Source organism: Coloeus monedula, assembly GCF_965178545.1.
Source record: "Coloeus monedula genome assembly, chromosome: 6".
NCBI lineage: Eukaryota > Metazoa > Chordata > Aves > Passeriformes > Corvidae > Coloeus > Coloeus monedula.
The window spans coordinates 48,703,383-48,764,330 of record NC_138786.1 but is presented as its reverse complement, the minus strand read 5'-3'; the positions used below and the strand labels follow the sequence as shown (position 1 = coordinate 48,764,330).

At 41.3% G+C, this 60,948-nt stretch overlaps 1 protein-coding gene across 1 annotated transcript; it reads left to right on the top strand.

Annotated features, from left to right (window-relative positions):
* The first annotated feature begins 1,992 nt into the window (after positions 1-1,992).
* FBLN5 (fibulin 5) lies at positions 1,993-46,708 on the top strand. The gene is made up of 11 exons (XM_082284330.1): positions 1,993-2,411; positions 4,541-4,595; positions 6,985-7,036; positions 8,184-8,426; positions 33,610-33,732; positions 36,498-36,614; positions 37,544-37,663; positions 40,426-40,548; positions 41,092-41,218; positions 44,051-44,246; positions 46,110-46,708. The coding sequence occupies exons 1-11, from the start codon at positions 2,320-2,322 to the stop codon at positions 46,269-46,271; spliced, it is 1,410 nt and encodes a 469-aa protein (XP_082140456.1). The 5' UTR covers positions 1,993-2,319; the 3' UTR covers positions 46,272-46,708.
* The last annotated feature ends 14,240 nt before the right edge of the window (positions 46,709-60,948 follow it).

Genomic DNA, 60,948 nt, shown 5'->3' with positions numbered 1-60,948 from the left:
GTGTTGAAAGATGCTTTGAATTGTCCACTTTTATAGGTACAGTGAACAAAAGGGGGTTTATGCCCTACAAATTCCTTCCTTTATGCAACTCTTCATACCAAAGGGAGTTGTGAGAAGGCTGTGGCTGCATCTCATTGTTTTGTGACTGATGGTAGTTACAGAAAGGTACTGCAGAAATTCCATTTAGCTGCAACATCAAATCCTTTTATTTTGGAAAAAAACAGTCACCATGCTGTAAACGAGCCCAGGTTGTGGTTTGGTACACTTCTTATACTCTGGTTTTTATCCACTTCAGCTGTCAGATGGAGACAGGCAAAATCAAAACATTTGTACAGTATTTCTTCTTAAAGGAGCCCCTTAGGTGGTGAGATTTGGATTCACCTCCTGTCTCTGGGGCTGGAGCACCTCTGCCAGTTGGCTGATTGGATCAGAACTCTGAGGCAATTATTTGGGAGCAGACTGGTGCTGCACTCATACAGTGATTCTGGCATGTGTGCAATGATTTTACCATGTGATTGTAGAAAAATTCAGTGGATTAGCAAGTGAAGTATCATCAGATGAAGCAAGCTCTTCATCCACACAGCTGGATGCACAGACCGTTTGCTTTCCTGTAAAGCTGTTTCTCATTGTGTTGGTAGATTTTCACTCTTCTAACATACAGTAAGCACTGCTACTCTTAGAACTGTTAGCTCTCCAGGTTATTGAGTGTATTGAGAAACTCTGGTGGTATGGAGCAATGAGAATACTCACTGTTAACCATTTGCCACAATGAAAATTTCCCTGGTCTTTGCTTGCTATCCTCTCTTGCCTGTTTTCTGACCCATGGCAAAACTCCTTCCATGCCCAGCAGCTTCTTCAGAAGTCCCTTGTGCAAGTATTTGTTAGGCTTTTGGGAACTTTATTTAAAATAATTAAATTGGTTCTTGTTTGTCTGCAAATGTATAGACACTCTTTGAATAATTCTAGGTGGGTGTTTAATTTTTCATGCAGTGCAAGCGATGCAAGCAAGCCAGAGAGACAAACTGTCAGGAATGGCCCAAAGCCTCTGGTGCTGTCATTTTTGAAAGGTAATTTGGACAATTACAGCCAGTTAACAAGGTACAGAGCTCTTGAGCTTCCCATTGGCTCCAATACAACTTGTGGGGGCTCAGCACCCCTAAAGCAGCTCAGTCTGTGTATCTCAAGCTGGATGTCGATGCTTAGGGGCTAGTTTTATTAATATCTGTTATATCAACTGTACTTCTGTTTCTCAATCTGTTACACAGAGATATATGATAATAATTTCAGGTTCCTTAGAAATAAAGGGTTTTCTCAAATGGGACACTCAACAGAAATTCAAAGTAGTTGTTTAATGTCCATGTCTGTGTTTAATTTCAGTGTTCATCTTTGGATCTACTATAATCTTTGCTGCATCTGATTGCTTACCTTTCACATCTCATAAATGTTCTGCTTGACCTACTAAAGCTGTGCCTGTGGCAGAGTTGCAAAACACCTGAAAAAGTACTTTATTTCCTTCCTCTTCAGTCATAACTGGAGATCTGCAAGTTATGCTTTTCCTAAGAAATACTTCATATCATAAACTGCTCCCTTAAGCATGGGATCAGTTAACTTAAAAAGGGCCAGTGTTTGCAGACAAGCCATTTGTTTTCCTTTGAATGTTTAATTTGTTTATTCCTGTTTTCAAATAATCCCCAAGCAATATAGTTCCTGTAGCTGTGATCATCATGAATTTGAGTTATTCACCTCCCAGAGGGTCAGACCTTTCATCAGTATGCCATTGGCACAGAGCAGCAAGTGTTGCATATTCATTGTCCAGGACACCAGCTAGAGGGCCTCCAAAAAAGCCTGACTTTTTTTGTTCTCAGAGCAAGGAAAACAATCCCTTCCCTTCTCCAGTCCCTTGATAAGGGTTTCTGTCCAATAACGGTGCTCTCTGCTCTGAGGCACATTTAACTGTGAAGTTTGCAGCGGGAGAGGCTTTCCTTCAAGCTGTTAGTGTTTTATCCTGGCAGGCTCCTCGAGGTTGTTGTGAGGAGTCTAGCCAGTTGGTGAGCTTTGTAATCTAAACCAGCTGTCCCAGGCTGAGGCCCCCATTTGCATTGTTTAACATACTTAGAAAATGAAGTGTTCATTTTTAACATTCCTCCTCCAATTGGTTTAATGCTGAATTACAGAAGAGAACTAAGCAAAACCAGGTGCTTTCTCTGTATTCTCTCCAGTGTCTGAGGAGGTACAGACGGCTCCCGATCTTCTCCATTACTTGCCATTTCATTCTTTGGACTATAAATGACGGAGGAACTGAAGTGCTAGCAGAGGGTAATGTTTGGAAAACTTTCTAGTTATTCATCAGCACAGACTCTGGGTTTTTTCCACCTTTCCCCAACGGTTTTGGACATGCAAGGATTAAGAAGGTAAGTGGTATGCATGAAACTTCTTTACTTACTGACGGGAAACCTACTTGTGGAAAATAGCTGTGGCGGGGACACATTATGCCAATCCACTTGCTAAAGCCATTTGCAAAGAGACAGGATCTCAATGGCCAGAGGTGGGGAAAGACGATCTGCCTGTTATTAAAGCTGTGCTGTCTCTGACGAGTTCCTTCTTGATCTGTGCTTATACTCTGCGCATCTGCGGGAGTGCTGAACTGCAGCAGCAACGATCCCACTGGCTACAGTGATTGATTGAAGTTAATTAGTTACTATTGCAGAGGTTAATTACTAGTTTAAAATATTTTGCCTGCTGGGCAAGGTACTGTGACCAGCTGCATATAGTGTTGATAGGTTATGCTGCATGTCTGTTATTAATTCTTGAGGGGATTTTAGATCTAAAGTAAATTGAGATCTAAAGCAAATTGAGATCGTGGCTGCAGACAGAACATGTATGAGGCAGTAAGGTCACCCCCCCACCAAGAGGGAAGAATATATCATCTTGTAACAATGGAAACTAAAGACTGTCTAAAAACATTTGAGTTTTGTCTGACTGTTTTGTAGGGGATTTCATTATTGTGCACTGTCCTGCAGCAATGTGCAGCATTGCCCAGTTGCTGGATATGTCAGCCTTCTGCTATAACCTGTTGTATTCCCTCCCAGTGCTGTTCTTGCTCTAGGCAAAGAACAGTCTTTATAGCACACCTTAAAATCTCTTCAAAAAGGTTTGAGGAATCACTAAATTAAATGCAAGCCTAGGATAAAATTGTAGTTTGAATGCTATACATCAGACTCTGAGGAAAACTCTGTGCAGAATTTGCCTTTCCTTGTCACTCGAAAGTTGCCAACAAGCACAATCTGTCTCCACAGCACTATGAACAACCATTTTAGGGTTTGTGTTTACTTTTCAGAGCTTGTCTCCATCTCCTCATTTAAAACAAATCTGTTCTAATGTGTCAGTCATTGTGTGTGGTTTTGTCTGATGCATTTGTAGGTCTTGCTCAGCAGCTCAGTTTGCACTGGAAATCAGAGACAGCTCTAAGAGAGAAAGTTGGCAGCTCACATGAGTAGCAGAAGTAAGGCTACCTCAAATATCCGCTGCTTCCTGTACTGGTTTTGTGGGAATGTATTGTATCCAATTGCCATTCAGAATTACAATCCAAGATAAGCAAGGTGTGGGTCTAGTGGTATTGGGAAGTTTTATATATAAAGCAGCAGCAAAACACTGAAATCCACAGTACTTAGAAAAAAATAACTTCTGACTGTGCTTTCATGGTTTTCTATCTGTTAGTAAGTATTTGGAGGTGGGAGGTTACTTGACCATAACTTTTATGCTCTGGGTAAGGAGCTCCAAAAATAGCTGTAGGACTCTGTCAGTGAAGGATCCTCTTCTTTCAGCTGCAGTGGAGAGAGACGCAGTAGGGACCACTAGATGTAAAGATGATACACCTAGGGAAGGCTCCATTGAAGATAACAGCTTCTAGTAGTGGGTGACCTGGCACAGTGTGTCTCCTTCCAGAGCAGTTATTACTCAAGACTGAGTAAAGGTACAGAATCTGGCCCCAAGAAAATGGATTCATCTCAGATAGTCTCCTGGGGATGAAACGCGGTTTAGCGGTTGGAGCAACTGGCTTGGATTCAGGACCTCCTGCGTGACATGTCTGCAGCCCTGCCAACATGTCACACTGTGAGCTTAGGCAGGGCCTCGCTCTGGTTTACCCATCTGTAAAACGTGCACAGTGTGCAAGAAAAGCTTTCGTTTTTGCAAAAGAAAGGTGTCAGAGAGGGGCAAAACCGCTTTATTGAATATTGCACACTTGTTCATTTAACAGCTGCTGCTTGGGGTGTCATAAAAATTAGATTAGTCCATAGACATGTACAGTCTGGTTTCAATCCCAGTTGCATAAAACCATAGCACCATCAGAGTCACTGACTCTGAAACCTGAATCTGGCCCACAGTTGTATTACTCCTTCTCCAGAGGCCAAATTCATGTTAGCAAAACTGTGGAATACACTGAAGTGTCACTAGAAATTAATTTGTCCGTGTGTATTTAATTCTATGTAATGAGCCTGGATATCAGAAGATTTTCAGCCATTTTTTATGTACATTACAGGATACTGACTGCTTTCACACTGGCTGTCTGCCTTTCAAGCCTTGGAAAAGCACAGGTGAGAGGTGCACGCAGAGATGTATGTACTGTTTAGTACTGAATTGCTATATGGCATGCAACTTAACTGGCTAGCAGGTGGTAGGAAGCTCTGTGGTCTGGGGTTTACATGAAAAGGAAGTTGTGTGGTCTAGGGGTTTAGAGGGTAGAACTTGGAGCCAGCAGGATTCTGGAGTTGAACATGGATTGAGCTTACTGACTCGTCCTTGCCAGCTCAGCAAAATATCCCTGCAGAAACCTGGACCTCACCAAAAACCTGATTCTGCCTCTAAACTGAACACTTCTGGAACAGAAAATAAGAAAAACTATCCCATGAGACCAGAGACCACTCAGTTCTATTGTGAGAAACATCCACACTTGGAAAATTCATTCATATAAATACACATTTTCTGTGTACAGCAGGTTCATGTCTTAAGACCATTTAATTTTGGACTGTGGTCCTGAATGACTGTATCCCAGTTTTCATTTTCACTTATGCCCAAACCCATTTATGTTCAAGAGGGGGGATGGAAATAAAGCACTCCAGCTCTTGAAACAGCAGAATCATTAGTTCTTTGTGTGCTTGGGCTCCAAGTAACTTTAAATCAGGAAAAACTGTTCCTAAAGGCATGCTGTTTAGATTTCTAGTTGATAGTCCAGATATATTCAGTCTCCAGAGCTGTGTTTCTAAATGCCTTCACCAGAAGTCCCTGAAATGTAGTTGTTTTTCTTCTATTACATTGAAAATTTCCTGCACATGGCATGCTTATCGATATTTTTGTGAATATTGGATCTGTATGGGAAATGCTTTTCATGCCCCTGGAGAATTTTTGAGATGTCTTTAAGGGTTTGTTTTTATAATTTAAAAAATATTGTTTACATTATAATTTTTATAAAAACATCTTGTAACATAAATTGATTTTTGAAGTTGCTTTGAAAAAACAACTTGAAGTTGAAATTAAAGCAATGAGTTATTTCTGAAGATACTGAAACTGGTAATTTTGACAATACTGGAATCTTTTCTAGAATAAAGTTCTAGAAAGTTGTTGAAACCAGTTCTACGGTAGTTCAGTGTTTCTGAATCATCATTTATTGTCTGGAACAAAATAATTTTGTTAAAAACTATCTCAGCTTTTCCGGCTAACCTAGGTGTAGTGTATGTACCACACTCAAAAAGGAGAACAAAAGGTAGAGTACACACATTCTTTAAAACATGAGAGTGATTATACATTCTCCCATTAGAATATCTTGATTTTCCACAACATGATACCAAAATGTCTTGGATTGCCAAAATAAATAAAGGCAGAATTCCTCCATATTTGTCTGACACTGTGCATTCATATGTGCAAGTGGCAGGTGCAGTCCAAACAGTGCCATGTGTTTCACTTCATGTCCTGTCTCTAGGTCCTGCAATGACCCACTTCCACTGACTCTAACCCTTTGTCCCCCATCTCCAACTTACTACTTTTCCAAACATCAACTAAGTACTTTATTCTTCCACTCATTTCTTCCATAAAGTCCAAGAATAAGTGTCTTTATCATTAAGAAACAACAAAAAAGGAAGAATCTTGAACACGCTCCATCCCTCTACCCTCTGGCTGTTTCAGTGGTCCCTGTTTCCTGGATATTTCTTGTTTACACTCCTTAGTACAACCTATTTACTGGAAGATCCTGTGCTTGTGTCAATTGCTGAATAGCTGGAGGCCCATTCAAAATCGAGGAAGAGCAGGGAATAATTTTAACAGGCTTTGAAACCATCATCACCAGGACTTTCACCAGTTTAGAAATGCTGAGGTCACTGAGGAGGTGCTGAAGACTCAAGGCTGCAGCCCTAATAATGACCAGCACCACAGAATAGGAAGGGACAAGGGTTCCAGTAACAGTGAATGCCTAGAATGTCTTGTCTACAGATTTATCCTCTAAAAATTACAAGGTTTGGTGGAAAGGAAGAGCCTTATTTTTATTTGTTACGTTTCAACTGTGGCTACAGATCAGTCAATGGCTAACGTGTCGTGTGCTGAATGGGCTGTCTGGGGAGCTTTAGAGCCTGTGAGAGACGTAGCAAGTACCTTTGAGATGACCCCCCTGCTCTGGCAAAAACAAGAGCCCAAACTAGAAGACTGCGATTCTGTGCTAACAACTCATAACACATTGCGCATTGGTGACCCTTGGGCAGAGGAACAGCCTGACACTGCCACCACCTAAGGGTGCCACTCCTGGGCTAAGGGGCTGGAACACATGCTGAGGCCTCAGGTTCATGCCTTGCTGCCTGTCCTCTGGGGAAGGGACTTTATTTTGATGTACTGCATCATGCTGAACAATTGTACTAATTATAATAATCCAGATGAGCATTTGATTCTGCAAACCTCTCATTTCACAGTCACTGAGTGTCCTTTTTTCTCTCATTTTAGCAGCAATGCACTAATGGGTTTGACCTGGACCGTGCCTCTGGGCAATGCTTAGGTAGGACTTTCATTAAATCAATACATTTAAATTTGGGTTCAGAAATTCTGAATTTATTGAGTTAACATTGTGCTGCTCTTACTATGTTTTAGTTGAAAAGTTCTTACTGTGTGACAAATATGTGTGTTTGTATACATGTACATACAACAAATATGTGTATATATAAATATGTGTGTGTGTGTCTTTACATATCACTGATCTTTGACATTGTTGAGATACTAACAGGCTGTCAGGGCTACTCAAACAACAGTGATGCATTCTGATAAAGAGCTCAGTCTAGTTGCCAAAGGACGAGGATACTCTCCTTCTCTTTCTCCTTCAAAGTCAGGATTTATTGTCTTTGTTGCCTGTCTCCACCTGCAGGCTCAGAGAAGTCTTCCATTCTCAGCACTGAAACCAAGTAAACTGAGTTGAGGTAGTGTAAGGAAATCTGCTCTTTGCCCAATAGCATCTTTTTATCAATGGCGTTCAGTCTCCTGGGCAGCATCTTCTACATGCAATAAAGTCATTCAAACAGAAAGGGAAAAACCTGCAGCAGATTGTTTGCCCTGCCATAGCCTACTGCTTCTGTGGCCCAAGAACCAGGGGAATGCTCAGTTTGGCTAAACCAGTTGTATCTTTCTAAATTTAATTCATCAACATTCTCAGCCAAAGCAAGAAAGAGGCCTGAACTTTGTCCCCAGATCTGAACATCCCTAACTTTTTCTGTGGGAGGGAAGTCGAGACTTCTAAAGCAGCATCCAAATTTCACAGCTGGGCAGACAAACCACCAGTTTCTGAAATCCTGATCTGCATGTTGTGGTTTGGACAGACCCTCTAGCAGGAAGAGGCAGTAGCATGCTGCAGCCATGTGTAAATCAGTGTTCAAACCAAACTTCTATGGAATAGCAAAGCAGTCCTTGTCCTCTCCCTCTATCCTCTAATAGTGAAATAAAACAAGTAGATCACAGGATATGTTGAATATATGGGATGCTTCCTGTTTTAGTACAATCTAACTTCAAAGTGAGGCTCCACAAAGAAGGATTAGCCTTTTTGATGGAGAATATAAATTTTTTTTGCACCGTTTTGCAAAAAACACATTAACTATTTTTTTGACAGGTCCCATTAAGGAGCAATCGCTCTTTTAACTTTTGCAATTTCGTTCCAGATATTGATGAATGTCGGACTATTCCTGAGGCCTGCAGAGGAGACATGGTGTGTGTCAACCAGAATGGTGGCTATTTATGTGTCCCCCGAACAAACCCAGTGTATCGATCACCGTATCTGAGTCCTTATTCCAATGTTTATCCACCGCCCCCAGCACCAGGCCCTGTTCCTAACTACCCTACAGTTACAAGACCTCTGATTTGTCGATTTGGTTTCCAGTTGGATGAAAACAATCAGTGTGCTGGTAAGTAGTAGAAATCTTCCTTCTGTATTTTCATTTATATTAAAGCTTGTCTGCCATTGCAGAAACAATTGTCTTGCAGTTGTCCTTCAGTTATTGCAGCAGTCAAGCCCAGCATTTTGAAGTACAATTTTTTTTTTAGGACATGAGCTGTATATTTCATATCAGCATTATTCAATGCAAACTAAGATATGATTCAATCCTATTATTTAATCAGGAAAGCCACTTTCATGAAAGAAGTAATGTTTTTATGAAATAAACAACCACCTGATGGCAGGTGATTTGTCAGTACATCAAAAGCATGCCTTTTATGCTTATGATTCTGCTCATGAGAGAGAAAGTGGCCTTTCATTTGAAGTGTTAGGTGGGGCCTGGGGAAACTTGGCTGTATGTGAGCTGGTCTTTGACAAGGAAAAAAACCCCAAACCAGAGGGTTTTTTTTCTCTTTCAACAGAGATTTTTGCCGCTTTAGACTAAGAAACAGCACTTACTTCAAAACTGCTGCAGAAAAACACAAGAGCTAAAACTAACTTGTCTTTTGGGCTTATTCTGCCCTATTGTCTGAAATTTCTGGCAGGACTTGGTCGCAGATGATGTACTTTGTTTGTTTCCCTACTGAAGAGACCACAAGAGCTTCCCCCACAGGACCACAGGAGCTCTGAAAGTCTAGAGTTAAATTCAGCTACACTGGGACACATTTTGAATCACTGTCCTTTCCAAAGTGGGAAAAATGTATTTTCTAACCAGCACTCATAGTAATACTGACTGGAAAAATTAAAAATAAAATTTAAAAAAAAAAAAAGAAAAGAAGAAATTATAAAAATGGGGGGGGGGGGGGGGGTTGAGGAGTTTTTAAATCCTGGGATAACTGGAGAGTTTTCTGTAAAAATAAGCATTTTTACTATCTGGTCCTTTGAAAATTGCCTCTAGTCTTTTTCATCTTAGCAAATTGATCAACTTTATCTACTGCTTTGTAGATTTCCAGGAGTGTTTTCATTTTGCTCACTTTGCTCTAGATGATTCAGGAAATGCGGTCATTAGTAGAGAAGAAGTGCTGAAATGAAAGTGGAAATGAAACCTCTGAATTATATGGTCTGGTCTGCTCCATGCAAACCAGAATAATCAAAACAGGTAGATTTAGCAAACTTTTACAGTGAACTTTCCAGCCTCCAAAGGGCACATATGTTCCTATCCATGCTGGCGGAAATGGGAGGACTAATACTTTTTTCAGTCAGGGCTGTTCACTTCTGTCATTTTACTTTTCAAATATGTGGAATTTAATTGTAAAGAAAGTTTGGTGATGAGAAACATTAATAAGAATGCATGGGAAAGGACAGGCTGCCATTTGAGTACCACAGCAAGCTGGGAGCAGTTTTTGAAAGTCCGCATCAGATTTGAATTTGGGCAGATGATGTGCTAAAGGAAGAAAAACAAAACAAGACCTGTCAGGGGTCTCTGCTGGGGTTAGATTTCATTCTTTACTTAGTGAAATTCTCTGAAGACATTCACTGTCTTGATGCAGTATTTATTGTTGTATCTGTGTGCCTTTTGTATCTGTGTGCCCAGGATGGGAAGTGTGGTCACCAAAGGGAGTGATTCGGTCCATGTCTCACTGTGGTGATGGTAGAAAGGCCTGATCCCATTTCCAGGATTCCTGGAGCAGTTATCAGGATTATGTGCAGTTCCATGCTTGAAGTCCTTGGAGGCAAAACACCAGGGAACCTTGACAGGGTCCTCAGGAACAACCAAAATTTTACCTAGGTCATTCAAGAAAGTCTGAACCAAGGAATCATGGCATCTATAAGCCAAATATAAGCATCACTTATGTTAATGGTTTTTCAGTTGCTCTGTGCTTACCTTCTTGTCCATCTTCAGCATGCTCTTAGGATACAAAGCACTTCAAGGGCTAATTTTGTGGTGGAATGGTTGAAAAGAGTGAACTAGAAGTTATTTTGCCCAGTAGCTGAGCCACTATGTAACTTACAGGTTTGCTGTGTTGGTGTTCAGACACTACCCTCCAGCACCTTCTTTCCAAATGAAATTAGTCACAGGTATTTCCATTAGAGATGATGAGATTTTCTGCTACTGACTGCAGGGGAACCAGAGTTATTCTCATGAAACTGTGTCTGAGCAATCTGCAGATTTTAACAGAGTACACATTTTTGTCTGGTCAGATATCAGGTTATAGATCATAGCACATTTTACTGCTAGGACAATAGAAATCTTTACTTTTGCCTTGAATTTCAGTCAAAACAGCTTATTAAATACAGGAACCTTTTCTGGGAGATTGGGAGATTTGCAGCCTCCACTTTGAAGCACTGAGGTTGTTCAAGAGACTTCCAAAGTGAAACAGGACAAGAATTTGATCTGAAATCTGTGTGAGTTTGTACTAGTTTGAAAACAAACCAGTGGGAGGCACCAAATCAGAATAACAATTTAATGGAAATTAAAGAAAAGGAAAAAAAAGTAAAAGAAAACACTGGTTCAAACTGACAGAGTCAAGATACAACCTGAGTCCCTGTTAGGCAGGGTGGTGGTAGCAGTCTGGTAGTATGGTGGCTGCAGTCCTCTGAAGCGGTGATCCTGTAGTAAAAGGGTCTGCTCTTCCTCAGAAAGTCCAGTGGTGGCTGTGTAGCTCCTATCCTCTGGAAATCCAGTGGAAAGGGTTGTCTCTGGTGTTCAGAGTTCCAGATTATATCCACGATGGGATGCTTGGTTCCTCCCTCTGGGTGGAGCATCTCACAATGGGGTAATGAGTCATGAGGCCAAGTGTTGATTAGGCTCATTAACAGAAGATAGTCTGAGGGAGTTATCTCTGAGTCATGCAGCAGGACAATGATGGGCCATTAACAGAAAGATAGTCCAGGGGGAGGAGGCAAGGAAACACTGCCCCACCTGATTTCAACAGCTCATGAGGATGGTAATAGAATACACTGCAACCCAGGACAGAGTTCTAACAAGATCCTTCTTTTGCTTTTTTCTACCTCTCCACAAAATGTAGGGAGGCTGCAAGAAGGTCGTTCTGTCCCCATCTGGCACCTGGCCTGCTTGCTGAGGCCCCACATTCCTTGGCTCTCAAGGGAATGTGCACCCCTGGTTGTTCACATAACATTTCCTCTCATGGGGCTGCTATGTTTCAACGCAGCAAAAAAATATAATCCATTCTTCTCCCTTACAAGCTTTTTGGCCTCATCCTTTCTGGCCTGGTCATAGGCAGTGGTTAGGCGTCCACAGTCCTTCCCTATCCTGGTCACCACTCAGTCTTGCCAAGACTCTTTCATCTCCAGATTTTGTCCTTTGTGAAAGGACTTTCCTGGCTCAGGTGCCTGTCAAAGACACCTGTCAGTGACGACTTTGCCCACTCCAGTGTCCTCTGTGGGCTGCAGAAGTACCCATAGCCATTTGTGGTAGCAGACAGAGAAAGGGTTTAATGATAATTACTTCTCAAGTCTTCTGTGGGTTTAATTCCTAATACATGGTATTTCTTACCCCTGGAGTTGTTGAGTGCTTTGTATTTTGTATGTGTAAGTGTTCTGTGTTTTCAACAGCACGAAGTTTTTGTAAATCATTCCAAAGCAGGTTGGGAATGATTTATAACCACAATTAATGCTGGAATAAAAGACCACATACAGAAAAAAAGCAAAGAACATCTAGTGCAAGAGCACTGTTTGAACTGTTAGTCTTCTAACATTACTTCTCTATAAATACAGAAGGGGTTAGTCATAATAATGACTTTTTGCCCAAGGAACTTGGTCTAGTAACTGTTGGCTCCAGTTTACTGGAGTGAGGGCCTGTGTTCTTGCATTATACATTCATAAGCTGAGAGCTCTTTCCAGTTTCCTTTCACTCCACCTTGCTGTTTCCTGATTTACAATGATCTTCAAAACATGCCTCAAACACAGATCCTTCTGGGCATTGTGGAAAGAACAGTAGTGGGTTGGCTCTTATTATTGCTTTCCCTCCAATTAATGCAAACTCACAATGTGGGGAGATGATGGGGTTGGAGAGGGTTGAATAGAGATCAGAGAAAGCAGACCTCAAAGACAGAGAGGTAGATGTTAGGAAAAGTACAAGCATAAGGCAAGATGAGTATGACCTAGAGACAAAGAGAAGGGAGGAGGACAGAGGAGGTGATTATAAAAAATACCCAGCATAATTGTTATTTTTAAAGCAAAAATTAAAAAGAAAAAGGGAATGGAAGGATGCTGTCTCCAAGTATAAGAGAGAGTTGTTTTTCATGCCCCATTTGTGCAGTAGTCATTGCTTCAGCTTTCCTCATTTCTCAAAGATTGTCAGGACCTCCTACATTCCCCACCTATGGGTCCCCAGTCCTATATTTGTGGAGTGAAACTCCTTCCAAAGATTACCTTTGCACAGATGGGTTTTAGATCGTTTATAATACAAGCATACCTAAAACCCACATCCAAGCCTGCAACTGTACTGCCCTGCCTTGTGCACAACCTCATTAAGAGCAGCCTATGTCTAGATGAGTTTTCAAGCAAAATGAAGGAACCAGATGTGCCTGTGTGGGGAAAGGAGAGGGAAATTAAGAGACAGAGAAATGAAAGGAAGTGCCCAGGTCTTGCATCAGGCTCATGGCTGTGCTGGGATAGAGCCCAGAGTTCCTTATCCAATGGCTTAGCCACCAAGCCAGGCTGCCTCCTCCTAATGACTTTCCTAGTGACCTCTCTGGGCATATAGAAACAGGAGGAAGAAAAGTAGGGAAATGCAGCAAGGATATTATGCCTTAGAGTTTGTATAAAGGAAAAACAAATGAAGTCCACTCCTGCCATTGCCTTTTTTAACCCTATTTTGTTCAGCTCTCTGTCTTTCCCTTTTCCTCTTGTCTGTCAGACAATCTCTTTTGCTGTTCCAGAGGGCCAGTTCCTGAAGGCTATGCATGATCCCTGTTAGGGAATGACTGCCATCATGTCCAAATTAACCAGAAAAAGAATGAAAGATTGCATGAGAACAGGTTCTACAAGAGGCTGAGCTCAGACTTCTGAAAGTATATGTAATTGTTGACAGCTCCTGATTAAATTAAGGGCCATGATATGTAACCTTTACTCGTAGTATGGTTTTCCTGATGGGCTTTGTATGAGGAAACATGAATTGAGACCTCATCCTGCCATAGCAACAGAAAAGTTGCCTCTGAAGCATCTCAAGAGGTTATCGTTGGTGGCTAAGGCTTGGTTTGGAGGAGTTTGTGTTCAGTTCCTGGCTTTGCCATAGATAAGTGTGCCATTCCTGGAGTCACCATCACTGGAAGTGTTCAAGAAACACCTGGACATAGTCTAGGGGACAATGTAGTCAAAGGTTGGACTTGATGGTCTCAGAGATCTTTTCCAGCCCAAGTGATTCTATGATTCTGTGCTGGGTATTTTGGGGCTAAAATGAAATAATAATTCATTCTCAGGATTATACCAAGGAAAATTTCACAAGGGGATGACAGGTGTTGAGGTGACTTCCAGACAAGTATCATGTAAAGATACACAGACAGGATAGAAAGGTTCAGTTTAATAATCCTACAACAGTGAAGCTCAAGGTGACACATGTGGAACTCAGTTATTTCCCCAGTTGTCCTGATTCCAGCCAGGATGGGGTTCATTTTTTGCAGTAGCCAGGAGGGGGCATGGCCAGGACCTGGAGGTTATTCTGTAGCCCCTCATGTCATTGCCAGGGGCAGGCAGAGGGATTCGGTCTTCCAGGGAGAAGGAGTTCCTTCCACCTGAGAAAATTCATCCAGGATGGTTTATTGCTGAAGGCTGCAGTGAGCATTTTTGCATGTGAATCACTCTCTCTTTTGTACACTTTCATCATTAATATTGTTGCTGTTACTGTTCATTTTCTTATCTCATTGCTGTTTCCAGTAAATTTTTCTTATCTCAACCTGTGATGCCTTTCGTGCCTCCATTAGGAGTGGGGGAGGAGGAGCAGCTTGTGGGTTTTTTTGTGGGAGAACTAAATTGGAGAGTACCATTCCTAAGCCACAACAGCAGTGCACTAACCTGGCTGGAATTCAGGGACCACTTTTGTCTATATTTCTGCATAGATCAGAGGAGAGGGGAAGTCCAAGGCCTTTACCCATATCTCCAATGTGCTTCAGGAATATCTGTGCTACAAAAGCTTTCAGCAGCTATTCAATCCTGCAGTTTTTCAATTATCTTCTACTTATGCTGTACCTGTTTCATGTTTTAGCACAATTCAAGATGGTTTATCTTTGATTATTTAACGTAATGAGACTAGACAAGCCAGCTAAAATAAACATATGGAAAATACAAACTATATACATTAAGGTACAAGACCATATGTCAGGAGAGTAATGAAAGAAGGATCATTAACATCCTGGAGTACAGACATACTTAACATAGTCCTGTTCCATTGGATAAACCCCCATTGTACAGCTCCAGACAAACAATTAAAATCTTCTAGATCTAGCCTCTGTGCTTCTGATCGGATGGCCTGTTCTATTCACAATCCCATATAAGCAATCTTCATAAAGGTAATCACAAGTTGACTATAAAATAATCATGGGTTAAAAGGTACATCTGAAAACACTTAGAGCTCCTTCCTGCCTCAGGAAACCATTGCACCAGCACAGAGGATGGGCTGGGGCTGAGGAAAGGCAAGACTCATCCAGCTGCTAGAGTAGGGTTCATCAGTAGAGTCATTCCTACAGAAATTTGACCATCAGTAAAGGTATCCCATCCCGCTTACCATGGGAAATGAGGGTGGAAATGCTGTTTTTCGCTAAAGTTAATCTATTTGTGGTAGAGAAGTCAGCTTGATAGAAAAAGCTGCTGTATGTATCAATCTGTAGCAAGGTAAACTGAGCTTTCTGTGGCTTGGCTTGTTCCTGCTTTCATTCCTCTGTAAGTGCAGTGTGGGAGGAGTACAGTCTGGTGGTTAAAGCACCGGCGAGTGCTTCATTTATTTGTGAAACTTCTACTACTAACAAAGTAATTGATAGAATCGAACCAAGAAATATAACATGCAAGCCAAGAATGCTGACATGTTATTAAGAAAATGGGCACTCTGTGCACTGGAATGAAAAATAGCAGGCTTCTGAGTATGGCAAAGTGTAACAGTAGGTGCCCATCATTCTGCGTGTCAGTGCCTTTCAAGCACCACTCACTGACTGTATTTATGTGTCACGGTGTGAGAAGTGAAAACAGAATAAATACAACTACAGTATAGCCACAACTGAACTTGAATGAACTACAGTCATAGTGGGTAGGTAGCTGGGCAACAGCTGGAGACAAAAACACTTAGACCCATGATTACAGTCCGTATTGACTTTGGTGAAGATCTTAAAGCAGAAGTTCTTGCAGTGAATTTATTAGGTTTAAGTTAAGCTGTCTTAAACCTAACCATAAGTATCTTATGGTCAGGGAGTCAGGTAACATTTTTCTCCTGCTAAAATACTGATACCACAATAAGGATTTCCTAGATTTTGTGACATTCCTTGACATTTTGAGGTCAGAATAGACAGATGGTCAGATCATCATCTTATGATTAAAAACTGTGACCACCGGGAGTGTTTGAATTTGCTTTCTACTTTACCTTGAGCTAAACTGATTCTGTGGAAGTGTGCATCTGCTGTGATGGGAGTGATTAAGAGTTTTCTAGTTTCTTTTTTACTGAGCTGTGAGCCAGGAGGGAAGCACAGTGGCATACTGAGGGGCACAGCTGAATGAGAACGGGTCATGTTACAAAACATAATGGGTTTGTGCACAGAGAAGGGGCATAAGCACAGAAGGGACAGTGTCCATGTCTTGTTAGATGTGTAGGCTACAGTACAGACACAGGAAGGTTAAAATCTCTCTAAACTTGGACCTCTCTATTTCATGATGTGTTTCAATTTTCCCTCTTTTTTGGAAATGTATGATACTTTGGTATACAAGGTGGCAAGAACCAAAGAATCCCATCTCCCTTGAGATTTGTAGACTACAGAGGGAAAGGGTATGCAAGGAAAAGAGGTTTAACTGATACTCTGGTTTAATGGCCTCAGTTATGTTTGGTCTCTGAACTGGGGGTTATTGGTCACTGGGCTCTGAGCCAGACAATACACAGACTTCAGCTGTCACCAAGAGTTAGTTGGCAGGAGGTTATATCTGACTCAATTCAGAGGAGCAGTAATCGTGCCCAGCCTGCCATATCCTCTGGCATGTGCTGGCCAGGGCAGGGCTTGCACCCCTGCCATTAATCTCTGAATGATTCCTTGGACTCCCTGCTAACAGTGGTTTGATACGTGGGGCTTTGTTGCTGCCTTGCCTTTATTATGTCTTACTTCCAGGGATTTCAGCAGTGCCAAATCAGTTAAAGCCACTATGTACTGATTAGCTCTGTCTGCTCTGGAGTAGATTTCATGAGCTTTTCCTTATGGAATAGCTGTCATGCAAGACAGTCCCACCAACAATTCCTAGACAATTCCAAGGCTTAAAAGAAAATGAACTCACTTAATAGTGCTGGAAAATTGACAGGTGTCATGAGTACCCTTCCCCAATCTGTCAGGCTTGTTTTTCTCTCATTTTCATGTGAGTGACACTTTCTCTACCTTCCTGTGCCATAACGTGTAGAGTTTAGTACGTGATAGTCTCTCCTCACCTGGAAGGCTGATTTTTCAGTGCCCTTCATAGCACTAGCACTCTGCTCAGGCCTATGTTAATTTTTGCATGTATTTGCATCACCCACAATGCCTAGAGATGGCAGTGTTCTCAATGACTTAAAACTCACTGTTTTTCTTGGCCTCTCCCTTATATTTTTTGGGTCAGTCTTGTTTCTTTTCATTGGGTTCCAGCCTTAAATTGGCCATGGTTATATGTCACAATATAGATGTTAAGCCAAAATATATAGAAAATATGAATTCTCTTCTTTGCCAGTATAAATCAGCCAAATGAACCATATGTTTTGCCAGACTCTATAGGCAGTGATAACATGCTGGCAATGCTCCTTTGCCTTGTCCCTAAAACACCAGACCCATGACAGACCTGCCACACAGAAATAGAAGAGCCACCTGATGTTGTGTGGAGTTTAACATGCTCTGACCCCTTCATCTGCCAGTTCCCTGCCTTCCCATTTTACTACTTCAGTGACGTTAGAGAATTTTTCAGAGAAAATAAAGCTACTAGAAGATAAATGTGAGTTACAACCAGCCCTTTCAGGGCAGTTGTTTCAGCATTCTGCTTCTTAGCTGGGACGTGCTGCCCATTGGGGATGACAAGATGTGCTGAAATCCATCTTCAGTTTTAACACCAGCGAAACCTTCTCTTCTTTGAACTGTAACTCATGGTTGCAGGTGCTCTTGAGCATCTGCAAGTTTGAACATACAAACTCATAAGTCTGTCTGGAAAATTTTCTTGTTTTTTCTGTGGATTAGCTCTACATCAGTAACAGGCCACTACAGTGAGAATAAATCTGTTTGTATTCATGAAGCATTCAGATACTGAAAATAAACGAAGTGCTTCAGCTAAATAGGGAGAGCCTAGGAGGAGAGGGAGAGGAATGCACCATAAATTTGCAGGGTCTGAAAGAATCCACAATCTACTGCTTGGTTTGAGACTGTGTTGTTTGGTTTGGGTTTCCTTTTGTTTTTTCCACAAAATAATTTTAATGTCTGCTTCGTTATAATATTTTGAGCTTGTTTTTATTTTCTAATTTTCTTTTCCTTTTTTTTTTTTTTTTTTGTGGTACGACAAACATATCTGCAGGTAACACTGAAGGGGAAGATGGTATAAACAGTAATACAAAAGTCTAGGAAAGCTACAATTGTGGTCAGGAAATTAAGGGACTGGAACCCAGCAGTAGGTGAAAAGATAACCTAATACATGGTCATCTGGTGGAAGATGATCAATAGAAGGCAGTGATGTCAAAAGCAATGTAGCTTTAGGCAGTTTCTGGCAGTGTTACTAAGACGTCTCATTCCAGAACAGAGAGCAAATAGTACTTCAGCGTGTTCTGTTGAGAATGGTTCCAACCTACTGACATTAGGTGTAAGTACTTTACTACCAGATAAATGTAGATAAGTTTATGGAAATCTCAGTATAGAGCAGCAGCAAGTTGGGGGCATTATTGAGGCTGACTTTGATTAAAAGAGTGAAGTGTATTTTAAAACTTAGGGTAAGATGACAGTAATTGGAACTGTAAATAACAGAGAAGCAGAAGTTTGTATGGTGGGTGGTACAAAAGAATGATTATTGCTGAATAGGGTATAATTTGCTGAAAGGAAGGAAAATTACTTTTAGACTGAACATAGTAAAGCCCTTTATGGCACTGCAGTGTATCAGGTTATACAAGAACACACTAGGTATGTTGTAGTGGAGGAATAGTACAAAATGTAACAGTAGAATCATTTAAAAGCTGCCTGGAACAATTTTTAGCAAGAAAGAGTCTCACACAAGTTGGGGGTGGGATAGATGTTGTCAGGTTAAGTTGCTGTACTTTTGAGTCCTTTGATATATTTCCAGCTTCCAGTGTGCACAGAGGCACAAAAGAAAACAGCATGCTTTATCTAACACTGCAGAGAAAAGTTCATAGCATGGGTAAGAGCCTCCACCCTTTAAATAACATTTATTGTCACTGTGGCTGAGCAACACAAAGCTGAGATAGCTTAAACGGGTAGCCTGACATCCCCTTTCCGAAGGAGGAATCTTGGAGCAGTGCAGAGTCCCTTTGCCAGACTGCCACTCCTTAATCCTGGGGCAGGAACCAGGCCAGGGAGAGGAGATGTGATCTGAAAGCTATAGCATGCTGCTAATTCCTGCTATTGCAAACCCTGTGGGGAATCCCAAACCCGGCACAGGCTGGACCAGCCTTGGACCATGCTCATGTTCTCCAGAGGTAGACTGCAGCAATATATACAACGCTCATTGCCAGCAAATCACTAAGCACTGCATCTGGAGCTTTATTTCAGAAGCAGATTGAAATTATTTTAATTAAAAGCACACTGACTTTGTGATGGAGTAGCCCAGAACTGTGCATTTACAATTATCAGTTGATTTCATGCACTCATCCCAAAAGACTGTAGCATGCCAGCTTTAGAAAGGAGGTGCTCTCCCCCACTAAATCAGTGCTGTTTGAAGATACAGTTCTGTAAAACCTGTATTATGTTTTTCAGGTGGTACATTGCATTTTGGGACAAAATTTGTTCCCATTAACATTTTCAAGAGGTTTAACTAGTCCTAGATGAAAGTGGTATAAGAGAACTTTACAGGGTTATACATAAGACTTCAAACATTGCCCATGAATTTAATTGAAAGAAGTAAAAAGTTTATCTCCATGTTCCTCAGGCAGTAAGCCCAAATACAGATTTAAGTCCAGAGAACTATGGCACAGGTGTGTCCTACACAGACTAGAGAATACCTCTAAAGGTAATGAGCAGCTGACAATTTGCAGTATATCCATTAATGGCCCAGCTGGTCACATGCATTCTGGAGCTGGTAAGTGACATATATCATCTAAAGATACAAAATACCATCACATGCTGCTCTACAAAAACCTCAAGCTGACATGTAGAGGCTTGGGACATGAAACTATTTCAGAAATACGTGATCCCTCCGTGGTTCATTCCCTTTGACCAGGGAGGGACATGAAATGCTGAACTAAGCACTGTCTGCAGTATCTGATTGGAGATGATTAGAAAGACTGTGAATTGTAGAATGCTAATCATGCTAAGAATTTTCTAGGCCTGCTCCTGTCCTGGAGACTGTGCCTTCTAAAATGGTCCCTTGTGCGACTCAGTATGACCCGAGACCTTGTGGCAATAAGGGGCTAATAAAAGAAAGTACTATGATAAAGAAAAAAAAGTAAATTAGCTTTCCACTACAGCAGGCCCACATGATGGAAAATTCACTGGGATGTGCCTTCTAGAGAGCAAAAGCAGGAGTTTGCTCCAGGAATAATCACAGAGATTAGATGTTCCTGCTGGTTGGGAACATTGTCTCTTCTGTTTATTTATTTACTTTTCTTTTTTTAATTACCTAAAGAGAACGTGGGGTTTTTTTCAGGCCAGGCTACTTGGAAATGAACCATTTGGCTTGGGAATGCTCAGTGTGACCATGTGTCTTTCTGAGCTTTCATGGATAATGTGAGAGCTGGTGGAACTGCCTGTGACACTGGTCCTATGGCCAGCCGGGTTTTCAGCTTGTAGCGCTCGTCAGGAATTTCTGAGTTCTGGTATAAGAAAGGTAGGCTTACCCTGACGATCTGGGGACAAAAGTGTGAGTGTAAGTGTGAGTAGCACAGTCTGGTTCTGGGTTTGTACAGCATCCAATGAAATAGTTCACCCACCTCAACAGTTGCTACTAAAGTAAGCAGAGATTCACATTTCAAGTACTTTCTCTTAAATACCTCCAAGGGAGAATTCAAAGTGCAGTCAATTTCTGTTGCCTTCACAGGCACCCAATTCTCCCAATCCTTCTGGTTTCCTGGCATAAAAAAGACCTGGGCACACTGAAGGATATGCAGCAAAGGACTGCTGTGGTGGTTAGAGGGTGGCAGCACATGTCATACAAGGAGAGGTTGAGAGAAGTGGATTTACCCTGCCTTAAGAACATGAGGTTTATGAGGAAACTGTACTGCTTGCTGCCTTCCACTGTCTAATGTGAGTGTGTAGAGCAGATGAAGAAGCCAGATCCATCTCAAAATGCATGTGGACAGGAACAGGTAAAAGCTGCAACACGGGAAATTCTTATTAGTTATAAGGAGAAATGTTATCACAGTGAAGGTGGTCAAACACTGGAACAGAGGTTCAAAAACTTGGTAGCTAAAGGTTGTACCCTTGGAGAAATTCAAACCTCAACTGGAAAAGGCCCTGAGCAGCCAGACTGAATTGTCCCTGCTTTGAGTGGAGGCTGGGACCAGATGACTTACAGAAGTCAACTTTAACGTGCCTTGTGCAATGGTTCTGAAACTGCAGTGCCTGAAGTGCAGTAGCCTGTGTCTGATACTGCTCTAGCCTTTGATATATTGAAGGCCCCCATGAAATGAGATATTCTCTTTTTCACATAGACTATGAGTTTTAGCACTGATTTTAAAGTGCTGTAAGATCTTTGAATGGAGTGGGGTGCTTTTATATTTGCTTTGGAGGCTCTGTTACCAGTTACATGTGACTCAAAACTCACATCACAACCCCAGGGTCTGCAGGCAGTGAGAATTAGAAGGCCTTTATAAGAAGGGAACCTTCAGATCTCTGCCCATGGCTGCAACCCTTGCCAACTGCTCCAGGAGCTGTCATGATTGACTACAGAGATTGTTATGCTTGGCACTAAGGGCATTGGGGACCTTATCAGGCGAGAAAATTGTTTCTCATATTTCATCTAAGTTTCAAATCCGTCCATGTGTCAGCATGCTTTATAACAATCTCAAAAGTGCCACAAAGCCAAGGTAATTCTTGTATAAATGTTAGGACCTTTTGGGCTCTTTTATAAGCAAAGAATGGGTAGTGGAAGAAAGCCAGTGGAGAAGAAAAATCTCTGCAAATACTGGCTTCCAGGCTCAGACAGCTGTGTCCTCATTACTGTTAATAGCAAAGAGCTATGAATGTTGGGCAACTTTCCCCTCTGAGTGTATACATAGCAAGCCATCTATTTATTTATTTCAGTGGTGGTGATCATAGGAAAATGCCTATAACCCCTGCTCAAATAACTGGCTTTAACTCAGATCTGGCATTCACTGCTTTATAATGCTTGAACCACATTTTCTTGCAATGTTCCAAAAATTGCCGCCAGCCAAGTGGGTTGCAAACTGTCCTGGATAAATGAAAACTGCGTGGTTATAGGAGGTTTACTTTGTTCCAATTAGTGTGTGATGTGGATGTCTACTGGCAGTTTTTCCTGCTCTCCTTACTCTCAGTTCATGGCTCCCTGAAAAAAGAGGTGTTTCAACTCCAAGGGCTTTTCCCTCTTTCTCTCCCTAACCCCATTCAGTTACCTGTAGGGCCTAAATGAACACAGGAGATTTCCAGATTTGTGACATTCTGATATAGCAAGATCTCAAAGGAGATACGCTGAGCCTATAGAGGCAGAAAGTTATGTTTTGTTTAGCCCCAAGAACTTCCAGTTTTGAGCAGGACCATGACAGGTTCTAGATGGTTGCAAAACTCCCAGGCAGGACAAGATGTGAGGCTGAAACTGCATTAAAGAAAATTTCTAATAAAAGTTACGTAACATTTGCAGGAGTCCTGGCCCCCACCTGTAAATCAATAAATCAATTGAGATGAGGGCAGATCTTCTTCCTCTGTATTGATCCTGGCATAAAACAGAAGTATTGATCTGGATGTCTTGACTGAATTTTCTCTCCATGAAACAGAAGATTCATTTCACTGAAAAACTGATTAAAAATCCTACATTTGATAATCGTTTCTACTTCACTATATGAGCTTCCAGACACACATTCTGCAAGCCTGGCTCTTTTCCCTGGTTTTAATGCTAGGTTGAGGGATTTACGTGTTAGCCTCCTAGAGAAAGTCAAAGTGCCCAGTGTATGTGTGTTTGACTCACGCAGTTTCAAGTGACATGAGGCAATCTACAGCCATGCCACCTCCAGCTGGTGCCTCCTTGTATGCTCAAGCCAAGCTTCTTTGGATACTTTAGATTCTTTGAATCCGGTCCTTTACTGAATGAGATGCTGGTGATTATTGCTGAAGCTTTTGTGAGAGATCAGTTAGTGACAAATCTCATATTGCTATTCCAGTTTCCCATGATAGAGATCTCTTGTTGTCTTTTTTTCATGTATATTGAAGATTTCAAGTTATCCTGTGAGAGTGACTACAGCATTCATACTGAATTATCTCTATGGGTATGTACATATTGCTCACCTAGAATCTCGCTTGTATTTTCAGTTGTTTGCACAACATGCTTGATGCTGCATATCCAAAGTGGCTGCATTTTAATGGAAGAAGCAGCCCTTCCAATAAAAGTTTCTGTTATAACCTGCAGGTGGATATTTGTATCCCTTTGTTTTCACTGTGGCTTTAATTTCTGGATCCATTTGGATCAATTTCTTCTGCCGTATTAAAAGTCGGACTGTTCTCTTCTTTACTAGTTATTGTGGTTTATTCACAGTCCCAGACCTCTCTAGCCTGCCAAAACACTTGGAAAAGGAGCTCTTAATGACTCAGTTAAAATGTACGGTCAAGAAGTTCACTTATTAGAGGAAATGTAAACTGACCACCAATTGGCTAAACCAGCTGGCTGGACTATTTGTGCTTGAGATTTCTCAAAGCTCCCCAGGGAACAAAAGTGGGAATAGCAGCTCTCTGCTTTTAGTTCTCTCATGTTCTGTACCCTAACAGAAAAGTCTTTGAAAAAATTTGTTGGAGGAGAAGCCAATAGCATTTCCCTGACGTTCAAAAGCTTTATAATAATGCTTTAAATGCCTATATTTTTGATATATTCTTTCTTTCAGGGTCTTTTTTAACTAACCCATAGATTTGTAGAAAAATACAATTCAGCCATAGAAAATTCTGTTCATCAGTGTTAATGCTTCTACTCCTCTTCTGTAAAATTTTATAAGCCTTCTCTACAGATTCTTGCATGAGACTATTTCATATCATGCAGCAAAGGGATGATTGTAAGGATCTTTTTTCTTATTTCTGAGTGTGCATTTCCTGGCTCTGACTGCATATGTTTTGTTTCCATTACAATAGAAAGTGCTACTTAGATAACCTCCCATCAGCTGGGAGTATTCTCAATAAAAGCTCACTGGCTCCTCTTACCACCCTACCAGCAGATCACAGTGTAGCATGTGGTCATATAAAATAGATAATTTTGAGAAACCACAATAACACTTCATTTATTCAGCTGAAAAATATGCTTCCTGATGATGAAGATAAAACCATGTTGAGCAAAAATTTCTTTGTATCTCCTAATTCAGTAGGTTCAGTGTCATCAGTGGAATAGTAACACATCTACCTCACTTCAGCAGGGTACTTGGGTCACTCCCGTTCTGCTATACTGCAGCTACTTGAAATAGAATAAGTGCAGCAGGGAAATAGCTGAGATTCCCAAATCACATGCACTGATCATGCATTTCATAAGATGTGCAGAACCTGCAGCAGGAAATCATTAATCCAGAGAATACAGTTATGCTCCAGCCCATGGAGTTTCTATGTTTAAGCAAAGCTCTTAGCTGAAATTAGTAGGGTGTCTTATTTTTGATCTCAGAGTTAGCATACTGACTAATGTACATTTGTGCAAAAGCTCTCATGGGACACCAGGAACAGTCCACACAAGTGGCTGGGATCTTGTACCAACAGGGAACCCTGTGAATGTGTGGGAGTGAGGATCTGTGGTCTGCAGGTGATGCCAAGTGTGTGAACCACACACAGGTCTGTTCTGAGCAGAGAGGGGAGAGGCTGCTGGCCCTTTAGTCGTCTTGCTGTGCACTTCTCTACATGGCTGTCCTGTAAATCTCAGCCACAAAAGCAGCACTAGAGCTGTGCTCAAAGAGCAAAGTCCTTCACAGTTTAGCTGTTGTTTATCATCTTTGAGTAATGTGAAAACTGTGCTTGCTAAGGAAAGGCTCAGATAGCTGGCAGGAGACATAGAACCTGTGACACATGTTGAGCAATTTTCATACCAGGCAGAGGGAGCAGAATTACAGATTCATGCCTCACACTTATTTAGTGTCCATTTACAGACTGACCCTCTGTGTGAAAAAAACCACTTTAATCCTTGGTTAGCCATCAATCAGTAACCTAATGCATATGGGATGCAGATAGAGAATTAATTCAGCAATCAATGGCCAGTCCTCAGACAGTGAAATATGCAATTAAACAGGTGTTTAGGGAGTTGATCTTGGACGGTGTCCAAGCTCAGCGGGGTCAGTTGTCCTTGGAAAAAACACTGACCCCACACAGCAGCAGTTTGAATTTGGCTTCAGTCTGCACTTTAGGAATGTGGCATTGTTATTTCTTCCCTTTTCTTATCAAATGTAATTATATTGAGAAAAAAAAGTTTTGAGAAAACATGTGATTTCACTGAGTAAAAATCTACTACTGAGGAAATTACTTTTCAGTGTCCAAATAAGGAGTGGGAGAGAAGTTTGGGGAAAGTGCTCTGTTCCAAGTAATCTTGGAACTGATACCCATGTTACTGAGCTCGGATGTTTAGTCCTGGCCTGCAATTATGCCTATAAAAAACAGACATCCAATCTTTGTATTATTTTAAAATGGAGCCCTGAGGGTTATAAATGACTGAACGAGCTTTAGTGTTTGAGCAGACAGAGATTCTGGATCAAGCTGTCAGCTTTGAGCCTCTCTTCCAGAATGTTGCATCTTAAGAGCAGGATTAGCTCCTGGGGTTGTGACAGTAAAACAGTGGGACTAAAACACAGACAGAATAAAATAAAGATGTAGGGCCCCAAAATCACACACATTTCCTTGTAAAAGAGGGAAGATTTTCCATGGCAAACATTTTCCAATCTGCACGACCTGTGCTCTCACAACTGTCAAATTAATCTTCAGTATTACTGTGTTGAACCCCATGGTGCTACTGGCTCTCAAATAATCACGATGGCAAAAACATACCTACTTTTGTCAATGGCTGATCAAAAGAAGGAAACACAGCCATTGCTACTACTGTGACCCACAGAAATTTGTAGCATGATTATCAGAATTCATTACTTAAGAAAGGAAATCATGCATGCTAAATATGTTCCAAAGAGAACAAAATGTAACAGTCCATCTGTGAAACAGCACACATTGCCAAAAGCATATTGTCTTGGAAATCTGCTGTCCACATTGGCTTCCCCCTTCATCACAGAGTCCAAGCAAAGTTTCACTTCTAATTGTCAAAGTCTCCAAGAGCATGGTTCTAGCTCAGAGATGATAAGCCCACATCCTTCCATGACAGCTCTCTACTAATGCTGTTATTCTGTTGTCAGCCAGCTGGGAAATCTGCCATGGAGGGAGTGGAATGGTCACAGTGCCCTGAGCACAGACCATGCCTGTGGAGGGATAAGCACAGTCACACATCCCACCACTTTCAACACCAGTGGCTGGACTGAACAAGGACAATAGTCCCCCTGTTCCTGTTGTGGCAGGTGCAAATCATTTTGGGATGGAACATCTTTGGTAAACTTTCCACTCTATGCATTTACTCTGTCATTTGGTATGTAACCACATGCTCATAAGGACCAAGACTTTTTTTTTTCCTTTAAAAGTAGCTTTTTGTCAAGAAAATCTTTTCCTGCCTGAAGGGCTCAGAAAAGTCTCTGAACTGATGAGGTGATGTTAAGGACTTGGTTTCCACCTGTATTCTTTAATGCACAAAGTCCTGTTTATGCACAATCCTTTTTTTTCTGAGGAGAAGAAAGGCAGTGTCTTTGCTTACAGTTTTTGAACCACACCTTCCAGAAGGCAGGTGATTCCAGATCCTAAACACCTCTGCTCCTTCTCCTGTTGCCTGCTGGCTTCTTCCCCTGGCTATCCACCTCACAAAGTTACTTAGAAAAACCTACTACTTCCTGCATGACCACATCCTCTAACCTGCAGTTTAGTCCTCTTGAGGCTCTTTGATTCAACAAATTGTCTGTGGTAATAACTTGGATTCTTCCTCTTTTACTTGATTCATCCTCCATAAAGTAGCAATCACTCTGTGTGTACTGAAAGGAAGGTGGTTGGCATGCTCAACATATTTAGGCTGATGACTTAACATCTTCTAGCAGGGAAATGTTATTAATATTTTCTGTGTTTTCCACATATTTCAGAAGTTACTACAAACATTAGGGGTACAATTTCTCTCACTAAAAATCAGTTTTCAGATGCTTAATCAGTAGCACTACTAAAGTGTGTGCCTTATTTTTATTTTGAATTTGTCTTCTAGACACTGAATTTCATTTCTTTAGTTTTAGTGACCATATCTAGGTAAGAATACAGATTCCATGAATAGGTTTACAAATCACAGCAAATATACCTTGAACCTTATCTGAAACAGATTACTAAATGGAGTATTATCTTGCTCAAAGATAAATTTTCATGGCTTGGAATAACTCTTTGGAATCTCTTGGTATCTCTTTGCAATATCAGTTTTTGAAGGTTGACACTAGAAATGTATTTCAGTAATTACCGCATTGATGCAATATACAGTGGTAAGAACAATTTCCTGTGTCTACTCAGTGTTCTCATGTTTATGCTTGTCTTTTCAGCAACATGATGACAGGAAAAGTTCATGTTCAAGTGATTATCTGTAACAACCCCAGAGTTATTTTTTTGACTTACATTTTTTACTCTTGATATATGACCTTGCATTTGTCTGTCTTGAAAAGCACTTTCAAATGTGCCCACCATACCTAGCAAAATATTTTCATATAAGACTTCATTTGACATTTTAGTTCTTAACTCCACCAGCTTGTGATCCTCTGGATTTTATCACAAATGTGGAAAACAGTGGGCCAAAACCAGATCCTCAGAATTCCACATTTATCATTCTCTCTTGATATTTTTGAACTCCTAGTTTTAGCCTCTTTGGTTTGAGAAGTACTGAATATGTCTGGTCTTAATTCAATGGATTAGAATGTTGGTTTTCTTTTTATGCTGTGATTTCTCACAGTATTATTGATACAAATAAGAGTGGTCTCAGTCCTGCATTCTTGGTGGACGTGAGTCAGTACAAAAAAAGATCTCCTGATAAGAATTAGCCTCCCCAGTGAGATGTGGTGTTCTGCTGCAGTTTCACATCTAGCTTTCCTTTCTGACTATATTAATATGCTGACCCACTTTTGTGTATGCATGGCTTTTAAATTATTTTTTTTCTTTAATTTATGAGCAGTGAATTAAAAATTTCATTCATTGTTCTATGATGTGGCTAAATTCTAAGGAATCCACTAATGTCCATTAATACTAGCTTTTACAGATAATAAAACACAAAGCCAGTAATTTGCATGCTAAACACAATTAGTTCATTTATTTATTTTGACATTGTAAATGATATCTATCCAGTCACCAGGCATCCTGCCATCAATTAAAAATACAATCTGTACCAATAAAAACAAAGCATCAGCACATCACATCCTACAAAAGGCAGTCAGCCAGAAATACAAAAAAACCCAACTTTCTCCACCCTTGCAATCCCCAAATGAAATTCCATTGCCCCAGCCACCTCACCTCTTGTTTAAATGTTGAGTAAAGACAACATCACACCCCAGAGTTGCTAAACCAACCCACCACAGCCATAATTTTTTTAAGGCAAACACAGTGATCTAAGAGATGTGGTTAATTTTGAAGTATTCAGGCTTAGGCTCTTGCAGCACGTTTCCTTACAAACAGATATGGAGATGCCATCTACCTATTCTCCCATGCTGTCAGTAACCCAGAGATCTTTAAAACTCATGGCTTGGAGCCATGAGGCTCTGTTCATTGTAGGTGGTATTTCTTAGGAGGCAGAGAGCAGTGGTCTGGATGGGCCATGTTGTTGCTCTCGGTATTCATCTGGGAAGTAACACAGTGAATCGTTCCCACTTCAAGTCAGATTTTAATTTGTCTGGACTCCTGCCCTAACTTCTGCCTTTGGAACTAGCTGTGGGAGCAGTAATGTAGACACAGCAACTGGAAAGATGGATAAGAGAAGCGAATACAACAACTGGAAGGACCGGTGAGAGAATGTACATGACCACTAATTTAATAGCATACAGCGGGATAATCAAGAGCTGAAACAACTAGAGCCAGCTCTGGCCAAGCACTCCTTGGCAAGAGAAGTTTTGAACAGTGATCCATCCTACCCTGCCTTGGTTCTCTAGTGTGCTTATAACGTGCTGAACAACTGATCCCTCAAAGGAGTCACACAGAGTCAGTAGTAATTTGAGAAAATGTGAATTTGTTCAAAATTTTTAGGTATGACAACCTTTAACATCTTCATTTTTTTCATATGTAATTTCACAGCAACACTCGCGGTCCTGTCTGTAAGGGTAAGAAGAGGTGTGAAAGCCAGATGACTCTTAATTTGCTACTGACTACATCAATAGTTCTCTTTCTGCTTCAGTAACTACTGGAATCTCTGAGGTTCCATGCACCGTTAGGGTAGAGCAGCAACATTCTGAGTACCATAGAATTTAGCTGAAAGAGCCTCTGATGCTTCCAAGGCCCTCTAGTAGAACACAACGCTTTCAGAAGATGGTTAATCTTTTATTTTAGATCTCACTAGCCAATGTTGAGTCTGCACAAAATTTCTGAAAAAGTGGGGCAGGTTGTACATGAAAGACTACAAGACAGAAAGGTCTGTGACCTGCTCTTGGTTTTGTTTTGTTAAGTGGTCACAGGCTTGTCCTTTAATTCCTTAATCTTGAATTTCCTTATTAAAATCCAGGTGCACTGGTATTTATCACCAAGTGGGATATTGCAGGGTTTTGTAGTCCAGTTTGATTTGTATTAGGATTGGAAGGCATTAAATAAAAATGGACTCACTGTGAACAGGTTTTGTACCTAAACCCTGTTCTGAAGAGTTTTAGATGTTAGACAGTGAGGGAGGCTGGACTATGGCAGAGATCTGTGCTGGCTCCTTGACCTGCACAGTAACCACCACATACTTTAGTCTGTCTTCACTGAGGACAGATCTAATTTGTATTTCCTTCCTAGTCCACCTCACAGCAATTCTTCTTTGTTGCCACATTCTGAGTCATCGAGCCAAAATCACATGAGGCATCCAGTAACAGTAGCTGTTATTAAAGACTAGACTTGTTTGGATGTAGGCAATATTTTCTAGGGATCTTGGTGATGAAAGGTACTAAAAGTAGGTTCAAGTATAATGAAAACCATCCTTGAATTATCAGTGATGGGTGACAGCATCTGATGCTTTCGTGGCACTGATGCTGAGATCATCGACTATCACAAATTATTAACATCTTGGACAGTAGAGTTTCTAGGATTTCTTACTAGCATGCTCCCCTTTAATAACTCTTCTGCTCTCCAGCTGATTAGACGTTACTTTGGGGCTCAGATGACAACTCATTGCAGTATTTCTGTCCATGGTGAAGACTGTGACACCAGTTACGCTGGGTCGGACACACTCTTTCAGGCTTCAGAAAAATGTACCTCAGGGACTTCTTAGCCACATCTGCTATCTTTGCATTGAGTAGGCATTACAGTTTTTTATTCTCTGAATTTGTAGTATCTGCTTTGAACCTACAAAGCTATTGCAAATCTATTACCATGTACAATTAGCATCACAGTTTTGCTCTAGTATTGTGTATGACCCATCTCAGAGGCAGAAGTAGTACAAATGGGCTTTGAAGTCCCAGAGCATGAAGACACCTAAGATTTGTGCTTGAATGGGACAGAAATAAGATGTGCAACCAGAAAAATAAATTATTCACACCTTATTGATGGATTGTCATGTTCTGCTTGCAACCTCTTGCAATTTTCCATTCAAACAAAAGTGTCCTGGAAGTGTTTTGATATAGCTTCTGTGCCTATCCATTACAGGCAATCTCTTGAAGTTCTATGGCTAGTTTTCTCCCCAGTGGAAATAATCTGAAATTGTTTTAAGGTTTTTTTCATTTCCCTGCCAAAAGTCTAGCTCTGACTTTAGCAACCACACCTGTTCTCACTGTATGCTGCACTGTGTAAATGGGCTGGGCAAGGCACCCTCTGTCTCCCAGGTCTGATATCCTTCAAGAAGACACCTAATGGCTGGCCACTTGTTGCACCAATAGTTTTTTCAGTGCACAAATATCTGTTGTCACTTAGTGAGCCCATATAATGTAACATAATATATAATGTAATATAATATAATGGGGCAGCCAGGCTGGGATTATACTACCTGTTTCAACTATGAAGGCTGCTTCCCAAAAATAATTTATTTGATTGTATTGGCTGGGTCAGAGTGTAATGGCACCTCATGGTAAGGGGCAATCTTAGAGAATGCCAGACATGGAATACAGAACTGGGTGTGCACCCTCAGGCCCAAGCAAAAAGATTTGCTGCTACCAGTAAAGCTGTTTATACCTGTTGGTTGCATAAAACTTCTTTAGTGAAGTCACCAAGGTACTGTTCAGTGCAAAATGTGAGGACTCAAGGTGTCCTGCAGAGACAACTTCAGGTTTATCAGGTTTTCTGGCAGAAATTCCACAGGAGGCCTCCATTGTAAAAATGTTGCATTCAAATGGAAATATGCTTCCAATACCACCACAAAAGGTAAAGAAGAATGGGAGTAAGCAAATAAATCTGCTTGGTATATAGCAAATGGAAGAGGTTTAACATCTTACTTCTCTGGAGTGGAGCTCATGCAACTGCTACAAAGATGACTTGGGAACAAAACCAATCCCATAGCCACCTGTTGCTTTAAGTGAGACACATCATACCCCTGCAAGAAAAATGCACCACAAAGAGTGGAGGATCTGTAGTCTTCAAACAGCCTTGCTACCACATGTGGTGAGATCATGACCCTCATTTTGTTTTCACTTCGCTTCACCTATTAATATTACTGGAAGCAGGGAATGTGGAAAATGAAAATCTCTTTTCTAAGCTTAGTGCAGACTAGAAAAAGCAGAATTGGCCAGATCCCAAGGTACCATTCCTAAAACAATAAGCAAGCATGATAAATAGAAAGCTTTTTCATTTAGAAAACATTAATGTCATTGTTATTAAATTTATGGTTAGATAAAATCTCTGTTCAGATACTACCAATTATGTGTGATATGCTATGAAGGGAGGATCCAGATTTTTTAGCCCAATCGCAGAAGCAATAGCTGAACTGAACAACATATTTATGGACCTGTATAGTCTAGACTTGTTATCTTACCCCTTTCCCACTTCCCCCACCATTTTGCCAGCCTTCATCTGGCCAATAAATACATGAGAACCAATTTCTGGCAGAGTTAATTACCTCTAATTGTGACCCTCTTGTTATCTTACCAGCTTTGACTCACCATAAATTGCTCCAGTACAGATGTTGGCAAGATAAGAACTCTAGACTCCCTCCATATGTATAATATACATGTATTTATTTATATATCTGAACATGTTAGATATGCTGCTGTGGTAGACTGGATCAGTTAATTCATGACTGCTAGGATTGTACAGCTGACTGGCTATGCTTGCTGTCTTGGGGGCAGATACAAAGATGTAATTCCTGCCCTCTGCTGCCTGCTCCAGCCCAGGGCATCAGCAAGATACTTTCAGTCGTGACCTAACAAAGTCTGGATTAATAAGAATCAGGGGAGGATCAAGGGAGTAGCATTGCTTGGATGACACAGTGCTTCAGCAAAGGCCAGTGCATAGTATGCTGGAATAAAAAATAGTTTAGGTATCAACAAATAAAACATAGAAATCTGGTTTGGCTGAAAAAATGACACAATTTATCTTTTGGTATTTCCATTTCTGACATGTAGAGGCAAACCTGATGCCTGAATCATCAGGAAAGATATTGAACAAGGTGTGATTCAAATTGAACTTCTGACTCTGAAAGGCATTTTTAGTCAGTTAGGTTCCAGGGCCCTGGCTTATGTAAAAGTAGGAATGCTATTCACCTCCTTTGTAAAAAAACAAAAAAAAACCCCAAAAAACAACACAAAAAAAAAAAAAAAAAAAAAAAAAAAAAAAAAAACCAAAAAACCCACAACAAAAACACCCTAAGGGTTTGTAATAAAAACCCAAATACATTAAAACCAATAAAGATTTGGGGGGGTTAGGGGGTGGAAATTAAAAGAAAATAGTATTATTGTCAGGAAATTGATTCCAGGGTAGTATACATTTTTTGGTCAGGTAAAAGTTGACTTTGTGTCTGAAAAATTATGGTGAGATGGTCTGCATTGGTTGGGGTAGGAAGTAATTTTTTTTATGTCTCTGAATTGTGTTTGTACACCTCTCGAACTCCCCTTCATCTCTTAATCTTCAGTGGGGTTGCACAGCCTCTCCCTAGGGCTGAACACTGCCCTGTAGCATGGAAATCCCAGCTCAGTGACATAGCAAATGTGGAAGTAACAAAAATTTTGAGATAATGAGAGACTTTCCTTGAGGAGAAACACTGAGAAACACTGGGTCACCTGCAAAACTGAGAGATTTGATGTGCACCCTCAGTTCTCACTGCTCTCAGATGTTTATTACTGTGGATTTTCCTTCAGCTTATGGTCATTCTCTTTACTCCTCCAAACTTGAGTTCCTTGCCCAGAGGTGGTATACACACTGTACAGCATGAAAAATCTTTTGTTGTTGCTATTTCTAACATTTTCCTTCTGTATTTCTGTGTTGCAGATGTGGATGAATGCGCTTCAGATTCTCACCAGTGTAACCCCACCCAGATCTGCATAAATACTGAGGGGGGCTATACCTGTTCCTGCACTGAAGGCTACTGGCTGTTAGAAGGCCAGTGTTTAGGTAAAATCCTCATGGGATATGGTATCTGGGTATCTGTATATGTGTACCTGTGACTCCCTGAAATAATGTCACTAAGCACTTTTGTCAAGTACACATTTAAACCTTCAGCTCTGTGAAAAGTGTCTTTTTTCTCTGTAAGTGCCACTGGGATGCTTGGCAGAGAGACTCCCTCATGGAACAGAAATGTAGATGTAAATGCCATATGACTAGCATCATAATAGTGTAGTAACTGGGCTTTTCATATTCCCAGTCTGAAGGATTCCCTTTCATATAAGGTCAATTGTCAGCGTGTATGCATAAGGATTTTTGCCCCAGCAGACCTGTCCTTTCCTTACTGTGACAGTGTGGACCTGAAGGGATCTGTATTTGATACCAAGAAATGGGACAGACAGTAAATCCTTAGAGACAACCAATTCTTTTGTTTGGGGGTGAGAAAAAAATTACCTCTGAACTGGGTGCCATTTCAGTATCTTCCAAGAAGTTTTATTTCAATTGTATTATTTTCCTTGCAGCAATGTCCTGTTCATCCTTTTAGCTCAGTCCTGTTGAAAAAACATTGCTCAACAAACGGCACAGGAAAACCTTTCATTACTCCTCTCCTCCAGCCCTTTCCCCTCACTTGACATGCTCATGGGATGATGATCTTGATGTTAATTTTAGGTACACAGGTAGGACCTAGGAATCAGCATACAACTGTTTTTAAGAAGAAGTTTGCCCATTATTAGTTTTTTCCCTGCAGTGCAGGCTGTTTGGTGCCAGCTCTGCAGAGCTGGACCATCCCGTCACACCTCCACTGGAAGGAGAATGGGCTTTCCCTGCCCATTCATCCCTGGAGCATCTCCAGTTACTTTCCAGCTTTCTCCTCTCAAATACCAATTCCACGAAGGACTCACTCATGGCTGCTTTCCTGACTACTGCAAGCAGCTGCTGTGTAATCACCTGGCAGGAACCAGGCTGAGCCCTGTCCAAGCTGGGGTCCATGCAGCCACAGCAACTTCAGGGAGTCACTGTCTCGTAGTTCCCTGGGATAAGAAGTCTCCAAGGCTCCTGCTCCTTAATCTATGAAAAATCAACTTCTCTTGGGAAAAAAAAAGCTTGTGCTGGGGAATGTACAGGCATATGTGGTAGGCTGGGGATGAGGAAGGGCAGGAAGGCAGATTCTGCTCTGCATCACCTGTTCTGTTACCCATTTACTTCTCCCAGTCACAGGCCAAATGAAAGGGTTGTGTGCAGCATTCAAGATTTGAAAGCAGATCTAAAATATTCTTCTGCTTGATGGATATAGCAGAGAACTGAAATGGCTGCATTGCTGAATTGATTTGAGTACCTGCTTATGCTATTTAAAATAGGCAATAATATCCCAGTATTGCTCTATTTAAGTAATCATGGGGTGGATTATTGCAAGGCAAAGGAAAAACAAATTGTGTTTAGAGTTGCTATATTTTTCCCTAAATTTCAAAGAAGTCTCAGTTTTCCATACTTTACACTGGCTTTGGAGAAGTGATTTTTGCTGCCATAAGGCAGTAAAGGAATATTTACTGTAATCAGGGGCCCAAGTTGGGTTTAGAGACAGATTTTTTGGTGCGCTGTTAGTAAATCACCGTTACAAAAACCTACACTTCTATTTGTTGGAATTATCCCTGTAAAGTTTACACAGAGGAGCCAGTGCAGCAGTATCCACATAACCCACTCACAAGAAGCAGCCCTGTCGAAGTCCTTATCCTCAAAATGTAGCACTCTTGAGATAACAGTGCTGCAAAAGACAAAGCATGTATTTAAAATAATGCATTGTGTCAGTGCAATGAGGTATTAATTCACTTAAAATCCATGTTATTTTTGCAGGATTTGGTGAAGCCTACTGCTGGTGTACACACCACCACTGACCTGGCCTTTAGGTTATCTTGCTAACTGACTGCAGAAAATACACTGGGTTTTCTATTGCAGAAATTTAGCTTCAAAGCTTTGAGAGCAGCCATTAAAAAAAAAAATCTCCATAAATCAAAAGCCAGTTGATACCAAAGGAAATGTTAAGCCTTTGAAAGAACAACTATTCCAGGTGCTTCATTTCAGTTCTTAGTTCTGGGGCAAAAATCTTCTAGCACTTACATATCTTAGAGCATTTTCTTGTGCTCATAGCACTCAGTTGCATGCATTGCTAATGCTGCAATTCAGCCCAAACTGCTATTTTGGCATTAAATTAACTGTTTATACAGTCTGTAATTTGTCAGTTAAAAATTCATATAAAAAGAGAATGTGACTATTTAGAAAAAAAGTCTTTCAAAAATATCCTTACTAAATAAAGAAGCCTTTAGTAAAACATAGTGCTGTTCCAGTGAGTAGCTTTGGTATATGTGGAGGCAAAGAAGGTTTCTATTTTGATTCTGCCAAAATTTCGCTGCAATGTTGGCTGTGGTTGTGCTGGCGGGCTGTGCCAGCTGTCAGGTATCCTTTGAGGGAGCTGCTTAAAAGAACAGACTGGGCTGCCTGATTTACACTACACTGAAGATTACAGCAATGACAATCAATTCATCAGACACACTGGTAGATGTCAGACATGAATAAAACCACATTACCACATTCTACTGGGGAGAGGTATATTTTAACTATAACTCCATATCTGAACGCCTGGAAGTTTGACTCTTACATCCATAACCAGTGTGCTGGGCTATTTCTGTGTTATCAGTACTGTTGGCTCAGTGTGCTTGCTGCTTTGTATCTCATGTGAACATGCAGACCACTGTACTTTCCATCCTTCCCACCCACAGATATCGATGAATGTCGCTACGGCTACTGCCAGCAGCTGTGTGCCAACGTGCCCGGTTCCTACTCCTGTACGTGCAACCCAGGCTTTACCCTTAATGACGACGGGAGATCGTGCCAAGGTATGAGTATGGTAAACCATGGCTGAAATCCTTTGTCCCCACTCAGTAACACCCTTAAAACTTGCTTGGGTTTTAGAACACTAGTAACCTTCCCAGCACTGCTTTTGAAAATGTTCACAGGTTTGTCAGACAGATATTTCATAGTTTCCCAGTACCTCGAAGGGGTTTGGGTGCAACATGACCAGTGTATCAGGAGAAATATGCACAGAGGCCCAAACCTCAATTCACTCAATTCAGTGGAATTACCAAGAGTTCAGGCACTAAATTTACTATTAAAATCTGAGGCTGTGTGACCCACCTGAGACAGGAAACCTTTGTCAGATCATTAAATCAGAGTGTCCCAAGATCCAGACTGGAGTCCTGAGATTAGACTACCTTTTGCTGTGATGTGCTACCTCAAAGTCAACACAGCCTCTTCACAGCCTCCCTAGCAAAGCAGCGAGCATCTTCCCACATGCTGCAGGAAAAGGTCTGTGCTAATGATGCCCAGAAGCTGCTAATGTCCTACCAGGAAAAAAATATTGGTTTTGCCCTAGCCCGAGGCTTCCATAAGGACCCCTTGCATTATCTTTCTCAGGAAAATCCTGCTGCATTTTTTCTCAGGTCTGTTATGACAATATTGGTTCAATGGTTTTCAAATTGGGTAAGGAGAGAAGTATTTATAATAAAAATTTCATCCCCATCTTCCATGGTATTTTTTTTATTGAAGACATTCCCAAAATACTTTACTTCCATACATGTTGCGTTTCCAACATGCTATTCCCAGGCATCAGCCTGAATCCAAATAAACAACACTGACTTGGTTATATTTTCTCAGAACAAATCATTCTGACTGTACAGCTAATGTCTTTGAAATGCCATGCAGTAAAAAAAATGAAAATGGAGTTTGGGGAGAAGTCACTGATGAATTTGGCATTGGTTTCCCACAGATGTGAATGAATGTACAAGTGAAAACCCTTGCACTCAGACCTGCGTCAACACCTACGGCTCTTTTCTCTGCCGCTGTGAACCTGGCTATGAACTGGAAGCTGATGGAGTTAACTGCAGTGGTAACTGTCTTTATTTATTGTTTTGGTTTCTTTAATTCTATTATGTTTACTTTTTCAAAGGTATTGTTTTGTACATACTTTTAAAAAAGTTTTTTGCCTTGGTCCATGGTAGCAGCAGGAAAGCTGAAATTCATATGATCCTCTTTCCAGCTAGAGCACACAGCAAATACCCAGAAAAGCTCAGTGGAGGAGGGCTGCAAATGGTTTTAAAGAAATAAGCTAAATATTCAAAAGCTCCAAGGTAACAGCAAAACATAAGAAAGCACTTTGTAATGCTGAACAGGAAGCTTTGTTAGCAAGTAGAGATAGTCCTAGAACATTCTTCCATGATTAAAGAAATACTTTCTATTAAGCACTTTTCCATTTGTCTGTTGAATGTATGTATTCCTCTTGCTCTTAACCACTGCTCACTTCTGCCTGAAACCTTCCCCAGTTTCCCCTGTATGGCTCTGGCTTCACTTTAGTAACAATATATGATTTCTTAGTACAGTTATTGCTGATCTGTTCAGCACACAGCAGAATAAATTGTGCTTATGTCACTGTACTTTTTCCTCTCTGCTTTTTAAAAAAATCTATTATTTTAATTGAAGGCAAAACTTATTTCTTTGCTTATTGTTCCCTCAGCCTGATAAAATTAGAGAATTCGGCCAATATTTCTTGGAAGGAAAAATGCACTGGAAAATACTTGAGTTTTAATTTACAGTAAACAGATGTAACATGCTGTTTCTGAGAGAGAAGATATGTGAGATGCAGTGTACATGATTAGTGTTTCCCAAGATATTTTTCCTGCAAACTTCCTTGTTATAAGGGAAAGAATAAATATTAAATATCTAAAGGTTCTTAAGCATTAAACATTTAGACTGCAACATCTAACTTAGTGTTCTGTTTTCTAATCGAATTTCTTCTTCTAAGTTAGACTCCTGAATGTTTATGTGCTGACCTCCTGAGCTACCTGGGGATCTGAACCAGATAAGTTCATTGCAATGCCCAATAAGGTGGTGCTTGAGCCTCATCCATGTCAGAGAGTTAAGCCAGCAAAAGGGACTTTCCACCACCCAGATAAAGAGCAGAAAATCTTTTCCTGACAATCTTGTGCAAGAAAATGTTTGACAAAGCAGGTCAAGCTTCTCTGGATGAGCTGCTTCCACTTCACAGGCAATCACTAGACATCTGAGGCTCGCAAAAGGAATGCCTGGTTAGGAGGACACTCTTATGAGACACTCAGGACTCAGATTTACTTCAACAGGAGCAGGGTTAGTCCACGGCCTAGCAGCCAACTTACCTTTAAGTTGGGAGGCTTCTTGCCCCAATTCAAGGAGAGAGGGAGAGATTTCAACCTGGCTTTCCCAACATCATCATTATTTTCTAATCACAGAGGTCTTCCAAGTGCATTAGATGTGCTCTGAAATGACAACCATCTTGTTGTCTGCACATAGTCAGCAGAATGCCAGGAGCATTTAGGAACACTGTGGGCTCAGCAGCAGAAATGTAGGACCCTCGGGGCTCTAAGTCCCTCAGCACCTGACAGCAGCCAGGCACCAGTTATATGAATCCAATATGCTGGAGGTTGGGGCTAGGATGCCAGAGGGTGGTTGATATCTCAGTCGCATTACGGAGTCAGCCCTCAGTCCATGTGTTTTCAGGAAGGTGTTTATTTCAGTGAACTCACTGGGGAAACTCACACAATAACAGGATTATGTAGGTGTAGAGTACCTTTCATCTCCCTTTTGATAATCTGATTTCAGCCCTAAAGCCACTTGGATATATTTGGACTCCAAATACTTTCCAATCCATCTGCACTAAACACCAGAAGTGGATAAATGGACTGAGCCCAACTTAGAAGAAAGGGAAATTCAGTCTGAAGAGTAAAAGTGATTTGCCTGGGAGAGTCAACATGTCAAAGCTGGGAATAAGAACTTGGGAGTTCCTGGCTGGAACTCTGGCCTTTGTTTCTTTCTTCCCCTGAATGGGGAAATAAGGAAATGATTAGTGGCAGCCTCCCTCAGCCTAGTGCCTTTGCATGTGTTTTCCCCTCGGTCAGCCACGCCTCCATGTGCAGCTCTGAAGTTCGTCTTTCTCACTTGAGCACAGCTCTGCAGAACACAATGACTGGTCAATCCATGAGTGTAAGGGGAAAGAGCACAGTTTCTGCTTTCAGTCAGGTATTTTGACAGACTGCCTAGCTTCCTGGGTATCTGAGAGAGGGCTGGGCCTTCCAGTATGTCTGACCCAGGCTGGGATGAGCTCTTGTAGTCTTGCTGGAATGACTTGGAAGTTACTGACTAGAGGCTAAGAAACATAAAAGAGACAGGGCTGGCTGCAGGAGTTCTGCTGGAACCCATGTGGCCCTGGGAAAGTGAAGCTTACTCTCCAAAAAAGAGGAAAAAAAAACCAAGAAAAAAGAAAAGAAAACTACTGCCAAGTCTTTCCTTTTAATTTACAGTTGCAACTTTGTTGTCAGAGTATCTCTGACGTAAAACAGAAATGAAAACATGGCCAACTGGTGACAGGTATTAGAAAAGAAAAATAAATAAATAAAAGACATACATTGTGTTCAGCAGCAGCTTTGGTTTCCTTAGGAAAAAAGTGTTTAACCAAGAACTTGTATAGCATTTTGTCAGGTTGCTGCAGAGTTCTAGGGAGCTGGACAGTGCCAGCCTCCAGCTGAGGTGATGGGCAGGTAGTCTGGATGGCTACCTGCCTGCAGGACTGCTCTTTTGACAGTAAAGCCAAAGACACTAAACTTTGTTTTACCACTGCAGACATGGACGAATGCAGCTTCTCAGAGTTCCTCTGCCAGCACGAATGTGTGAACGGGCCTGGTTCCTACTACTGTACCTGTCCTTCAGGGTATAACTTGCTTGACGATAGTAGAAGCTGCCAAGGTAAGAACATTCCTGCACTGAGTAAAACCTGAGGGGACCAGAAAATAGATCCTGTGTCTAGAAAGAGGTTTTCAAGAATTGAGATGCTTGGTCCTGGCATTGCACAGTGAAGTACTTGTAGGGGCCAATTATGCAATTCTGGTAAGAATGTCATCACGTGAATATTCCAGCTGAGGTGAATTGGTGTGTTGTTTTAAGTAAGACTTTATCGACTAGGAAAGAGCTACACAGGAAAGACCTCAAATGCTCTCCCCTCTGCTGCACATCTCTACTTTTCCCATTCTCTAGGGTCGGAGCATTTGAGCAGCCAATTCCTTTCCGTTTTTTTTGCAGCATTTAGCATGTGGGAGCACTCTAATAAGCAGAAATGAATGAAGTAAAAACTGTTCTTAGAAGAGGGATCAGTTATAAAAAGGCCACCTCTTGTGGTGCAAGAGTTTTATGAATTTTGGGCTAATTCCCTAAGATGGAAACCGGTTTGTAGGATTGGTATCTCATACATATTTCCCTGCTTTAGCCTTTCTCTCATTCCTTGTGTTTTAGATATCAATGAATGTGAAACAAGAAACTTCACCTGCACTTCACAGCAAACATGTTTCAATATCCCAGGAGAATATAAATGTTTAGACCCAGTACGATGCGAGGAGCCTTATCTCCAGATTAATGAGAAGTGAGTAACATACCCACAGCCACAAAAGCAAATTCTATCTGTGAGAGTTGTATCCAAATAAGCTGCAATTTTACAACACAGCCATGAAGTCTGTCTAAAGAGCTATACATACATGCTGCTGCTGCATTTACCACTGGTAAGCTTTTATAAAAATAAATTGCAATTCCTTACCAGGTCACCAGGTGTGATATGATATGATATCATGCTCAGATGTATGTGAAGTTAGACTGGAAAAACAGGTGTCAGTTAGTTGAGAAAACAGCAAGGCTTGTGATGTAATAAGAGACGTTTACTTACATTACTCACTGACTTCACATATACTCAAATGCAGCCTGTTTATCAGTAGGAATATTTCCTGCAAATGGTAACTAGCTTATGCCTGGGAAGTACCTTAACGCATTAGATGATAGTTAGAGCACGATACAAAGAGTTTCTTACTGCTTAAAGGTTAAAATTTCTGAATAGTTCACAGACTGATCCGCCTTGCCCAGAAATCGCATATGTCTGGATGGGGCTGTTAGCACTGTTACTGTCTCAATTGGGAATCATTTGAACAAGCAAAAAAAAAATATCCTACATTTCTAAAAATTGCCCATTTCTTTTACATTTTTGTATGTATTTTCTGGGGCTCAAAATATTTCAGTTCCAAACTGATCTTGATATATTGCAGTCCCTATTATTTCATCCACAGTGTTTGCACTAACCCAATTACCTGGAATTGCTTGGTAGCCCCATGTATTTTATAGAAAGGCAAGAGATAAATAATTAGCTTCTTTCCTTTATACTTTATTCATGTCTTTACATTGCTTTCTGAACTAGGGCAGCTGAAGAGTGGACACATAGTGTTTGTCCAGTTCTGGGTTTACCTGCCTTTAGAGGTGGTAGTCTTAAACTGGAATTTGAAATAACTGAATCCTCTGTATCTAAATTCCACAGAGCCCAACTACAGAGACCTTGCAGAGCAGCTTGCACCAGACACTCTTGACCTCTGAGCTTTGTGTTTGGTGGCTTTGGCTCATGTCTAGATGGGACTGCACTTAATTTGTGACATATGTCTAGAAGTGGTCAGTATAAAAGCCAAGTGAATTCCTTGCATCTGTGTTTTCTGTGGAAGGAACTGGGTGTTCATAATGCCAGGAGCCTCTTGATGGGGGCCATGCCAGAGGCACTGTCTGAAATTGATGTCAGTAGTGGAGGTTATAGAAAAAATAGTCAAAAAGACCCATGCCCCAACATGTCAATTCCCCCAACATGGCTTTTATAAAGGGATATCCTGCCTCACAACTTTATTAGAGTTCTCTGAAGAAATCAGCAGCATGTGGCTAGGGCACATGGACTGATGCAGTCTCTTTGCATTTCCAAAGGCTTCTGAAAAGACCCTCACATAGTTACTATGGAAGTTAAGCAGTCCTAAGTAACAGAGAAAAGTCCCTGAAACAGAAGACTAAGAGGCTGAAAGACAAAAATTAAACAGAGGATAGTATTAAATTGTCAAGTTTCACACGGAAGTTCTGCAGAGGTCTGAGCTGGACCTACTTGGTCCATCATAAGCAACCTGGGAAAAAGAATAAACCATGATACAGGCAAAGTCTGCAACCATATCTGAAGACAGTAGATAAAAGACTGGGTAGAAAAATATTGCAAAATAAACCTCAATGACTATGCAATAAAAATGGCAGATAAAATTCAGTGTAGATTAATTTAAAGTAAAAAGACAATACCAGATTAACAAATTAAATAAGGAGCACTTATCTGATCATAATCCATCCAAACTGAGATTTGAGAGTTGTTCTAGTTCCATGAACTGCTGTACTCACTAGAGATCAGAAAAGCAATCTGAATTTCAAGTGTTAATAGGTAGAGAATATCCTTGGAGCACATGCTGTTGTGTACCACATCTTTAAGACTGTGCAGTTCCTTCCCCTTCTGTCAAAAGAAATATAACTGGATAAAGGTTCATAAGAAGCAATGAGGATGATCAAAAGTATGGAATAGCTTCCTTGTGATGAACTAAGCTCTAAGTTAGAACCCTTCAGCCATGAACAGGGTCAAATACAAAGCCCTGAGATGTCTGAGGAGGATGAGCAGGGATTGACTGGCTGCTCTCCTTTCAGCTGGGAGCATCAGATGAAGTCAGAAAGAGGCCATGCAGAGAGGGATGAAGCGGGCTGTGGAGCTCCTGGCCACAGAGGGCTGTTGATGCCGAATATTCATGTGGGTGTAAGGGGAAGCTGGAAAAGCTGATGGCTAAGAAACGCATTAATAGCTGATGAATACAAAGAAAATATTTTGTCTTAAGGATTCCCTGAGTCACAAACAATTGGAGACTGTTGATGGAAGTGACATATGCTTGGCTTGCTGTCCTCTTCTTTCTTAAGGCTCTGCATTTGATGTTAGAGCTTTGGTTTGATCCAGGATGTCTACTGTATGTTTTCATGTAGTATACAAAAAAAGATCACTACATTTATGCAGCACTATCAGTGAAGTGAATTATTAATATTATTTTGGGGACAGTTCAGTTTAAATTACTATCAGAACAAATATGTACCAAGTATTCTACACCTGCAGAGCTGCTTCAAAGAAAGTTCACATTTTTGAGTGATCTAAGGAAAATGCCAAGGTATTTTGGCCTAGAAGAAAAAGGAGGCAGGATATAGGCCAGAGTAGCAAAACAGAGAATACTAAAAGTAAGAAAATTCATTACAAGTTTCATTGATTCTTTTAGCTGCTCAACAACATTCTTTATTTATTTATGCACCTGTCTTAGCATATAAAGAATCAAATATTACAGCAATTTTAACCCCTGATGACAATTCTATCTCTGACAATCAGCCGCTGCATGTGTCCAGCTGAAAACCCCGGGTGCAGAGATCAGCCGTTCACCATCCTGTACAGAGTGATGGATATGGTGTCTGGGAGGTCTGTGCCTTCAGACATTTTTCAGATGCAAGCAACAACTCGCTACCCTGGAGCCTATTACATCTTCCAAATCAAATCAGGGAACGAGGGCAGGGAATTCTACATGCGGGTAAGTCTAGCGCTCACTGGGGGAAAACATTAGTTAGCTGTATATCCTGATAGCAGAACTAAGCTTTTCATGACTATCATTTAAAGCTTCAGTATGAGGCATTTTTTACACACAGACATGCAGAGCAGTGTGCTGATCTGCAGGAACTGCTGGATCTCTCAGGAGAGTAACCTACCCAAAGTAAACATGCTTCTCCTAAGAGACAGTAGGTTTAGGAAAGCCCAGAGCTGTACCTATGTCTAAGAATAGCTCAGGTCTCCCAAGCTCAAGAGAAACTATTGTGCCAAGCTGTTTTTTATTTGATGGACAACCAGCAATTGTCACTGAAAGATTCAGTGTTTCTTGTCTGTTTTATTAAACTCTTCATTGGAAATTGAAAAACGTGAAAACCAAAAAAGTAAGCAAAAACCCCACCCCTGTATGTCAATAATTGACTTTCTGGGTTCTTTGCTTTCATTTGTTATGAATTTTTTCACTGAGAACACACATTTTATGTAGATACTGTTAGAGAAAATGTAATTACCTGGGCTTTTTAAATCTGTTTTCCTCAGAAGATCTCTCTGTTCCCCAGTCATCTTTGCCACACCACTGACATGCAGAGATTTCAGAAGTGTCAGCAGAGAATGGGGTACATCCACAAGGGACGGTGACGCTCAGGAGGCTGATTTTCAGCTCTAGGCAAAACCTGGCTCAGACACTCACATTAAGTCTTGTTCTGTGGCTACTGAAGGTTCCCATCCCTCACGGACATGGGTAGTGGGATAGATTCCAGGACATATTTCTCTCAAGAACCTCCGATTCCCACTGTAAGAAAAGGAAAATATTTCAAAATCCTGAATGGACAAGTGGTCCCATTACGTTACAATAATTTACATCTCACAAGAGCTTTCCTGTTGCAAAGTCATTACCGATCCCACTGACCTTTTCCCCTCATCTGGGCCAATCCAGCAGGTGCTGAAGCCCCAGCTCCCATCCCCATTGCCCAAGCCTGCTGGTTCCATTGATTTACCACGTCATTCCCTGGGCAGTAGGTGGGCAGGGTCACATGGAGGGACACTGTGACCTTGCTGAGGCACCAGGACCCAGTCTGGCACGGACCGGGCAACACACCCAGCACCTCCTCATGGCTGTGTTGGCTTTGCCTGATCAAAGGTAACAAACACCCAGTTTTGGGGTAAAACAGGACCCACTGTGTCTACGTAAGTTCCCGATGCAAAACAAACTGCAGTTGGTTTTAACATCAGCAGGTCTGATTTTTAAATGCACATAATCCACTGTTCTGGTCAGATATTGCAAAGCTTCCATTTATTGAAGGACTGGTTTTCTGAAGTGCTATCGCATATTCAAAGCTCTCTTTGGAGGGTGAGGTTTGTGCCTCTAACATACACAATGTACCACAAACCTGGACCCCATCCACATGAGAACACCTGTTCTCCAAGTTCTGTTAACATAACCCTTTCTGGGTGTTCGCTGCTTCACAGTAACACTGTCCTTTACATCAAACTAAAGAGTACCTCAAACAAACAAACAAACAAACAAACAGGTATCATTACTTGTTTATACCCTAAATCCATGTTTTCATCTTTTTTCTTTCTTGGGCAATAGCAAGTGTCTTTGTTCAATAGCCACTTTAATGTGCAGGGCTCCCAAAGGCTTTACAAACTGTAGAAGGTGATAGATAGTTCATGCAAAACACTGAAAAGAAGCCAAATGCTGAAATGAAACTCTGTCCCATCAATTGCAGTGGTTTCAAACAATGCAACAGAAAACACCTATTTTGGCTGCTTGAAGACTGTAGTGAGACAGTAGGTTTGAGGAACCAGTTTTGGCAATCTCACTTGCTTTCTCTTGTTTTGTGCACAGCAAACGGGACCTATCAGTGCTACTCTGGTGATGACCCGCCCCGTGAAGGGGCCCCGTACTATTGAGTTGGACTTGGAAATGATCACTGTTAACACTGTCATCAACTTCAGAGGAAGCTCTGTCATCCGGCTGAGGATATTCGTATCACAGTACTCCTTCTAAACCTCGAGTTTGTGCCCTGGAAACACCAAGCCAAAAGAGACAGTTCCTCCTCTGCAGAACTCTCTCCTCAAAAGCCAGTATATATAGCAGCTCCAGACCAAATCACTATTTCCACAGACCCGGTCACCTATGCCTGTCTGAGCAGGGAGGCCTCTTCATGCACAGTCCCTACCAGGATGCAGACATCTGAAGATGTATTGTCAGCAGATCCCATATGATTCTCTATGTGGTCATGTATTTTAAGGACTCTTCTTCTCACTGTAAACACTTCTAGGGCATGAGTCTATGTGAAAGACTGTGAACCTTTGTAGCTCCAAGGCTGCTTAGCAGAAAGCACCAAAGAAACTGAGGGAAAAGCTGGCTTTTGCAATCTTGCCTTTTTTTAACCTTTTTTTTCGTTATAAATGAAAAGCAGACAAACAAGCAGAAACAGAAACAAAAAACTCACCTATTGAAACTAGGGACCTCAGAAGTCCTAATTTGCATTCCCAGTTATCTCTGGAATTATCAGTCAAGCACTTTGTTTCAATTCACCCTGCATTTGTCTTAGTTTCACCTGTTTTTTCTTTCATTCTATTTTATAGTTAAAATTCATTGTAAATTCATTCCAAAAAAACATGTTGTACTATGTAATCTTTTGCTTTCTGACAAAGTGTCACATGTTTGGGTTCCTTTCTGTATTAAATCTTTCCATATAACAGAGTCCACAGAAATCTATCACTGGATGGTGTGTTTTACAACATTTAGGATTTTATGCTTATTTACACTCAAGATCTTTGACAGAGGCCTCCACTACCAAAATAGTGTCCAGCATAAGTAGGGACTTGAGAGCAGATTAAGAATCAGAATTTTATTTTTCCCTGTTTTCTTGAGTGTGATAGTTGCAAACAGTTTGTAATGGCTACAAAATAGTAATACTCTGTAGTTATGGCTGCAGTTAATCTCCTGTTCAAAGACCACTCAGGTCAGACCTGTCCAAATTCCTTCAAAAAATACGAATTGTTCTTTTTACTTGCAGTCTCTCTCCTACACTTCTAACATGGGGGGAAATAGCTGAAAAGGACCAGGACCAGTCTTATTCATGCTTCTACCACAAAGCAGACCGGACTATACCAGTACCTCAGTCTCAAAGAATGGGATCCCACAGTTTCCATGGGCATTGTCTTCTCAGGTATAACTGCTGTAACCAATAGAAAGTTTCTTCTAAAGTCTAATCTTCATCTCCATTGTAATCTGTTGCTTTTTAGCCTACTTCCAGTAGAAACTGAGAACCGTTTATCTACCCCTCTGCAGCAGTCTAACGTGTCTGAAGACTGTTGTCATGTCTCCCCTCAGACTGTTCTTCTCTAGTCTAAACAAACCCAATTCTTTTGGTCTTTCCTCATATATCACATTTTCTGGACCTTTGATCATTCTCGTTGCTCTCATCTGGATTCTCTCCAGTTGGTTCACATCTTTTTTGAAGTGCAGTGCCCAAAACTGTGAAAAGTATTCCAGCTGAGGCCTCTCAGTGCTAAGCTAAATCTATATATATGTTTAACAGTTTGGAAAAAAAATTAAAATTGTATAGTTGGAAGGTATAATGTGTGTTGAAGCCACTGGCACTTTGGTCTTTTATTATAATAAGGTGAGGGTTTATATGCCTTGTTCTTAAATTTGTCTGAAACAAGCTCTTTTGCTTTGTTTTTTCCTTACTGGCTTATTTGCTCTCTAGCACTGCTAGGACAGGAAGGATAATCTTTGCTTTGTCTTTTGAGAACTGGAAGTGCTTAGTGCTACCTGGGAGAAGGAGTTTACAAAGATTATCATGTGAGCAACTAGGAGCCGAGTAGCAGCATCATGTGAAGTCTTCACTGAAGTGGAGTATTAAATGAGAGAATAAAGACTTAGAAAGTTACTACAACACAGACTGCATGACACAGTCAGAAAACGGACTCTTGTTCCTAGTAAGCTATGTGAATCAGTAGAGACTCTGCTCTTTTTCCCTGTACTCAGCTTGAAGGAAGCCCTGATGCAATGAAACACTGAGTTTAGCAGCTTCCATTTCTTAATGATTTAAAGGTTTTTTTCTCTGCTGCTACAACATCCTGGGATGCTGTGGCTCAGAGCTCTGTCCTGTATTGTAAAAACAAAAAGGCTGAAGACTGACTCCAGGGTTTAGTGGGCCAAGCTGAAGGCAGAAAGCCAGTGAGTTTTATGAGCAGCCGACTTGGAGGAGATAAACGCAGAGGAAATGGGCAGAGAAATATCAGAAACAAGAATTTGTTTCCTGAGTGTATCATGGCTCATCAAATACCACAGTCTTGGAGGGAAAAATAGAGATGATCAGGAAGGAGGAATGGTAGTTTATAACCATGGGACTAAAAGTGCTCCTGTTCCAGATGATGGAAATAAAGCATGGGAAACATGCAGGCTCTGGTGGACCAGAGAGCAGCCGAGGGACAGGCAAGGTCTTGCACTGAAGGTGTCCAACTCTTAAAATGCTGACAGCTTTTCCAGTGCTTAAAATCCCCTCTTCTTCTCTTAAAATCCCCTTTTTGTGCCCCTATGTTATGGCTTCTTCATGTCCAGCTGAGGAATCCTCTCTTCTTACCACCACATCACCTCCTGGAGTGGAAGCGCACCCTGTTAGACACCAGACAGTTTGTCACTTCTGGCCTGTTCTCCCACAGCCCCCACATACCAACCTGATTTAACCCTAATTCAGAAACATCAAAACCCAGAGGAATTTCATAACAAAACACTTTGTTAAAAGAGTAAAGCTTGAATGCTTGGTTTTAGCAGGGTCCAGCAAATACTCATAAAACAGTATTACACTTTCTATATAAACATTCTGCGCCTTAAAAAAAAAGTGAAAAGTCTGGAAACAAAGGAATTCAGCCACTTCTCAACCGCCATAACATCTTTCATCACTCACTATCACTCCAGCCAACTTAAACTTTGCCAAAATATATGCCAGTCTCAAAATAATAAATTACTAGCAGTTTATAACATCTAAACTCTCTGTTTCCTAGTCAGGGGTCTGTTTTCAATAGACTATCACAGACTCAAATATTACAGCAATTCTCACTAAATTAAAAAAGATGACTATGCATGTCAGGGTTTTACAGCATGAAAGTTAAAAATGCAAACTTGCAACTGCTGCTTATATTCATGTTCTTCTTTGAGGCCAGGACTCCTCAAAAGCAGACAGAATTCCAGGTCTGCTCAGAAAATGATTCTTTATTCTAACCCACTGCCGAGGATTTTCTAACATGAAGAGTTTTACCATATGGTTAATGGCCAGTATTCTGACCAGCACCAGAGCAGGGCACAGACCCTGGTCTGGGTGTGTGTGGCTTCCCTCTGGCTCTGCTTGCTCAGGCTGGCAGAGCTGTTCCCTTGCCAAGTAGGGAAGGGACAGCTCTTTGCCTGTCCTGCCTGTCAGCTGTGATGTCTGTTTGAACATAGGTCCTCAGCAGAAAGACTGCCCTCCACTATGTGTTTGAACAGCACCTATTGCCAGTGCAATAACTGGAATAAAGGTAAAAGAAAGCAGATATGGCAGTAATCTTTGATACAGATCACAATGATTGGGAAGGAGAAGCTATTCTGATAAATGAACAAAGTGATTCATGCTAGTTGGGTTAGGTGCCAGAGGGAGTAGAATGGGTCCTATCATCTGGCTTATTTGAGATATTTTTAGGGAATTGACTTTTTTGACACAGACAACAAAATGTTATTTCACCCAAGAGTTTCCTGGATCCCACAGAACTGCTTTTCAACTGGTGATTCTCTCTGACTACAATAACTTTATTAAAACTAAACTTCTTTTGAGAACCTGGTCACCCACAATCACTGAGTGTAGTGTCCAGGGCCATTCCTACAGAGCTCTCTCTTCTTCGGTTGGGGGCCTGTATTCATATTTACATTTTTTTTGACTTAGCCTTCAGAAGAGACAGCTTTTATTGTCTCATAAACATGGTATCAGCATCAACAGAACTTGCATATTAATTTTTCTCTGTCTAGAGCAGAACAATACAATCAGTACAGTTTGTGGTCATGCAAGTTCTCCAGTCTGGCTTATTCACAAAATATGCTACTGAATATCCTCCGCAGCATGTAGCTGTATTAGAACACAATGAAAATGTGTTCAATAAAGATGTTTAAAAAAAGAAAGGAATAAAAGTATGCCCTAATTTTATTCAATCCTGACAGGCATTATTGTCAAAATAAATCTCTATCCTGGATGGACAAAACCCTCATCTGGTGTTAATCTGCATGACTGATGCTTTTCAATGAAAAGATAACAAGTGTTTTTAGAATCTTCCCTGTGTATGTGTAAAGCACTGTACACGTATCTGTATACAAGAGAATTTACAGAAGCTACAGAAGTGGTAGTGTGGCTCTGCATTTGGAAGTCAAAGAGCTGTAAGACAACATGGCACAAGCATATTCTGTTTCCTCATCTGACCCAAGTCCAGACAAGTGATTTACACTCGTTACCTTTTGCTGCTCTAAGTCTTTGAACCAATTTTGAATAGCTTAACCGCAAAGCAGGTGCCATGCATGAAGACTGAGGATGATGGCCATAACTAGACTTTTGGAGATTCTGCAGAAAGCCTGCCCCAGAAAGGTGACACGTGCTGAAGGGTCAGTGCAACAGGGAGTGTAATGGTCCAGAGGTATTTGTGTGGGGATGTCAGTGATAGCTGACTGCTATCTGCACCTGCCTCTTTCCTCACCTGTTTCAGTGCAGAGTGTAACTGAAGATTTTAACTGTGCACATCAGATGTGGAAATCTCACCTATTCCCATTCTTAGCTCAAACTTCGGAGATCCCTCTAGTGGTTTGCAAGCTGATCCCCCTGGGTAACTCAACTAATACTGGTGAAGCCACACGAGGGAGAGTTTGGGTACAACTTCTACACCAGGAAGTAAATAATGATGCAGTAACCTCAGTGTAAGAATTGAGGAATGCATATGAGTAGCAAAGGGATGTATAGGAAACACTTCAGCAATTAAGAACTCCTGAAATATTCAGTCTCAATTCCCTTTCCCTTATCCCAGAGGTCACTCATTTTCCCTTTGGGGTTTGTCCTGGACAAATGATCTAATTATGGTCATGCACTGCAAGCACATGCTGAGTGAGCTCCACTTCTTCTCTGGCACTACTTAACACTTTTCATTTTGCTTTTTGGAAATCACTTGTAGGCTATTCATCTTTTCTAGGGCCTGACTGACCTCAATTGCTCGTCTCATATCCAAGGCAGAGTCATCATTTCCCCATCAGGTACTTATGCATCTACCACCTGTGCAAGCTTTCAATGTGTTTCACTGGAAATTGCATTGCCATGTTTGTAAGCACCCTTACAGCAAAGTATTAGGTGTGAATGGCTGAAGGGGTTGCCCAGCCTGCTGGTAGAGCCTGGCTTCATAAACAGGATTTCAAAAACCCCACAATTCCTTCGTTTTGAAGGTGAAAGATGCTCTTCTAGGTCCCTATTTTCTCTGGAAATGGCATCTGTTATGTTGTCTTGATAGTCTCAAGGCTTTTTAAGAAGTCTGATAAGGACATGTTTATGCAATACATCCTTAGGCTTTACAAACCTTGGATGAGGTTTTTCCAATTTGCAAACAGAGTATGTGGCCCTAGTCAGAGAGAGTTCATTGTGATCATCATTATGCTGAAGTCAGTGACCATTAAACACCTCACCTCAGGTCTAGATTTAGCCCAGTTTTATTTTAAGTCTCAAATCTCAGTGTCGGTGGTGTAAATGTAAGCAGATATGTATTATTTTTAGAGTAGAGCTGAAAGCGTCTCCTCTGTAAATAAATAATAGTATGATTGCAATATCTCTTTCTTTGTGGGTGCTATCCTTGGGTTCTTTGAGATTTCCTGAGATAACCTTTAACATTTCAAAATTTCTTCTGGTATTTCAAGACATTCATTGATGTGTTTCCATGAATGATTCCTCACTCCTGCTCTTCAAAGGCCAGCCCAGGCACTTGATTCTGTTTTGTTAAAACATGAAGCTACACCCAAGCCTTTGCATAGTCACATCATTCATGGGACTTGTTCCTGTCTGTAACCTATGAGGGATTGTGTTGATTTCCTTAAGATTCTGCAGTGTTCTGAGTAATGCATGTGCATGTGTTTGTTCAGACTGGGACCTTAGTCTGGAGATTGTTCACCAGCAACTTGCTGCACATGTTCTCCAACCAAGATGTGAAACATGCTACAAAGGTTAGTTTTTGACAAAAATCTTCAGAGCATGGGGTTTCTTGGCTGCCTACACACAATACAAACACAATTCAAAAATCCAGGACCAGATTTCCCCAGTCTTCATGAGAAATTCCTGTTTTTCAGAAACATTTTGGTTAGTAAACTTGCTTTGTAGATTATGTGACATACAAACAAAAAGGAAGAAGGCCCGCCAAGATTACACGGATTTGTTATTAAAATCAGTATCCCCAAGAATACTGGAATATAATTCATCATTTAAAAATAATCCTTTGGACCATGACATCTGATGCCATTCAAGTAGGGCAGGGGGACAGAAAACCTGACTGCTTCCAAAACAACAGCAGCTGCTCAACAGAGATCCCTGGGCTCCTACAGTGACCAGAAAGATCTGCTAGCCCAAGTCTACACCCCAGGTCAGTGAAGAAACAAAACTCATAGAGACACAGAGCTGAAGGAGAGGTAATTTCACTGACTTCTGAATGATACCAAGTGGAGGTTTACATCATAATGTATACAAAATTTCTCACTGCATTTATACATCTGTATAAATGGAAAATTTAAAATTACCAAAATTAAAAGGACCAAGCTGTTACCTACTGCTCACATACTACCTGCAGGGAGGTTTAGTGTATCCCTTTGCCTTTCCTCAGGGTTGTGCTCACTTGGAATTACCCAGTCTGATTTGGTGTGAGTTAACAATGGTGTAAGTGACAGCATTCGGTTCACAGCAGTGTAGTCATACCCATGGATGCAAGAGAATTACAGAGGGATAAAATTGCAATTGATCCAGAAGGTCAATAAAAAAGAACTTTCTGATTAGTTAACCTTCAGTGCTTTGGTTATGATGTCATTGACATGGACAAAAATAATCAATTAGAAACACAAAATATTAAAAAGGAGATTATCTCCTTAGAAAGATAACTGCCCAAGTAGCCTATAAATAGCTCTGAAATTAAGACATCCCACACAACATCTGGAAAAGGAAGAATTCGCTCCTTGACCTCTTGCACCCTTGTCTCCCACAGCAGGATTAAGCACAGTTGATCCTTATCAGGATATAGACACAATGGCTGTTTGATGGTCGAGCCAAGAAAGAATCAAGCACAGCCAGAGGCAAGGGGAGGACACACCAAGATAATGTAGAAGTCCTAAAGAATGCTCTCTGTGTGCAGGATCTCTGAGACAGATCTCTTGCTGTATGAAGCATTTTAGCCGTGCTTGGGAAATACTAACAGTCACTTCAATAAAAATGGGGGGGGAGGAACATTCATGTGTTTGAACGCGGAATCAGTTTTCCAAAAAATGATGCCCTAGCCAATCTGTCACCTAATGAGATGCACTAGATACCAGAAACCTCTTAGTACAATGTTAGGTATAGCACATATAGTATCACCTTATACCAAGAGTTTATCCTGCAGCCAGTACAGGTGGAAGGAGGAGGACTCACTGCCCAGCTCGAAGGATGCTGCATAGTGTTGCTGCTTAAACAGTCATTTTCCTAACTCTTACTTGCAGCCTGTCTAGGTTAATAAACATGTTATATTTTGAAGTCTTCTTTTTTTTTTTTTTAAGAATAATTTTGTACTATAATTTTAAATGGATAGTTTCAATGTCCCTCATCCTGTCCCTTTAGCCTATAAACATTACTTCATTTCTAGCAGAAAATGAGCTTTTAAGTCTTGCATTGTTCTACAGCTCGTGAACAATTTGCATTGAATACACCAATTGAATACACCAATAGGGACTATTCTAAAGTTTTTTTTAAATAAATATGTTTCTAACAAAAATTATAAATGAATTCTAGCTTATTTTGATCATTAACTGGTTTAGTGGTGTTCATATAAGATCACTGCAAGTATTCATGACAGAATTATGTAACCTCTTTGGAAAGCAAGGTGAATGAGGATCAGTGACACTGGCACACCTACTGGTCATAAACACTAGTGACATACAGGCAGTAGCAGAGAAAACTTCAAAGCAAAATGTAATTAATTTCCAAGAGGCTAATTTTCTTTCCCAGTTTCTATGTTGTACAGTTGCCCATACTTGGAGGTACATGTGTGTATTTTACCTTCATTTCCTGGGGAGTTTATGTGTGATAAGGCTCACATTAACATTTTGTGTAATACTAGTTTATCTATACTAGGAGCTTGACCTATCTGGGGCATTTCTTTCCCCTGCAAGTCCGGTGAAGGTTGGAGCAGGTCACTGCTTCTGAGGGTGGGGATGGCTCCCTTGCCCAGCTCCCCCTTGAGCACCAGCCATACTTTATCCAGCACGTTTGGAGGGTGCATGGGAGGGTGTGCAGGCTGCATGCCTTGCAAGTGCTCGCAGACCATCCCAGGAGATGAGCTCTCCTCCCAGCCTGACATGGTGCCATACTCCTCTCCCAGTTGTCTTGGGTCTCTGGAGTCAGTGAAGGCAGGGGTTTGTAAAGTGACCATGAGGCTACAGCCAGAATTTGGCTTTCAACTGGCAGAATAAACTTGTCTCCATAACAAGTAGTGATAATTCAGACTGAGCTGGTTTCCTCATATATAAATCATTAACCAGTGGCCAGTTCTCACTCCTGCCTGCACTACATATCTTATGACTTCAGTACAACAAAGGCTCTTCCACCCACATGATACTCAATGACCCATGCCTAATGAAGTTTGAGTTTGTTGGTTGGGTTTGTGTTTTGCAGGTGGAATGTTCTTATTTCCGCAATTTGCAAGGACAGCCAAAACTGGCTCTGGTTTGCTTTGTGGAAAGGGAAGGAACTTATGTCACACAGTTGCTCTCTCACATTCTTATCGCTCAAGTAACTCGCTGCAAAGTGAGGTAGGTAATACGCCATTCGCCGGGCTTGTGATGATTTACAAGCCACTCAGAAAGCTGATATGCACTCAAAGGAAGTGCCGCCACTCATTCCCAGTATCACGAGTACGTGTCATTTCCCTTCACTACACTACAAACACATTAATTCTGAATCACATGCTCAAGAAAAATTACACTGAAATGAGCACACATGCAAACTGAAAGAGTAGTGGCCAAGTGCAGGAATGCTGAGCTGCAAAATTTCAGGAGAAGAAAGCAACTCTCTAGAACTACCCAAAGAAAATGAGAAAGCAGGTGTGACCCTTGATCAAAGACTTATGGTTCTACAGTCCACTCTGGGGTGCCCTGGTAGAAGTGGCCTTATGAGTGAAAGTAACAAGGAGCTGGTTTTCCACTCAATGTGGTAGAGAATGGACACCTCAGAAAACACAGCTGCTCTGACTTTACTATTGGCATACAGCTGAAGTAGCCCAATATGGGGTTTCCACACCTGAGTCACATTATCCTTCTTTCTCTAGTTGTTTAGAATTTGCTTTTTAGGTTGTTGTTATTACACATGCTGCCATGTTTGTCTTACATGGGGTTGCACATGGGACTGAATAGTGTGATCCCCTCCCCTCTACTGCTCTTTTCACAATGCAAGACCAATCTGTTCTGACAGTGTCCTCCCAGCCAAGGGACTAGAGCTCTGTGGATAAGGAAACGATCTCTCCAAAGCTGACTCACAAATGTGGACAAACCTGAAGTAGGTTGCACTTAGTCTCCTGTCAGTGCTACCCAGCCAGCTGGTAAAGGACACTCCACTGCTGGAGAGATGGGGTTTTGCTGGGCTATAAAACTTACACCCTGCAGGGATTTACCCTCCTGCTGCACTTCCTTAAGGGTAAGCTATGAATTGTATTTCCTTGAGAAGTCCCATGGGCTGTACTCTGTGTACCAGAACTCCTGCTTTCTCCTCCCTCTCTGTTTTTGGTGGCACCAGTTCCTCCTTAGGCCTGCAAGTACTGCTGAATGCTGTTAAACTGTCCTCAGTGTCAGCCTGCACACATCCAAATCAGTGACGGAAAAAATGAGCCCTACGTGTTTTTTCCAGGAAGTCAGACAGCAGTTCCCTGTCTCATACAGGTGAACACTTTCTCATGCCAGTAACTCATTAGGACAGCATGTGTGATCTCAGCTCTTTCACAATGATGTTTATAGCCTGTGCCACAGTTTGTAAGGACTGGTCTGAACGGCGGCTGGTTGCTGATCTTTAACAGCATTTCTGCATTCCTATTTCTTCTCTTTCTAGCCTGTTTTATTCCTCCTTTCTTGGCCTCTGACACAGTTCACTCACCATACCATTCCAAAATCATCATCGAGGCCCCCTAAAATCCAGTACTGAAACACATCCTCCATCTGCCTGCTAATGAAAATCCTTGTCACTCATGGGATCACCAAGTCAGTTTTAGCAAAGGGACAGCCACAGCTTTGGCTGAGAAGTGTTTGCTTAGGTTTTCTAAGATCTTGAAGAACCAATTTAATAAACCCTTGTTTGTTTGGATGACTGCACCTTCCATCTTCCACCACACTTTTCATTATGTCACTTGGATAAAAATGCATGTGGTTTTAAAGTTAAATCCTTGATCTGCAGTGAAATAATTAACCTTTCACCCTTGAATTCCTTGCTACCAGACAATCTAGTTTTAATAGAACTAAGAGTTAAAGCAATAGTGACAACTGAAAGTACTTGAGGCAAGTAGGTATTTGTTCACCATGGAAGGCCAGCCTTCGTCATACATATATAAACTTTTGGGCTTGGGGAGTATAGGTAAATAGCATAGTAAAGATACTGTGTCCTGCAAACAAGTATTTGTACTTACAGTTACTAGTGCTGACTCAGGATTCTTGAAAATAATCTCTCAAGAAAATACTGTCAAGAATAAATAACCTGCAGTTTTCAGCTGTTAAACTTCCTGGTAAAACACTGGTCTGTGATGGCTGCACCCATCCACACAGATATATCATTGAGTTTTACCAAGTTGTAACCCATTTCAGTCTGTTTGGCAGAGCAGTCTCTGCAGGGCTGTATGTTCTCTCCTCTCTGAATACTTTTGTATATAACCAAACAGAGGTTAAATATGCAAATCCTCAGCTTTGGGGTGAGAGTGCATCCTTGCTCCCATCCTACAATCCCTAGTGATATCAGCAAGGGTTGTGGCTGTAGCACATTCACCTCCCAGTGATTCTGGGTGCAAGGCTGAGGAGCAACCAGTGCTGCTGGCAGTTCTGTACAGGGAAGGCTGGGAGTGTGGGCAGCAGGTTGGCTTTCCCTTATTTCCTGTACCTTAAGAGTGCTTTATACTGGTGTGTTTGCCTGGGAACAGAGCAAAACAACCTGCAGCTGGGTTAAAGTGTTAAAATTAGGGCAGAGAGGGCTGGTAGCTTCTGTTTCTAGTTATGTCATTTCTTAAGTGGCTTTAAGTACCTTGCCTTTTCCTGAGGGATGTGCCTAAAACTCCAGCTTGGAGGTTAGTGTCTGTCTCCTTTTGAACCAAGCAATTTTAGATGGAAGAACAGCATGCCAGCTTCTGTGAAGGACCAGTCATGGGCCTCCATGGATCTTCTTCCCAGCTCCCTCACTTCCATGGGGCCAGCAGGCTTTAAACTGCAGTGATTTCTGTAATGGCTTTTTGTCATCACCCTCTTTCAGCAAGGTAAATGAGGTTTGCTTTCACCTGAAAATAGAAGACAAAAAAAAAAAAAAGCAGCTTTTTACAACTGGAAACAATAAATTATTTTTGTGGTTTTGGGCCTTTTTCTTGACTTGGTCCCTTTCAGACCAAGGAAAAGGACCTTTTGTGTGCTGCCCTTGCTCTGTGCGCGGGTGACACCTGGCTGGCCTCTTCTTCCCGGGGATAGGAACATCTGCTCGTCCTTGGGCAGGCCTGTGTCTGCTTTTGGGAGACAGGCCAGCCCTGAGGCTCTGAGCAGACTCTAGAGAGATGATGGTGTGAAAATACAGGGCAGGGCAGCAGTACCTGGCCCTGAGGTCCCAAAAAGAGAGAAGGGAGGAAAGGGGCCAGGCAGGTGTTTGCCCTTGGCTTGGACAGGCAGGGACCCAGGCCCCGAGGAAGCTGGGAGGACATGGAGAGCTGCTTCCTATCCCCTCTTCCACATTGAAAGAGGCATTTCTGGGCAATATCACAGGCAAGTGGGACTGTAACAGTGTTTGGGGAGACAGCCCAGAAGTACCCCACAGGGCTGCATGATCCCAGCCTAGTGGGAGATCATATCCTTGGGAGACTGGGCTGCACAAACAGCCCAGGAAACATTCCCCAGGTAGGGAAAGGGCTGTGCCTGTAAGGCTGTCTCCTGTAAGGAGAGAGGATAAAGTGTAGGAGTGACAGTTTCCAGCTCCCCACAGGCCTAGTGTCCGCCCCAGCCCCAGCCCAGCCTGAGCCCCACGAAGGTGTCTGATGCCTGGGGCTGGGGATGCCGCCCTGCTCACTGGATGGGGGTGCACAGGGGTGCCCTGGCTTCCCACGCAGCCCTCAGCTTCCCCAACTACTGAGGCTCCCTGCCAATTCCCTCCTCACTCCCTTCATAGAACAGGGGAATACAAAAATAGAGACATACGTTTAAGCCATTGCCTGCATTTGGACTTCTCCTTTCAGTCAATTTCTAACTGCAGCATTTAAGCCCCACAGATTTTCACTGCTAACTGGTCACAGCTAGCATTCCTTGATGTGCTTTTGAATCAGATGAACTGAAATAGTTCTGTAAGATCTATCATGTCTCTGGCTTGTAAAATACAATTATTTCTTACTAGGTTACACTAATATTTTGTAATTCATTCTTAATATTATCCTTCAATAAAGCTCTGCACAAACAATCTATCCCACAGGAGGAACTTCTGCCAGATCCCAGATGTCAAACACATTTCCTTCAAATACAGGAGTTCGTGACCTTTTATGTTTGTTAATGTGACGCCATGGAAATTATTTATAATAAATAAGCATATTTCAGACTCAGGTGCTCCATGGGCCCTTTTTCAGTGATACAACAGCCTTTCCTGATACAGGTCTTTCCTGTTTTGTTGTGGGGTTTTTTCCCCCTAACAATGAACGTTTGGGGATAATTTGAAACCCTGTTATTGAACCAAGTCCAACTACTGCACTAAAAGGTAGACTGAACCTTTTGAGATAACACATCTTTCATATCTTTCCTGAAATCAGCAACAGATAAGGTTCTAACTTTCTCTTTTATCCTTAACCCTAAAAATGCAATTTTTAAACTGCAGACTGTATAAATAAATTGTCTTACAGCACTGAATCAAAGAGGAAACTACTGGAATTGTTTGGATCTAAATGACATTTAGATCATTTGATATGCCCACTGATTTCTGCATGCAGCAAGCTCATTTTAAAGCTGGGCTAGCACCACCTACCCACAGTCTTGCTGGTATAAGAGCTCTAGAAAACATCTGAAGGTGTCAATATGTTGATAACATTTAATCTTATCTTTTTTCAGTAGGTGTGACAATGACCTCCCAAACCTGTGCCAGATTAAGAGCATCTGGCTCTTAATGAAGTCAGGCAAGAAAAGGATGCAATTAGAAAACACTGCAAGGAGCATGCCTTGGCTCTGTTTCATGCTTTTCTCAACTACACATAAAGGTTTATAATGCCTCCTGAGTTTACTGGATTAATCATCTTGGATTCCTACATCAGCCGCAGCAACAAATGCCTTCTGAGGAGGAAACAGAACTGTTTGCTCCTGCACCCACAGTTACTCCTGTTCATTACTCCAGGCTGAAACTGATGGCCTGTCCAGAGCAGCACCCTTGTGCCTCAGTGGTTATCCACCCTGGCACCTCTCCTTGCCTTTGGATAGTTTGGGGCTGGCAGCCATTTACAATGTTAAAGGCCACTGGGTAGCCCAGAAGCAACTGCTGCAGCTCACACAGATGTGGGACTGCTGTGGAGAGACAGAACCAAAGTGCTGCATGAAGGATGAGCCCTACTTGGATTTATTATCAGAATGTATTAATGATGTGTGTGTGCAAAGAAAATCTGCCTTACAGCATAAGGCAAAACATAACAAGCCAGCAAAACTGTTTTCAAATTCACAGTACATCAAATCTGAATGAGGTAAAGAGAATGTCTAATTTGAACAGCAAAGTACCTCCATGTAATTGCTTGTCTAGGCATTGTAGCAATATTTTCAAATGGTACTGGACATTATGCAATAAAGCTGTCCTTCTGCAGATCTGTGGGAGGAGGCAACTGGCTGCAGTCTCAGATGGTGGACAGAATTACAACAGGTAATGTCAAGAAAGTGCGATGTTAAACACGCATTTGATAAAAGGAGGAAATAAAAAATAATAGTCATGGACTGAATTATAGCAGCTTTCTATAATGAAGTGTGTGGACCCCACCCAGCATCTGTGGCAGAGGAGGGAAGGTGTCAGCTAAACCCAAAGGTTATGATGGGAATGGAAAAAAAAAAACAGGCTCCAGCTGAGAGCAGGACAAGGAGGATGAGGAAACAGTTTCATGTTTCTCTCAAAAAAACCTCAGGGGACAAAGATTACTGCTGCAAAAACTTTAATGGTAGTAAAATCCTCTGGCTGCAGAACTTGTTTGTAACG

Coding starts and splice junctions, on each gene's coding strand:
- FBLN5 (XM_082284330.1), top strand. CDS start 2,320: ATGTTTGGAAAACTTTCTAGTTATTCATCAGCACAGACTCTGGGTTTT. Junction 33,733..36,497: donor GTTAGAAGGCCAGTGTTTAG/GTAAAATCCTCA, acceptor TCCCACCCACAG/ATATCGATGAATGTCGCTAC. Junction 44,247..46,109: donor GCAGGGAATTCTACATGCGG/GTAAGTCTAGCG, acceptor TTTTGTGCACAG/CAAACGGGACCTATCAGTGC.